At 44.8% G+C, this 72,089-nt stretch overlaps 1 protein-coding gene and 1 non-coding gene across 2 annotated transcripts; both read left to right on the top strand.

Annotated features, from left to right (window-relative positions):
• The first annotated feature begins 47,637 nt into the window (after positions 1 to 47,637).
• On the top strand, positions 47,638 to 47,742 carry LOC130021848 (U6 spliceosomal RNA). The gene has a single exon (XR_008792203.1). It is a non-coding gene; the product is annotated as a U6 spliceosomal RNA (small nuclear RNA).
• A 2,481-nt stretch (positions 47,743 to 50,223) lies between these two features.
• On the top strand, positions 50,224 to 67,488 carry LOC130021662 (proton-coupled zinc antiporter SLC30A5-like). Its single transcript, XM_056112419.1, has 6 exons — positions 50,224 to 50,553; positions 58,654 to 58,776; positions 61,725 to 61,791; positions 64,437 to 64,522; positions 66,352 to 66,439; positions 67,387 to 67,488. Exons 1-6 carry the CDS (start codon positions 50,459 to 50,461, stop codon positions 67,486 to 67,488), a joined length of 561 nt encoding a protein of 186 aa, XP_055968394.1. The 5' UTR covers positions 50,224 to 50,458.
• Positions 67,489 to 72,089: the final 4,601 nt, after the last annotated feature.

Below are 72,089 nucleotides of genomic sequence, written 5' to 3'. Positions count from 1 at the left end.
AGCAAGGGAATGGGCAGGATTGAATGATAACAAACCCTCGGGCTTTGACTACACAACTGAGATTATCCAGCAATGGGAAAATAAGAGACAAACCAGAAGTAACATCAGGAGGGTAGGGGTGAGTCCTGGGCATTTTGGTGGTCGTGAAGGTGCAATAGCTTTGTACATCATATCTATAAACAATAACATTATTGTCACCGTGTTACCTTAACAACAATTTTTTTCAAGGGAGGGGCAACTGTACTCGGGGCTTACTCCTGGCTGTGCTTAGGAACCGTAGGTGGAGCTAGGGATCGAAGCTCAATCAGCCACATACAAGGCAAGTCCCCTACCCGTTGTTCCATAGATCTGGCACTCAACTACAATTTCTTAAAAGATCACTTATATCTTGGATCACATAAGTGGATCAATTCTTCAAGAGGATATAACAATACTAAGCATATTGACCCAGCATTACGGAATCATCCAATTTTTTTTAAGCAATCAAATTCTTTTTAAAGGAAAAGTACCTTTTCCAAGGATGACAAAATGAACTGAAGTTCAGAAGGAAGCAAGGGTATGATTTCATCACAAGTTCTTGTTCCAAAATATAGACACAGAAGAGCACCCCCCCCCCATCCTCAAAAACCAGGGATGACAAGAGCAAAGGAATGGCCCTGGCAGGGCGGGCGGGTCTGTGTTCTCCTTGGCCCAGACTCTGAGGTGATATCCAGGCACCAGTTGGTTGACATGATTAACAGTCTAATTCCTGAGGGAAGTTGAGGGGCATTAAATTAAGGAATGACACAGGGATGGCTTATTTGGTTGGATTCTAAATCAGGAAATTGTCTTGATCTGGTACTGTCCTTAATTTCATTTTTCTTGGAGCAAATTGGGAGGAAAGTGAGGTCGTTCTGGGGGTCAATTTCACACACAGGGATCAGGCCCTTCCAGATGAAGTCGTGCACAGGCGCGTGTGCTGTGTGGTGGTGGGTCTGTTCCTGGTGCTCGCAGGGGGCCCTTCGTGTTCCCCACCATGCTTCCTGGGCACCCTTCTGGTTCGGAAGTAGTTTCTGTGTCCTCCACCTCTGCCAGCTCAGATCAAACTAGCCCTCAACTGCATCCAGAGATGAACCTAGATTTTTAAAGTGAATGTCACTGAACTGAAAGGTGAAAACAGCAGCAATACAATAATACAAGGAAGCTTCTCTTTCCACACCGGTGAGAGATCCGGAGAGAAAATTAATAAGGGCCAGAGTCTTGTACAGTGGATAGAGTGTTTTCCTTGCACACAGCCGATTTGGGTTTAATCCCTAGTACTGCTCAGATAATCCCTAAATCAGATTAAGCTCTGAGCACTGCTGGGTGTTGACCAAAACAAAAAAGAAAAAGAAAATTAATAAGAAAACAGTATATGGAGGCTGGGAGAGATAGAGCCCAATGGACTGAGTGCATGTTTTGCATGCAGGAGGCCTGGGTCCAACCCCTGGCATGGCACGATCCCCTCAAGCAGTACCAAATACAGCCCCCCCCCCCAAGCACAAAGCCAGGAAGTGATCCCCAGCACCACTAGGTATGCCCAAAAAACAAAAAAAAAAGGGGGTAAAAAGTCAGCATCTCAATAACTTTATAGACCAAATGGACCTAACAGATGCATGCAGATCTTCCCTCCAACAAGGAGCTGAATACACACTCTTCTCAAGCACGTATGAAATATTCTCAGACTATATCAAATTTAAAAAGACTGAAATCACATCAAGTATCTATTCTGAATAGAACAGTATAAAACTACAAATCAACAGGAGAAAAAAAACCACAAATATTTGAAATAAAACAATATGGTGCTGAGATCCAAACAAAGGGGAGTAGGATTCAAAGAAGAAATCAGAAGGGAAATCAGAAAGTATGTGAAACCAGACATAAATTATCCCCCAGGTTTTCACAGCACCAAAAATGAGGGACTGAAGTGAATTTGATTTATAAATGATAAGACTGAGGGAGGGATACTGATTCATAAATCTGGCAACAAAGGGCTGTAGGTCAGCTGTAGAGCACATGCCTTTCGCATGGGAGTTTCTGGGTGTAATGCCTGGCTTGGGAAGGAGGGGGCAGGGACTGAAGAACCATGTGATGCTAGGGATTACTGACATCAGCTACATGCCAGGCTCTACTATGTCCTGGGACCTACGAAATTTCTTATTTAAAAGTAAATAGGGAGGGCTGGAGTAATAGTATAGCGGGTAAGGCATTTGCCTTGCATGTGGTCGACCAGGGTTCAATTCCCAGCATCCCATATGGTCCCCCAAGCACCGTCAAGAGTAGTTCCTGAGTGCAGAGCCAGGAGTAGCCCCTGCACACTACTGTGTGTGACTCCCTAAAAGCCAAAAAAAAACTAAACTAAAAAAGTAAGGAGGGGGAGGCCAAGAGATAGTAAATAGGGCATTTACCTGACATGTAGTCAACCCCAATTCAATTCCCAGCACACCATGTGGTCCAAGCCTTGCCAGGAGTGATCTCTGAGCACAGAGCCAGGAGTAAACCCTGAGTATTATCAGGGCTGTGACAAAAAAAAAAAAGAAGAAGAAGAAAAGAAAAACAGGGGCCTGGAGTCTAGCTCAAATGCTTAGAGCACCTGTCATGTAGGCATAAAGTTTGGTCCCAGGTATCGTCTCCTGCACCGGGTGTGGTCCTGAGGCACTGCTGTTTGTGCCGACAGTGCTGCTCTCACTACCCTCCATGTCCGATCACACTGTGACCAGGTATGTACAAGCACCACAACTGAAAGGCCTGCAACCCCTAGAAAAAAAAACCCAAAATGTGCCCACACCACAACCAAGAAGAATGACACCTGGCAGGCACTACCAAGATGCACACAAACACCACAGCTTCAACGAGTACAACCCCAGAGGGCTCAAGTGCAAGCACAGCAACGAAAAGGAACTTCAAAGAAAAAGACGTGTGTTCGGGGTCAGAGTGATATAGTAGAGTGGGTGGGGTGCTTGCCTGGCACAAGGCCGATCCAAATTCAACCCTGGGCACCCCATATGGTCTCCTGAGCACCACCAGGAGTGATCCCTGAGCACAGAGCCAGGAGGTACCTCTGAGCACAGCTAGGTGTGCCCCCCCCTCAAAAAAATTAGATAAAAACTAGAACCACAGTCCTTGGTAGCAACCAAAGCCAAGTGTGGGAGCACCGTAGCCAGGAATGTGTACGACCCTCTGTTGCTCTCAACAGTGACAATGGGGACTGGAGTGATAGCACAGCGAGTAAGTCGTTTGCCTTGCATACAGCAGACCCAGATTCGATGACCAGCATCTCATATGGTCCCCTTCGCACTGCCAGAAGAAATTCCTGAGTGCAGAGCCAGAAGTAACTCCTGAGCACCGCTGGGTGTGATCCAAAAAAGCTAAAAGCATAAACAAAACAAACAGTGACAATGAAGGCAGTGGAAAGGAAGAAGAGTAATAAAAGAATTACAGGCATAGGGATGTGGAATGGTATCAAGAAACTACCTGGCCCAAGAACAGATGACTGGTTAAAGAAACTTTGGTACATCTACACAGTGGAATACTATGTAGCTGTTAGAAAATATGAAGTCATGAAACTTGCTTATAAGTGGATGGACACAGAGAGTATCATGCTAAGTGAAATGATTCAGAAAGAGAAAGAGCAGACATAGAATGACTGCACTCATTTGTGGACTATAAAATAACATAATATGAGACTGACACAGCAGGACAGTAGAGACAAGGGCCAGGAATATTACTCCATAGTAGGAAGCCTACTTCATGAGCTGGGGGAGAAGGCAGCCTGAATATGTCAGTGATGTCAGTGATGGTTGGAGGGATCATTCAGGATGGGAGTGTGTGCTAACAGTAGATAAAGGACCAAACTGATAGCCTCTCAGTATCTGTATTGCAAACCATAATGCACAGAAGTAGAGACATAGTATGGAGGAAATTGTCTTCCATAAAGGCAGGGGGAGGGTTGGGCGGGGGGAGATACTGGGAACATTGGTGGTGGAAGATGTGCACTGGTGGAGGGATGGGCGTTTGATCATTGTATGACTGAAACTCAAACACGAACACTTTGTAACTGTATCTCAATGTGATTCATTTTTTTAAAAATGATAATAATTAAAAAAGAAAAAAAAGAATCTGTCTGACATGAGGGAAGTCACACACTCCATCCCTGAAACTCTTTGACACTGCCAAGTGTCATCGTAGGCACCAGCACTCTAACCCTTGGCATCCCAAAAAGCGTGCCACTCCCAGGTACAGCAACAATAAGGGAAAGAGAGAGAAAAAAAATTTAGTGTATCTAAAATCCTTTAACTCGTGCCAATTCTGCTTCAAAAATTAAAGAGAAGGAAACACTCCTTACCATATTTGATGAGCATTGCATTAATACCAGTGTCAGACAAGGACACTATTAAGAAAAAAACTGCAATAGGGATACAGAGGTAGCACAGCAGGTAGGGTGTTTGCCTTGCATGCAGCAGACACGGGTTCGATCCCTCGCATCACATATGGCTCCCTGAGCACTACTAGGAGTAATTCCTGAGCACAGACCCAGGAGTAACCCCTGAGCATTTCAGGGTGTGACAAAAGAAAAGAAAACTATACACCTATATCCCTGATAAGTATAAATGCAAAATATTTTAGCAAAATACCAGAAAACCAAATTCAGTAATAGCCCACAAGATGAGTCATCTGCCATAATCAAGGGGGAAACAGTTCAATAGGTTGGGACATATGCTTTGCATGCAGGAGCCTGGGTTCAATCCCCAGTATCTCATGGTCCCCTCCCCCCCCCGCCACCAACCCTAGCATTATCAGGAGTTTGACCCAAAACCCCACCAGGTGTAGCACAAAAACAAATGAAGAAAGCGTACATCTTAATCAAGTGGGATTTATTCCTCAGAAGCAAGGATTGTTCAACAAATGCAAATCAATAAGCCTGCTACATAACATTAACAGAATGAAAAATGTTTAAAATCTTATCATCTCAATCAATGCAGAAAAGCATTTGACAAACATTAACACCTTGTCATGATAAAAATTCTTTCAACAAATTGGGTATATGAAGAACAAAATGTGGGGCTGGAGCAATAGGACAGCTGGTAGGAAATTTGCCTTGCATGTGGCCAGCCTGGGTTCGATTCCAGCATTCCATATGGTCCCCGAGCACCACCAGGAGTAATTCCTGAGTGTAGAGCCAGGAGTAACCCCAGTGCATCACTGGGTGTGACACAAAAAAGACCAAAAATTAAAATAAATAAATAAATTGTTTGGTTTAATGTTTAACATCTGTGTTTTGGAAATATTTTGCTGATTTATAAAAGTGACATAAAGTTATTTGGTTCTGTTACTTCCACCATTTCTACATTATTCACTAAGTTAAAAAAAATTTAATTTAATTTAAAAAAAAAACAGAACGAAACATAATAAAAGGCAATATAAGAGGGTCCAGAGTAATAGTACAGCAGATAGAGCATTTGCCTTGCACACAGCCAACCCAGGCTCAATCCCTGGCACTCCAGATGGTCCCCCAAATACCACAGGTGAAATTCCTGAGTGTAGAGGAAGGAATAACTCCTGAGAATCACCAGATATGACGCAAAAGCAAACAAACAAAAAAGTCAGTGTGACAAACTCTCAGCAAACAAACTTAATGTTGAAAAGCTAAAACAAATGTTCCCGCTGAGGGTATGGCGCTGCCAGCAGGTCAATCTGTACCTGTGAGGCGAGTGCATCAGCAGCCTGATGGCACCTTCAGACTTCCAGATACCCCAAAATTGCTGCTGTGCCTTTGACCAGACCCCAAGAGCTTGGGGCCAAGTTTACCAAGAAAGTAAACGGTCAAAAGTTAGGTATGTGGGAGACACACCCACAACACACCTTCTGCTCAGCTATATAATTGGAGGCATGGCCTCTCTGGTTCCTGATCAGACTGCTTAATGGCCATGATCCCAGAGACTCAGAAACAAATCTCGAAACCCAATGACTTTTGGCAGAAATGCATCTGGTCCCCACAGTAGATTACCGATGCCAGGCCACCCCAGGTGGGAATAGGTTTCATGCCTTGGTCTGTTCCCCCTGGCGGCCCAGTGGCTGTTATCCTCCAGAGGCCACTGGACAGTCAGGTTTGGGCCCGCAGTGATGAGACACGTGGGGCCTCACAGGATAGGGGTGGAGCCAGCCCTTTCCTCCCCATCCCAACGAGACCCCGAGTTGCCGCCTACAAATGGCCTCTCTAGCTCCTGATCAAGCTCCTGATCAATGATCCCAGAGACTCAGAAACAAATCTCAAAACCCAGCAGCTTTTGGCAGAAATGCGTCCGGACCCTGAGTATGTTACTGTCGCCAGGCCACCCCAGGGAGGAAAGGGTGCTGTCCCTCTGCCTACTCCCCTAGGTGGCTCAGTGACCACCATCCTCCAGAGGCCATTGGACAGTCAGGATTGGGCCCACAGTGACGAGATACGTGGGGTCTCACAAGATGGGGGTGGAGCCGGCCCTTTCCTCCCCATCCCAATGAGACCCTGAGTTGCCTACTATCAGCCTCTCTAGCTCCTGATCAAGCTGCTTAATGGCCATGATCCCAAAGACTCAGGAACAAATCTCGGAATCCAGCAGGTTTTAGCAGAAATCCCTCCAGATTTAATTGTTAAAATTTCAGAATTTCAAAATTGCCCAGCCACTACTGCAGCCACGCAACATCATATGTTATTCATAACCAGCAATAGAACACAAATTGTCTACTGTTGCCTTTTTGGCAGATCTGAGTGTTGGGGTAAAATTCCAAATAATAATGGTGTATCTGGTGTCAAAATATTGAATGTAATCAAAGTAGAGAGAGAGTAATGTGAAAATCATCTGCCCCACAGGTAGGGGGAGGGTGTGGGACGGGGGTATACTGGAGTTTTGAGGGGTGGGGAATCGGCACTTGTGAGGGTACGGGTGTTTCATTGTATGACCGAGACTAAAACCCGAAAGCTTTGTAACTGCTCTCACAGTGATTCAATAAATAAAACTGTCACTCTCCTCCCATTGTTCATCGATTTGCTCCAGCGGGCCCAGTAACATCCATTTTTGAGACTTGTTGTTACTGTGTTTGGCATATTGAATACGTCACAGGTAGCTTGCCAGGCTTTGCCACACGGGCAAGATACTTGCGGTAGCTTGCTGGGCTCTCTGAGAGGGGCGGAAGAATCGAACCCAGCTTGGCCAGGCTGGCTGCGTGCAAGACAAATGCCCTACCACTGTGCTATTGCTCAATAAATAAAATTATAAAAAATGAAAAAAAAAGTAAGGTGGAGTTCATGCCCAATCAATTAGCCTAATTAGTGGCTGAATGAATAGCAGTACTCCTACATAATAAATAAATAAAAATAAAAAAAATGTTTCCCAAAAATCAGAAATAAATAAGGCTGTGTACTCCTGCCACTTTAATTGCCAGAGCAAGTAGGCAGAGAGTGTCAGAGAGAGACAGACAAACAGGCAGAAACAGAGACACAGAGGACAGAAAGAGAATAGAAGTCATCCAAACAGAAAACACAGACGCAAAACTACTTCTGTTTTCAAATTATATGATCGAAGATATAAAACACCCTCAAGACTCCACCAAAAACTCCGATCAGCCCAAGACTTAATTATCTCCAGACTGGCTACTCCAAGAATTGAACAGTTCAACAATAAAGGATTGTAAGTCCATGTGACCCATTCTGAACAGTGAGACATCAAATGTGGTCTTCAACTGGGATCATGAGAAAGAAATGCTATTCTTCTTTTCCTAACAGAGCGAGAGCTGAGCATAAATTTGGGAGCTGGGGAGAGGTAGGAACCACACCCAGCCACGCTCAGGTGTTGCTCCCAGTAGCATTCAGAAGCTGTGTGGTGCCAGGGATGAAATCCAGGGCCTCTTCGTGCATAGCCTGCACCCAGCACACTGAGTTATCTCTCTTGCTCCTAAACACATAGTCTTTTTTTTTTTTTTTTTTTTTTTTTTTTTGCTTTTGGGTCACACTGGCGATGCTGCTCAGGGGTTACTCCTGGCTCTGCATTCAGGAATTACTCCTGGCAGTGCTCGAAGGACCATATGGGATGCTGGGAATCAAACCCGGGTCGGCTGCATGCAAGGCAAACACCCTACATGCTAAGCTATCACTCCAGCCCCACACATAATCTTAAAGCTATTCACAACCATTTTGCTAGCAAATCCTGTCTCAAAAGGACATATTAGAAAAACAGAACTGAGAAAATTCAAGACTATTGGGTATGAATTGAACACACTGTAATGGCATGTTGTAATCTAACTCCTTTCCTGGGCTTTCAGTTCTGTGAGTAGAGGCAGACAGAGGAAAAAGAGAGAGAAGCCAGTTTGAGATGGATTTTCTGTCACTTGTAACACGTCTTTCTTAGAAGCATGTTGTGCATCAGTAAAATGAGAATCATGCTTGTTACCAGGCTCTGGAGCGGTCTGGTTATTTTGGAAAGTATATCAAATGTAATAAAGTGTTATTCCTACTTTCACTTTTCTTCTTTTGCTGGAGTTGCTTGCATACTAATACTTTTAAAGCTTAAAACACAATACTATACCAAAAGAACATTTCCATTACCAGATATGTCTGTTCTCTCTTCAAGGACTTCTAATCCCATCTGTTCCACAAAATTTTTCATTTCATAGAATTATTTGAAACCAGATCAGCAAGGTTCTGTTTCAGTGAATTGCTTGTTCCCTGGGCCAAAATAATAGCTTCTGCAAATAAAATCTTATGTTAAAATGGTGTTTGTGGAAACATCATTTTACCTGTGCTACAGGCAAGCATACCTTGGAAACGAATTGGCCGACTAATTTTGCCACTGATGTTCAGTAAATTCTCATTACAACTAGTTGAGTCTTAAGTTCCTTCTGGTTTCTTGATCTTGAAACTTGCTGCTCAAAAAAAAAAGACAGTGCAATGTGGGAAGCCAACAATGAAAGCACTTTAGTCTTTATTCAAATGGCAGAAGATTTCTTTTCAAGAATCAACTGCTCATTTTATGTCTGTAAAGTTCTCCCCCACACACACCCCCCTTCATTTCTACTTCTTCCTTCTTTTCCTGACTCTTTATTGGTTTTGAATTTGATTAGCTTATTTGACCCCCTTGCAATATTTATTCCTAACAGCCATTAGTGGATGTCTGTGCATATTAGAAAAAAAGCAAGATATTAAGGATCTTGGTTGCACTCTGAAAAAACAACAAATCTCAAACAGAAGCAATGGATGTCAGGGCTATTTCAATAGAACTGTTAAAATGGTAAAAAGAATGGCCCAGAGTTAATACTGACCCAGCCCTTACAGAATCGAGCATCGCGTACTGCTCCTCCCCAGAAACAAACCATGTCAAGGATTCATCAGCAGGAAGGATGGCGACATTTTTATCTTGGGATCCAAATAAAACCCAGAGAACCGTTCCTTTAGGTGTTACCAGTGAGACATGTGGGATCACAGTGAATAGACCAAACTGATAACAGCATTTTTATCTGCCAGAATTTAAATGTGCTCTTTAAAGACTAAAATCAATCCCAACATCCTTATTTATACTGTGATGGCACACATGTGTATATATAGCAAACCAGTTATTAGTGTGGGGGTGAGGGGGGAGGAGAAGAAGCTTTTAATCTCTCCACACCATCTAAAATGAGAGCAAATTATGATGTGGTAATTAAATTGGAACTCACATTGGAAAACACTGATTATAGACCGGGTACATCCACAGCTACTTCTCTTTCGCAATCTTCTTTTCCAATCTTTCTGTTTTATCCCACCTTGCCAATATACTCTGTGTAATTTATTCTCTTTCCAGGCTGGGAGCATTTCTTTTTAGGACGGCAGATACAATAGCAAAAAGATGATGTCATCCTCTAGCCAGATTGCACTCTTATTACCGAACCCCATAGACTCTCGTTCATTTATCTCTGCTGACTCCACGCCACAGGAAGATTTTCCAGGGCAGATGTGAGCTCGACTGGCAACAAAAGTGGTGGAGAGTGCACATTCATTTGAAAATCCCGAGAGATCAAATTTAGTAAATCTTCACTTTTCAGAAATGTGCTGTGAATAAAGCCAGCGTCCAATATCCTCAAATCTGTTCTGATTAAAAAAAAAATAAAGAAAAAAAAACCTCAAGGAATCTCGAGCATGAAACAATCTCCCAAATTTCTTCTCATTATAGAAATATTTTCATTTAAAGGAATGCTGTGACCCACAAAAAAATATTGTGCAGAGTAATCTCTTTTTTGCAAGTCTATGCATTAGAAGCAAAGAAATGGCTTTACTATCATTGCTATTTGATTAAGAGCTGAGCACAAATTAGTGAGATAATCGAGCAAGTGCATAAAACGACTTCAAATGCAGGCAGTGGAGAGATAGGAAGGGACTTTGGAGAGATATGAAGTGGGGGGTTTGGGGGGTTTTTTGGGTTTTTTTTCTGTGGGGGGTTTTCTCACCTGGTGATGCACAGGGGTTACTCCTGGCTTTGCACTCAGGAATTATTCCTGGCGGTGCTCAGGGACCATATGGGATGCTGTGAATTGAACCAGGTCGGCAGCGTGCAAGGCAAACCAGCTGTACTATGGCTCCAATCCCTGTTTTATTTTATTAACTCCTCCCTTCCTTTCCTGTTGCTGCTGCTGGAGTTGTAATAGCCGGGGGCCATGCACAACGGGCTGTGGGGACCTCACATTCAGCTATGCTGCTCATGGGAGCAACAAGGCAGGCTGTGATGCTTCCACACTCAGCCTTGGTGCTTGCCAAGGGTTGCGCTCATTTTCCGTTGCGGCATGCATTCATGTTAAGCAGGGTCACACTCACCCCAAGGCAAATGTAGTGCCCCGCAAGGATAGCCAGTGTTCAACCTTGAGCTCACCAGGAGTCACACATCCTGGCCATGATATCAATGCACCCTATCTAATTTAACAATGCTTTCCAAGGGGCAAATTTCTTTGTTGTGGCACTTACACACATGCGGATCTTGGTGTGCAGTCAGAAATCACTTTGTGTTGCAGGGAATTGCAGAGAACAGAGCTGCCAGAATCATGCTTGGTGCATGTGGCAGCGCTGGGGAATGAATTTTCAGCAAGACGCTTGCAAAACAGAAATAGTCACTTAGCTAATGTGCCAAATCCCAGGAAGGAACTTTTTCTTTTTTTTTTTTAACAATAGTACAATATTATTGTACTTATGTAATACAATATTTGCTTCACATGCTATACCATGCCCATCACCACAATGCCAGGACCTCTCCAGTATTCACTCTTCCAAGGTCCCATCCTCCTCCTCCCGCCTCTGCCCCTCTGATCCAAGGTCTGTTGACCTCATCTCAGAAATGCTTCCAATTGGGAATTGTCTAATCCCCTTGCTTTGTTTCTTCGTGCCAGGGTGTCATTTTTTTTGTTTGTTTTTGTTCGTGCTTTTTTTCCTTTGGGGCATATCCAGCAATGCTCAGGGGTTACTCCTGGCTCTGCACTCAGGAATTACTCCTGGCTATGGTTGGGGGACCATATGGGATGCCAGGGATTGAACCCATGTTGGCTGCAAGCAAGGCAAGTGTGCTACTCTCTGTACTATCACTTCAGCCCCTTTTTGTTTATTTTTTGTTTGGAGACACACTCCACTTTTCTCAGGGCTTACTCCTGGTGCTGTGCTGAAAGGTCACTCCTGATAGTGCTCAGAGGACCTTATGTGGTGAATGGAATCAAACTCAGGTTCACCATGTGCAAGGTAAGTACCTTCACTACTGTATTATTTTTCCAGCCCAGAAAAACTTTTTTGACAGATAAATCAGGCGATCAAAGAAAATAAAAGAAAAGGAAAGGAAAGGAAAGAAAAGAAAAGAAAACTCAGGAAATGAGTAAAAGTAAAACCCTGGGCGGGGGGAGGAGGGAAATGATTTATTTAAAGTATACTTCTGTCCCATTTCTGCTCGTCCTCCTTATTTCCTCCCTGGTTGATTTTTGAAAGGGGCGCACATCAGGCGGTGCTCAGAGTATACTCTTGGCTCTATGCTTAAGGGGTCACTCCTCACCCTCCTGACAGTACTCAGAAGACCATATGCAATACTGGGAATCAAACCAGGGTCAGCCACATGCAAGGTACCTCCCTTAACCCCTGTACTATCTCTCCAGCTCCCTTTCCTGGTGCTTTGAACAGAAGGTAGCTTTACTTATTTTATTTTTTTTTCAGTGCTGAAAATCAATCACAGGACCTCACACAGATGAAGCAAGTGCTCCTCCAGTGACTGATATCCACAGTCCAGTAGTAACTTTTTAAATACAATTATTATATCCCCAGGCTGGAAAGATAGTAAAGCAGGGTAGGACATCTGCCTTGTGTGGACCAACCAAGCTTTCTGTCCCTGGTTTCCCAAGCACCACCAGAAGTGATCTCTGAGCACAGAGCCAAGAGTAACCTCTCAGTATAGTCAGGTGTGGCCCCAAAACAAACAAGAAAAAAAAACAATTATTTTATCCCTTGAAAGTATAAGTCATGGGGCTGAAGAGATAGCACAGCGGGTAGGGTGTTTGCCTTGCACGCGGCTGACCCGGGTTCGACTCCCAGCATCCCATATGGTCCCCTGAGCACCACCAGGAGTAACTCCTGAATGCAGAGCCAGGAGTAACCCCTGTGCATTGCCAGGTGTGATCCAAAAAGCAAAAAAAAAAAAAAAGTATAAGTTATGTTGGAACACTAAAACTCAATAATCAGATGTAGGTCGATGGAAGCAGACAGGGCAGGGTAGGGTGGGGCTCCTGATTTTAATCCCTTCGTCACCTGTGGTTGGTGGCAGCCAGCAAGCAGAGAATCTGTCCCTGGGTCCGTTGAGCCTGGAGTCCTAGGTCTCCGAGTTCCGTTTATCTTGTTCTGTGGGGCTTCAGTTGTGCGTGAGTCTCGGCTGGAGCGGCCACGCGACACATTATTGGACACTAAATAGCCATCTTCCAGAATTGCCGTACCATATTTGATAGGGTTCAAATATGGTAACACCTACAAGGGCGACTAGAGGTAGCCCCAAAAGCTTCTATCCCTCTCAGAAAGCCTGGCAAGCTACCGAGAGTATTCCACCAGCATGGCAGAGCCTTGCAAGCTATCCGTTGTGTATTCGATATGCCAAAGCCAGTAATTACAATGGGTCTCATTCCCCTGACCCTGAAAGCATCACAAATATAGCAGCATTGAGAAGGATGAGAAAGGAGAGGCCGATAAAATCTCAAGGCCGAACTAGGCTGCCACAACGAAGGAAGACAAAAATGATCGTCTGTACTTTCAATACACGTACGCTAGCATCAGATGCATCCATCAAGGACCTGATGGTATAAGCACGAATGATCCAGTATGACATCATTGGTCTGAACAAGACAAGAAGGCACCAATCTCATCACGCTATTTTCGACACTGGAGAAGAATTGTTCCTCGGAACATGTGATAAAAGAAGTGTTGGAGGCGTTGGTGTCCTTGTCAACACAAACTTGGCTGTTGGGTAACATTGCTTTGTCCTTCAAGAAGCTTAGGTTTATCTGGTTACACCCATTAATCTGGTTACACCCATCAATCTGGTTACACCCACCACAGTGCTCCAGAGGCACTTCCACTTCCATTGTGTTTACATGTAAACATGTAAGCAGTCTTCCCTATGCTCTCCTTCCCACCCAGTTAATCAGCTTTCCCCTTAATCAGACTTTGTTAATTTGTAATATCAGTTTCCCAGAAATCTATGATTTCATATGTATGAGTGAAATATTGCCTTTCTCCTCTCCCTATGCCTTATGAACAGTTTACCTTAGAGTAATATCCTTTTTGTATAGATACAGGACGACCGTTAACATTATGCTTTGTAACTTAGGATTTGATTGGCCTTGAATATTATTCACTCCCGGGCATCTGCTTTCTCGACTTAAGCCTCAGTTGCCCTTAGTTCCTAACACCCCAAAAGCAGGGTCCCGACGAGGGACTGAATGGACCCAGGGCAAGCGGCGAGCTACCCTGGCAGTGAAATGGGCCAGGCCAAAGTGCCACGATTCTTAACTATAAGTTAAGAGTTTGATCATGGACAAATGCTGTCATGATCCAAAGGTAACGACAAGACTAGAATCCTTGTAGGGGTGGGAAAGACTATCTGGCCTGAGCACCGTAGTCTGAGATCGAGATGGCCCTAGGAGAGCAATTCTACAAGTTTAAGATATTTCTTACTGTATCCATACAAAATGATTTATATTATTCTTGTATGCTTGTCGGACAAGGAGAGGAGAGGCACGCCCATGGGATTATGCTCTAGGGTGGGTCCTCCGGCTGAGGAAGGATCTGTCCTAGGAGTGGTCTTCCCTGAGGCTAAGATTTCTACCCCTATTGATCTCTACCCCTATTGATTGTGACCGCACCTATGTAATTGTTCCCCCAATTCCTCATGGAGAGAGGATTTAACTGTACTGTAGGAGTGGGCTGGGGGCAGAAGGAAGAAGAGAGTTCAGAGAGGATCAGAAGGAAGAGGAGGATGAAGGGGGATGGAGAAGAAGAATGAAGTAGCATGGGAGCAGAGACAGAAGGAGAGACGAGGAGAGACAGAGAGAGACAGGAGCAGAGACAGATGAGGAGAGAATCAGAATAAACTACGACTAATACCTACCAGCCTGGCCCTCGTTCCTTCCTCCGCCTGACCATCGCCATCGACCTCTCCGGGGTGGGAGAAGGGTGAGACTACCGAACGCGGGTGGCTGGAGAGATAGAGCCACCGCCGCTGTGGGTGCTGTGCCCCCACTTGTGTGAGTTTACACACTTGGCCAAGAGCATGGATTCATTCGAATGCCTAACAACCCGAATCGGACGTTCACATTTGAATAGATGTGGCTCACTGCCGGCAGTTTCCATCTTCGTTGTCTACGCACCAACATCCAATTATGATGAAGGAGAAATTGAGAAGTTCTACATGGAGCTGGAGAAGTTCTATAAAGAAGACCACTCCTTCTACAAGATCATTGTGGGTGATTTTAATGCCAAGATAGGACCAAGAAGATCAGCTGAAGAACTTCACATCGGGACCCATGGCCTAGAATGGAACAAACAGGGTGAGAGACTGTCTGAGTTCATCATGTCGACCAAGACCATCCACAGTAACTCACAGTTCCAGAAGGCCGAATCTAAACGTTGGACATGGGAATCTCCTGGTGGACAATTCCACAACGAAATAGACCACATCATATTCAATCGAAGGTTTTGCCTGACCAAAATTCCAAACGGGATCGGACCACCATCTCCTTTGTGCAAAATTCTACTTCACAGAGCGGGGAGAAAGAGCTGCAAAGTTTAAAAAGAGAACTCCCAGAACAACCACCAACTGGAAGCTCTTTGGCACTATTGCGGCAACATGGGAAGATGACATTATTGACAACATTGATGAGAGATACGATCAACTGGTTCAGCACCTCCATGATTGTGCGAGGAACGCCAAGAGAGAGATAGCCACAAAAAAAGTCTGTCTTCGAAAACTCTTGAGCTTATTTGCCAACGTGGTTTGGCACATGCCTCAGGCAACCACAAGCGAACGTCCAAGCTCGCAAAGCAGTGCAGAGATGCGATCAAGGAAGACCTCAAAGAGAGAAGAGCAGAAGTGCTGGTAGATGGGGCAAAAGCCGGGAAAAGTATTCGTAACGCCCGTCTGTCCTTTGCCAACTACAAGACCAAGATGACAGCCCTCCGAAGTCCTGATGGATCTATCACATCTTCCAGAAGGGCAATGGAGAAGATTATCCATGACTTCTACTCAAATCTCTTCGATAGCCATGTCCACCTGCCGACATACCAAATTCCACAGGATGGATATGTCGTTCCCAATGTTCTTCCTTCCGAAATTCGACAAGCCATTTCATCAGTAAAGAAATGAACAGCACCCAGCCCAGACAAGGTCAGACCTGAACACCTGAAGAACCTGCCGTCAGTACTCATCAATACACTGGCTCGGCTCTTCACATGCTACCAGTCTGAATGCAAGGTTCCATCCCACTGGAAATTCAGCAGGACTGTACTACTGTACAAGAAGGGAGACATTCATGACATTGGCAACTATCACCCTATCTGCCTACTGTCTGTCATCTACAAGTTGTTCACCTGAGTCATCCTGAATAGGATTGACAGAACACTAGATGAAGGACAACCATGCGAGCAAGCCAGGTTCCGCAAAGGATTCAGTACCATCGACCATATCCACACGATAACCAAGCTCATTGAGGTTTCTCAGGAGTTCAAGATGCCGCTCTGTCTAATGTTCATTGATTTAAAGAAGGCCTTTGATTCTGTTGAGATGGAAGTGGTCATTGAAGCCCTAGCCAATTAAGGCATTCAAACTCAATACATCAGGATCCTCCGTGAGCTGTATTATGGATTCACTACCAGGATCTCACCATTCTACAAAGAAGTAATCATTGATGTCAAGATAGGGGTTCAGCAGGGTGATACCATTTCACCAAAACTCTTCAGTGCCACCCTCGAAAACATCATGCGACAACTGGAATGGGAAGGAATGGGAGTGAAGATAGATGGTCGGCAACTACACCACCTCCGCTTTGCTGATGACATTGTTTTAATAACACCAAACATTAGCCAAGCGGCACAAATGCTGGCCAACTTTGACCATGAGTGTGGAAAGGTTGGACTACAGCTGAATCTTTACGAAGACAATGTTTATGAGAAACAGCCTTGTTCCTGATGCCCCATTCGCTCTCAACGGAACAACCATCTCCGAATGCAACAGCTATGTGTACCTAGGTCGAGAAGTCAACATGACAAATGACCTGGCACCCGAGCTGTGCAGGAGGAAGAGAGCGGCTTGGAATGCCTTCAGGAAGAAGAAATAGCTAAGAGGACGAAGAACCTCCGGCTCTGGGCACATCTCTTTGATTCCACTGTTCTTCCTGCATTAATATATGCCTCAGAGACCTGGGCCCTATGCAAACAGGATGAGAACACTATTCGGGTCTCCCAAAGAGGAATTGAAAGAGCTATGCTTGGAATATCACGTTTCACTCAAATGAAAGAAAGAAAGACGGAGTTCCGACCTCCGTCCACGATCAAGAATCAGGGACGCTGTCTTGTTTGCCAAGGTGTCAAAAATCAGATGGGCTGGTCACATAATGAGATTTAGAGACGACCGCTGGACTAGAGCTGTTACCAACTGGATTCCACGGGATGTCAAAAGACTGCGTGGCCGCCCACCTATCAGATGGTCAGACTTCTTAATCAAGATCATGAATGATCGGTTTGAGGCTCTTCGTGTTCCTAGAACAAACAAACGCCATTGGGCTACACTAGCACACGACAGGGACAAATGGAGACGTTACTGGCACCCGCTCGAGCAAATCGCCAATTAACAGGAAGTCAAGTGATCAAGTGAATCTGATGTAAGCAGGTAGATAGGGAAAGGCCCTCGGGAATGAAACTTAGGTCAACAGAATTTCTGAAAGGAATATCCTAAAACTGATCCACCCTGTGGATACAGAAAACAGACCTGATAAGACCTCCAGCAGACTCTGATGAGGTTGGGCCCCTCCCCAAGAAGTTCCTCAAACCCTCGGACCTCTCCCTTAATCTGATTATGTGATCCAGCCCCGAGAAGAGCCTATAAAAGACAACTTGAACAAAGGAAGGGCGCGCATATACTGCCTGAGCCCATGTGTATGCTTGCATCCACGTGATCGAGCATATGTGGTACCCGAGCACAATGTGTCACCCGCATCTTCCTCTTGAGATGTATACTTTCGTGTCTAATGCTAGGATGTGTGTAGTGGCTCTTTCCACCCTTGGAGAAGCCCGTGTTCTCTCTTGAGTGCGTTTTTCTCTCTCTCACTCTTTCTCCCCCTCCACACCTTAGAATCCTTCCAAATAAAATCTATTTATTTCACTGCTTGTCTACTCCTGAAATTCCTTTCTGCAAGGAGAGACAAGAACTCAGTAACCCTGGGTGCTGGGTGGCAGAGGCGATTGGGGAGAAAGTGACCATCTTTCTCCTCCCCACTTCACATAAGTCACCCATGGGGCCCACCGACATCACATGATTATAGCTTTGTAACACTAAAATTCATGGCAATTCAATTTAAAATAATTGTGTTTAGTAAAGTAAGTAAAGTAAAGGCCCTCCCGTTGATCATCGATTTGCTCGAGCGGGCCCAGTAACGTCTCCATTGGAGACTTTGTTGTTTCTGTGTCTGGCAAATCGAATACTCTTGGTAGCTTGCCGGGCTCTCCGAGAAGGGTGGAGGAATCGAACTCGGGTCGGCCATGTTGGCTGCGTGTAAGGCAGACGCCCTACCGCTGTGCTATTTTAAATGAATTTAATAAATAGCATGCACATATCCAAAATTCTAATGGTACAGAAGGAGAAAAAGAGTAAATTCTTTCTCCCCACCCCCTGACCCCAGTCAGCCTAGTACCCATCTCTCCCTCTTCTACCATGATTGGCAACACTTTTGTTTAGCTCTTTGTATGTGTGTGTGCCAGGAACACCTGGAGGTCTATGGATTCTTCTATCAGAATAACAGTTCAATACAGTGAAATGTAAAGGAAACAAATTACAATGAAATATGATCCTCTCCATGAAGGCCCCAAAACAGGGGGGTGGGAGGGACCCTAAAACCCATGATAAGAACCTGTTTGCACAGATCCCATGCAAGCACAAGCATCCATGCACACTCTATCACCCTTCCCACAAACAGGAGCCCAGGTCTCTGCCCAGAACCCTTGAACAGCCTGTGCCCACATTAGCCCCTTTCGTTTCCTGTTGTTTCGTGGGAGCCTATTGGGAAAGGCAGCGGGGAGACCTGGCTCAGTGCTCAGGGGGTCGTGTGGTTCAGGGGATGGTGCCCAGGCCTCTCGCATGCAAAGCATTTGCTCATCTGGCTGGGTTCCCTCTCCTACCCCACTAGCAGCCCCAGATGCTCCTACACCCCACTGCCTGCACTGTTGGTACTCTGAACCCACAGGAAACATTGGGTGACCCTGTGTTTCAACGCCTGACAGCTTTCAGGAAGAAACCCCCCAAAGTCACAAGATGTCTCAATCTCTGCTTCCAGAAACCCTGACACCAAACACTTCACTGACAGCCGCTAACACCTCAACTTTTCTCTTTACTGACTCCTTGGAGATGAACCCTTATGTGAACCTATGGATCCATCTCATTATTTGAACAGTCACATACTCTTCCGGTTGTTCGCTAATTCCACGAATTTCCAACAGCTCAGCTCCTCTCTGGGAACTTAGAAATCTAATTTTTACACATTGAAATGCCACTGCGCCCTTGCCATGTTTTAAGTCTCTAGCTAGTTGCCGAGGAGCTTTTCTTCAACCTCACTAGCTACCAAACTTTAGTGCTTTGCAGTTTGGGGAAATAAAAAGTTATCAGAGCAATTCATCTTTAAAACTGACAACCTGGAAAGTGGCAGCTGGCTTCTAGCCTTGCATCTCTAGCCCACAGTCCCAGCCAGCAAGGGCCAACCCTACTCCATTTTTTCTTCTCTAGTTTTTGTTTGGGGAAGGTAGGAGTAGGGGCGGGGGTGGGATGGGTGGTCACTACTGCTGGCTCTGGACCCTCTGGGTGAAAAACATGATGGTTAAGAACAATAGAAACAAGGGTCAGGAGCTCTGGTCCATGGTTGGAAGCTCGCCACAAGTGTTGTGGGAGGAGGGCAGTTAGGCTAGAGAAGGGACCATCATGACAAATTGGATAGTTAGAAATGATCACTTTGGACAAGAACTGAGTGCTGAAAGTAGGTAAAGGGATATACCTAATAACCCTTCTGCACCTGTACTATAAACCATAATGCCCAAAAGGGAGGAGGAAGAGACAGGAGAGAGAGAGAGAGAGAGAGAGAGAGAGAGAGAGAGAGAGAGATTATTGATTGAGGGAGAGAGAAAGAAAAGAAAAGTGCCTGCCATAGAGACAATTTGGGGGACTGGGTGGGGGTGGGGTGGTGAGAGAGAAATTGAAAAACTAGGGATATTGGTGGTGGGAAATGTACACTGATGAAGAGACAAGTGTTGGAACTTTGTATGACTGAAAACCAATCAAAAACAACTATGTAACTGTGTATCTCGGCGCTATTAAACTTTTTAAATTTTATTTTATAGGGTTGTTCACATTAATTGATTACATTAAATATTTCAACTCCAATCCCACCAACATTACACTTTCCCACCACCCTTCAAACCTGCCTGCTACAGGCAGATTCTAGATAATTTATAATATCATGAGAGGTCACTCAGCAGCAAAAGCGGTCACGCACAGCACTATTCAACTTAAAAAAAAGGGAGGGTGCCCAAGGTTTGGTGCTGGGGATCTAGCCAAGTTTCCTGCAGGAAAAGCAGCCCAGCCTCCACCCCATTCATCTCTCTCTCTCTCTCTCTCTCTCTCTCTCTCTCACACACACACACACACACACACACACACACACACACACCACCACCACCACCACCACCACCACCACCACATCTCAGCTCTGCACAAGAGGAAAAGCAGAACCACAAATTTGGTTCCTGGCTCCCAGCCCTGCCCCCCCTCCCCCCCCTGCTGCCATGGTTGAGTAAGTGCTCCTGGGGAGTCTGCAGGAGGCTGCTTCTCGGCTTCTTGGTAGGTTTCTCTAAGGCCACTCACAAATAACAGAGGCCGCCGCCCAGCACCGTTTCCACCCTGCCACCCTCCATGTTCTCACCCCGTGGCAACATGGCTTCACTCACATGGGCCGGTGTGCAGGGGGTTGGCGAAGAAACCTGCTCTTTTGGAAGAGCACTTTCCAGTGCAGGGATGACCACAGTTGAAGTACCAAAACCCGCTTTGCAGCTGCCCTCTCGGTGGTGTAGTGAGGCAGACTGAGAGGATGCAGGGAGGCCAAGGTGGCATGCAGACCCACCCCTGGTCACAAGGCCACGAGGCCTGGAGAGACAGATAGACTCCCCCGCCCCCTGCACCAGCAGCTGAACTGTGGCAGCTGCATCCGTTTAGTCTTCAAGCTCTGTTGCTCACAGCTAAGAATTAACATGGACAACTCCAGGGGTCTGGCAGCTCATTCAGTGGGCTGGGTGCAAAATCCCCAATGCAGCAAAATACCCCAGCAATTCCCTGAGTGTGACTCACCCCCAGCCCAGGTCCTGCTGGGCATGGCCAGAAAACAAAAAAAGGAAAACCCTGATTAGTGCTGGAGTGATATTACCTAACGGGTAGGGCTCTTGCCTTGCACGTGGCCCACCAGGGTTCAATCTTGGCACCCCATTTAGTCCCCTGAGCCCCACCAGGAGAGATCCCTGAGCACAGAGCCAGGGATGAACCTTGAAGACTGCAAGGTATGGCCCCAAAACAAGAAAAAGAGAGGGAAGCTTGATAACTTCACTTGATCACTTGACATCCCGTTACTCATCAATTTGCTCGAGCAGGCACCAGTAACATCTTCATTCATCCCTGTCACATGCTAGTGTAGCCCAATGACATCTGCTCATTCTAGGAACACAAACAACCTCAAACCGATCATTCAGGGTCTTGACAAAGAAGTCTGACCATCTCATAGGTAGGTGGCCATGCAATCTTTTGACGTCCCATGGAATCCAGTCGGTAATGGCTTAGTCCAGCGGTCATCTCCAAATCACATTACATGTCCAGCCCATCTGATTTTTGACGTCTTGGCAAATGAGACAGTGTCCCTGATTCTTGATAGTCAGATTCTTTCTCTCATTTGAGTGAAGAATGATACTCCAAGCATAGCTCTTTCAATTCCTCGTTGGGAGACCCGAACAGCGTTCTCATCCTGTTTGCATAGGGCCCAGGTCTCTGAGGTGTATGTTAATGCAGGAAGAACAGTGGAATTGAAGATATTTGCCCAGAGCCGGAGATTCTTCCTCCTCTTAGCTATTTCTTCGATGTTCTTGAAGTCGTTCCAAGCCACTCTCTTCCTCCTGCACAACTCAGGTGCCAGGTCATTCATCATGTTGACTTCTTGACCTAGGTACATGTAACTGTTGCATTCAGAGATGTTCGTCCCATTGAGAGCGAATGGAACGTCAGAAATGAGACCATTTCTCATAAACATTGTCTTCGTGAGATTCAGCTGTAGTCCAACCTTTCCACACTCACGGTCGAAGTCGGCCAGCATTTGTGCCACTTGGCTAATGTTTGGTGTTATTAGAACGATGTCATCAGCGAAGCCGAGGTGGTGTTGTTGCCCACCATCTATCTTCACTCCCATTCCTTCCCATTCCAATTGTCACATAACGTTCTCAAGTGTGGCACTGAAGAGTTTCAGTGAAATGGTATCACCCTGCCGAACCCCTCTCTTGATGTCAATGATCACCTCCCTGTAGAATGGTGAGATCCTGGTAGTGAATCCACAATACAGCTCACAGAGAATCCTGATGTATTGAGTTCAAATGCCCTGTTTGGGTAGAGCTTTGATGACCACTTCAGTCTCAACAGAATCAAAGGCCTTCTTTAAATCAATGAACGTTAGACAGAGCGGCATCTTGAACTCCCGAGAAACCTCAATGAGCTTGGTTATCATGTGGATGTGGTCGATTGTGCTAAATCCTTTTCAGAAACCGGCTTGCTCACATGGTTGTCCTTCATCTAGTGTTCTTCCAATTCTATTCAGGATGACTCACGTGAACATCTTGTAGACGACAGACAACAGGCAGATCGGACAATAGTTGCCAATGTTGTGGATGTCTCCCTTGTTGTATAGTAGTACAGTCTTACTGGTTTTCCACTGGGACAGAACCTTGCATTCAGACAGGTAGCATGTGAAGAGCTGAGCCAGTGTGTTGATGAGAACTGATGGCTCGTTCTTCAGGTGTTAGGGTCTGACCCTGTCTGGGCCGGGTGCTGTTCGCTTCTTTACTGATGAAATGGTGTGTCGGATTTTGGAAGGGAGAACATTGGGAACGACATATCCATCCTGTAGAATTTGGTATGTGAGCAGGTGGACATGGCTAATCAAGATATCCGAGTAGAAGTCATGAATAATCTTCTCCATTGCCCTTCTGGAAGATATGATAGATCCATCAGGATGTCGGACAACTTCACATTCATTTCTTTTCTTCCACATAGGTTCGCTTCTCCTATAATCACACAAAAAAGATACTCATTGTCTCACTTGAAATCAGAAAAATGCAAAGCAAATTAAGAGAGGCATGTTTGGGGGCCCAGAGTGGTTCAGTGGTGGAGCACCTGTGCAAGCATGAGACCCTGTTAGAGCCCCAGCACCAACTTGCCACATGCAAGCCAGCAACAGCAGAAAAGGGAAGGGAAGGGAAGGGAAGGGAAGGGAAGGGAAGGGAAGGGAAGGGAAGGGAAGGGGGAATGTTTTTTTTTAAAAAAAAAAACGGGTTGGGGGATGAAGGTTACTGGAGAGATGGCTCAGGCCCAGGTCAGGGTTGCATGCCTTGCATATGTGAAGTCCAGAATTGGATTCCCCAACCCCAGCACTGCCAAGATGGCCCTGGTGGTCCCTAGCTCTGTTGGGCCCATTTGAGGAGTATCCCCAGGAATGACCCCCTCCCAGATCCTGCCCCCAATACCACTTGGGAGGAGTCAAATAAACAAAAGAGAAAAGATGGTTTTCCACCTAGAAGATTGGCGAAAACATAAAGGTTATAGGCATGTAGGAAAATATGCTTCGGAGGGAAACTAAACCAGTACAGCTTCTGCTGAAGAGAACTAAATCTTTAATTATCAAAAAGTGCCATGCTAAATCCACTAAGGTCACTGGTAAGAATTTAATGGATAGGTCAGAGAACAGGAAACATTTTCTTTCAAGGATCCTGGAAACCTCCAGGCCTCCAGGCTCTAGGACACTCTTGCAACTGCTCTTCACAAGAGGCGTGAAAGCCGCCACACGCAAAACAAACTGCACTTCGGAGAAGCAAAAGAGGTTGAATTCGGCCCCAGGCTGCAATCTACCTACCCCTGCTAAGTATTCTGGCACAGTTTGTACTACATCCTGCAGAGCAATGCCTAGCAAGGAAACCGGCCCTGATGTCAAGGGAAGTTTGTTCATTATGGCAGCATCTCACTTGTAGCTAGGAAAAACTGGGAGGCCGTGCCAGGCATGCAGGTAGCTCAACAATACCATGCAAACCTGGAGTGAGTGAGGCCCCAAAACCAGGTATCTATATAGGACATCAGACAGAACCAAATATCCATATGGAACTTCAGACAAGAGAGCTCGCTGCCACGCCCGGAGACTGCCTGGTGTCCAGTAAAGAGCATGAGCAGAGCCAGCCATCAAGGGAGGGAGTTGCCTTCACATCCAGCCCCTGTTACTCCCGCTGTGGACCACTCAGTCGTCTCCCTGATCATCCCTCTCTTCTGCAAAAAAGGGACATTAGTCTGGAGGGGAATAGCGGGGAGGTGTGGTATTGAGCCACACTGGGCAGTACCCAGGGATTACTCCTATCTCTGCTCTCGGGAATCACTCTTGATAGGGCTTGGGACACCATATGGGGCGCTGGGGATCAAACCCAGGTCAACCTTGTGCAAGGAAAGCTTCCTGCGTGCTGTTCTATCTCTCTGGCCCAACAATCATAGTTTCTTTTTTTTTTGTTGTTTTGTTTTGTTTTTTTCTTTTTGGGTCACACCTGGCAATGCTCAGGTTTATTCCTGGATCTGCACTCAGGAATTACTCCAGGAGGGTCTTGAGGGACCATACGGAATGTGCCAGGGATCAAACCAGGGTCAGCTATATGCAAGGCAAATGCCCTCCCCACTGTACTATTGCTCCAGCCCCCAATCACAGGGTTTTTTTTTTTTTCTTTAACTGTATGATATTAGTTTGTGTTACTACTGTAGAGAAAAATTTATTTATGTCTCTGGGCTTTTTTTCCTCCTCTGCAAAATTCGAACAAATGAGCCTTTCCACACTGAGCGTACTCTTCCATTCATAAATGAAGTTGCCATTTACAGGAATTCAGTTAGACTCGGGAACTTGGTGAGTGAGTGAAAACTGTTTATCTCAAGAGAGTGACTTCCAAAACCAAACAAGAAAGGCTTGAGTTTTTGCTTTAAGATCAGGCCAGCCGAGAAGTGGGCAGGAGCTTCCTTCTGTCCTAGGGCAGCAGACAACACACAGGGCCTGGCCTACCCCACACTACCAGCCAGGCAACATCTCTTTGAAGCCGCCTCTGGACAGGGAGCACACCCTGTTGGAAACAAACACAGAAAGACTAATGTCTATAAAAATATAACAAGGGGCTAGCCGGAGCAATAGCACAGGGGGCAAGGCTTTTACCTTGCACACAGCTGACCCGAGTTCGATTCCCAGCATCCCATATGGTCCCTCAAGCACCTCCAGGAATAATGGAGTAACCCCTGTGCATCACTGGGTATGACCCAAAAAGTAAAAAAAAAAAAAAAAAAAAAAAAAGATAGCAAGGGGTTGGGGAAAAGAGGGTGATAAAAGGGAAACTGGGGTTCATTGGTGGTGGGAAATGCACATTGGTGGAGGGCTGGGTGTTGGATTGTTTTATGACGAAACCCAATTATGAACAGCTTTGTAACTGTGTATCTCAATTTTTTAAAAAATTAAAACTAGTGACTCAATTTAAAAAAAAAATTTAAATAGATAAATAAATAAATGGCAACAAAATGATACAAAGGAGGAAGGTACAGTGCCTCACAGAGCATTGAGGAGTACAAGGGGTGAGACGCTTGCCTTAATGGGTAGTCTTGGGTTCAAGCACTACCAGGAATGATACCTGAGCACAGTCAAGAGTAAATCCTAAGCACCTCCAGGTGTGCCCCCACCCCCTCCCCAAAAAAAGATTCATGGAACCTGAGAGACAATAGAGCAGGCAAAACACTTGCCTTGCCTACTGCCTGATTCAGTCCCCAGCACTGCAGATGGTCCTCTAAGCAATACCAGGAGGGATCACTGAGCAGAGAGCCAGGAGTAAGCCCTGAGCACAGCTCAGCTTGACCCAAAAAAAAAAAAAAGAAGAAAAGAAGAAGAATACTGAGGAAAAGGACAGAGAAGGGGAGGAGGAGGAGGAGGAGGAGGAGGAAGAGGAGGGAAGAGGAGGAGCAGGATGGAAGAGGAGGAGGAGGAGCAGGATGGAAGAGGAGGAGGAGGAGGAGGAGGGAAGAGGAGGAGGAGGAGGGAAGAGCAGGAGGAGGAGGAGGAAGAGGAGGAGGAGGTAAGCACTGTGTCCAACAACAGATCCCGAGGTATGGAGGATCCTGGCCAGAACTCTCTGCTCAGAGTAAGCATTTCCCCGGCATGACTTCTGGCCCCTGCCGAGAACCATCATTTGTGCATTTGTCCTTTCCAGAACTCCAGGGAGATGACAGGAGGCTGAAGGATGGGGGGTGGGTGGGGAGGGGAGGAGGAGGAGGTGGAGCAGTGTTGCAGGATCCTACCACTTCTGAGAATTTCTGGTTATTGTTAAAAGTTGGCTAAGTGAAACTGACAGGAAATACTGAATGCGTTGAGTTACAAGGTGGCAAGCCACGTGAAATTCCTTTTCAGGAGCATGTGCCAGGGAGATAAGAAGCAGAGCTCAGCGTCCTCCGAGCTGGTGGGCACCTCTTTGCTTCTCTTCCCCTTTCCTTGAGCTGAGGAGTCACTGCACAGATGTTTCTAAACGTGTTTTGTAAAGACTCTTTTGTATCTCTAGCCTTAAAGAACGTTTCACTCTGGAAAAAACCATTTTCACCTTCTACAACTCTGAATCAAGGCAGCCAGTCACCTCTAAGTGAACTTCACAAATCACAGACTCCCCCTGAAAATGGGGTGATGTCCTTGGCCAACACAAGGCAACTGGGCGGAGGGGGACAGCGGAAAAAGGGGGCTCAGGCAGCAGAAGGAAAGGAGGGAGGGTTTCAAATGCGAGTCGGAGAACTGCATTTTCTGAGAGGCAGATGGAAATGCTTATTAACTATAAGATATGTAATACATCTTATATATAACTGTAAGATATATATAACTATAAGACATGAGGGTTTGGTAAGAATTGTGGTGCATTGTGGTAAAAAGTAGAAATAGGATGGAAAGGGGGAAAGGAAAGAAAAAGAGAAAGAGTGGAGTCAATGTATGAATTTGCTACATGCCTACTCTCTGGTTTGTTCCATGAGGAGAAATCTCCTGATGAGGGACTTGGCGCTAGAGAACAACAGGCAAGCCCGGTGGTACAGAAATCTAAAGGAGAACATTCTAGAAGCATGCTTTCCTGCTCATCAGTCTTAGGTGATGACTAGGAGACCTTGAGAAGGAGACCGTGCAGTACAGTGCAGTCCCCAACCTAAAGATATCATTACATAAACTAGATTTATTAGTCTTCCAGCCTGTGATTAGTTATATATAAAAATATGTATACATGTACATATATGCATCTGTAAATAGCATGGTGTTTGTTTTTTTCACTCAATGGGAAAAAATGGTAGCATATAGTATACTTTTTTTTTTTTTTGCAATTTGTCTTTTGGGTGTTAGGGGGTGTTTTTTGAATTTTGGGCCACACCTGGCTATGCTCAGAGCTGGTTCCTGGTTCTGTTCTCAAGGCTCACTCTTAGCAGGGAACCATATGGACCGCTGGGGATCGGACCCAGGGCCAGCTGTACAAGGCAGCACCTTAACCTCTGTACTACATCTCTGGCCCTGCTATTTGCTTTTTTGTGTACTTTTTAAATATGGGGCTAGAGAAATAATACAGGAGATAAGGGGCTTGCCCTGTGCCTTGACCCTACAATTCCCATTGCCACATGGCCCCAAGCACCTCCGGGAGCGACCACACTGTGCTGAGTGTGGCCACCAAAATAATAATCAGAGTAAGTAAACTTTAAAATATAGTTTCTGGGGCTGGAGCAATAGCACAGCAGGTAAGGCATTTGCTTTGCACGTGGCTGACCCGGGTTCGATTCCCAGCATCCCATAGAGTTCCCCAAGCACTGACAGGAGTAATTCCTGAGTGCAGAGCCAGGAGTAACCCCTGTGCAACACCGGGTGTGACCCAAAAATCAAAATAGGTAGATAGATAGATAGATAGATAGATAGATAGATAGATAGTTTCCATGGGCTAGAGCGATAGCACAGCAGGTAGGGCATTTGCCTTGCATGCAGCAGACCCAGGTTTGGTTCCTCCAGCCCTCTTGGAGAACCCAGCAAGCTACTGAGAGTATCTTGCCCGCACGGCAAAGCCTGGCAAGCTACCCGTGACATATTTGATATGCCAAAAAAAAAAAAAAACAATAACAACAAGTCTGACAATGGAGATGTTACTGGTGCCCACTCAAGCAAAACTGATGAACAACAAGAGAACAGTGCTACAGTTTCCATAAAGACATCGATCTTGTTCACTTTATTTTTTTTATTTTATTTATTTATTTTTTTATTAGTGAAACACCATGAGGTACAGTTGTAGACTTACAAGTTGTTGTGCTTGGGTTTCAGTTATACAACGATCGAGTACCCATCCCACCACCAGTAAGCACCCTGTCACCACGTTATATGAACAACTATGCTTATTTGTGTATTTCCCTATGAGGAAGTATCTTATACCCAGTTTTCCTGTTTAGCTAAAAATGCTGCAATGTTTATCCTGGTACATGTCTCCTCATCTAAACATGCAAAGTTTTTCTAGACTAATATATACTTAGAATTGTTGGATCCTGTAGCATACTTATTCTGAACTTTACAAGTTGTCCCAATTTACGTTGACAGCCACTCCCCACAGATATTATGTGACTTTTATTTTTGCCATTCAGATGCATAAAGTGTTTTTTTGTTTTAGTTTGCAGCTTCCAGATTACTAATGAGGTTGAACATCTTTTCATATACATTTCCAATCTGTGAATTTGCCCACTTTTCTGCAATTTTGTCTGCTTAATATTGATTTGTAGAAGTCTCGTATATTCTGGAAACTACTCACTTGTTTTACATATCTGAGCAGATTTTTCTATCATTTTTCTATCCAACAGTTTGGAATACAAAGTATCAGTAATGAGTTCTTGTGGCATAAAATCCAATTATGTGTGTAATTTTTTTTTTTTGCGGTGGGGGGTGTTGGTTTTGGGACCAAATCTGGCAGTGCCCAGGGGTTACTCCTGGCTCTGCATTCAGCAATTACTCCTGGCAATGCTCGGGGGACCATATGGGATGTCAGGGATTGAACCCCAGTAAACCACATGCAGAGCAACTGGTGCTAGGTATGAAATCGGGGTCAGCTGCACAAAGTAGCACCTTAACCTCTGTACTACATCTCTGGCCCTGCTATTTGTCTAGAATTGCCACATGATCCCGAGCACCTCTATAAGTGACCCCAAGCACAGAGCTAGTTCTACTATCTCTAGCCCCCTATCTGTATAATTTTTTTTAACTTTATTCAAACACCATGATTTACAAAGTTGTTCACAATGTTGTTTCAGGTAGTCGGTATTCCAACAGCAGTCCCACCACCAATGCACCCTTTCCTCCCCCAGTGTCCCTAGCTTCCCACCCACCCACCAAGTATGCTCCCTTAGCAGGCACTAATTTACTTTATATTGCATATTACCACATATTTCTCGTAGTGGTGTTGCTAAAATCATGATGTGAGGATTTACTGAGCTGTTGGCTGCGTTGTTGTTTTCACTCATTGAGCTTAGTGGGCTTCTCATCTAACTTTCTTACTTATCCTGGTCTATCCGTTTTGGAAGTTTAGAGGTGTTGCACAGCTGCCTGTGCAGCTGTTCTCTTCATGGGTTTTGGAGCTGGGACATCAATGGCAGGTGTCTCTCCAGACTCTCTGGTGTCAGTCCTGAAGTCTGTCTGATTCCCCCACATAGGCAGATGCTGGATGTGGGTGGGGGATCACTGGGACTCTGTCTGCCCCCATCCCAGCTAGGGTCCAGAGATGTTAACCGTGGTGGTTGCCAGGCCTTCCTAGGATAACTCAGGTGCCAGAGTCTCTTCAAAATCAGTCCTGAAGCTCTGTGTGTAACTCTTATGAATTAAAAAAAAAAAAAACTCACTTGATTGTCTGACCTAAAATTCATAAAATATTTGCTTTCTTTGTCTCTGATGTAACAAAATTTCTTCAAAGAGCCAGTTCCTAGAATATCCAAGAACATTTCACCAATGGTTCAATAAAATTTAACACAAAAGAAGAATACTCCCTCAGATTTATTTTAAACTTTGGTTGGGGGTGAGGGTGTAGATTGGGCAAAGCCTTGTTAGAGCCACATCCCTTATATTTAGGTGCTTTTTCCTGGCTCTGTGCTCAAGAATGACCCCTGGTGGTGCTTGGGGATCACGTGGTGCAAGGGATTAAACCTAGGTGGGCTGTGTGCAAAGCAACACCTTACAGAACTCCAGCCCAGGAGAGAATAATCTGGAGAAAAGTGGAAACTTGATCAAGATATACTCCTCAAGAGATATCTAATGCCCCTTCCTCGTCAAATATCTTCAGATCTATTCCATGTACAGGAAAACTATAGCACTGTAGCACTGTCCTCCTGTTGTTCATCAATTTGCTCAAGCGGGCACCAGTGACATCTCCATCGTGAGACTTGTTGTTACTGTTTTTGGCATACGAATACACCACGGGGAGCTTGCCAGGCTCTGCTGTGGGGTGGAATACTCTTGGTAGCTTGCTGGGTTCTCCAAGAGGGATGGAGGAATTGAACCCAAGTCGGCCACGTGCAAGGCAAAGCCCTACCCACTGTACTAGCATGCCAGGAAAAGTACATGACAAATTTCTGAAATATATTTTCATTTTTTTCTTTTTGAAAAAAAGAGCGGTATTTGGTTCGAATCACACTCAGTGGTGCTTAAGGCTTACTCCTGGCTCTGTGCTCAGGGATCATTCCCGACAGTGCTCATGGGGACCATATAGGATGCTGGGGATAGAAACATAGTTCGCCACCTAAGGCCTGTACTGTCTCTTCAGGCCTGTTTAAAATCTTTTTGAATCCATCAAAGACGCCTCCCAAAATAAAACAATTAGGACAATTGCAAAAGGTACTTAAAAAGAGACAATCCCAAAAGGTACTAAAAGAGGGGCACTAAACCCTTTACTATCTCTCCAGCCTCAATACTTATTTTTTCCTTCCTGGATTTGAGTTTAAATCATGAGTCACTAAGCCAGGAGCAATGCCCCAAGCCCTACAAAACACAGGCTACAATATTCCAACCCATAAAAAAGAATTCAAGAAAATCCTGCTTAAGGATACCCATCTCATAATCTGGGAGCATCCCTGCCTTCTTTTCCCTTAATTTCTATTCTCTTAAATAAAATATTTTCCCCTCATCCAATAAAATCCAGAAATGTGGAATAATGTGCAGTTCCTTGTAAACTCAGGTCCTCAACTATAGCTTTTAAAAGTTTTTAAACGTTCTGAATGAGTTCTTAATTATAAAACAGGAATTAGAGCAAAGATGGTAAAATAGTGTTAATAGGGGCAGATACATAGTTCATGGAATGTTGCGTTGGCAATTTTCCAGCTTCCATCCCTTCCAAGAAGAAAGATTATTGGGCAGAAAACAGTAACCTAGGGACTGGTGAGATAGTTCTGCAGGCTGGAACACAGCTTTGCAGGCAGGAGCCCTGGGTTCGGTTCCCAGCACCACTCGGTGCCCAGAATACCACTGAACGTAACCCCTAAAGACAGAGCCCAGAGGAGGCCCCCAGCACCACCACATCCTCTCTTCTCTGTGTTCAAAGTGATGCTTTTTAAAGCAGGAGAAGGGGTGTAGGGGAGGAGACACCTCCTATAATCTGGGCACTTCCTTGCCTTCTTTTCCCTTTCTTTCCCTTCCCATAAATAAAACATTTTCTGAATTCAGCGGGATAAAAAAAAGTGATGTTTGATCACTGGTCTGAGAATTGCATTGTCCATCCCTTCCTGAGATTCACTTAACATAATGAATAGCAGTTCATTTATCACTGTGTTTTTCCAGCAGTGGGGGATATCGTTTGTCAGTACCAGGAGGCTTGCACTGATGGAGCAAATGCAGATGTTCTTTCAAACATGCACAGCATTCAGAAAGGTGATGATGTTTTAATGAATTCACAGTACTTTCCTCTTTGCATTTTATTTTATGGTTGTATTTTCCTTCCCTCTACTAATGCTATTATTGCTGGGACTTGGGTCTCACACACATTTGGATATGGTGCTCATTGAGGGTCAGACACTCTGAGCTGTGATCATCCTGCACAAGCTCATCAGGGAGTCACACTCTGTCTGACCTTGGTGTTCATACTTTTTGGGCAGGGACCCAACCCAGAATCTCGCATATGTAAGACGAATATTCTACCACTGAGCTACCTCCCAATCTCTCACCCATCTTTTCAGTGACAGTTCTCACTGGAGGTCACATCATGAGTTGCTGTCATCCCACACCCCTGTCTGCCACGTGGCCAGAAATTGCCTGGAAGGACACATAGCACAGCTTCCAGAATCATGCATGACAGCTGTAGAGGGTGGCACCAAGCATGCAACTTGAAGCTTGATACTTGCAAGCCTTCACTTAGCCACTGAGCTATTTCCCAGCTCCCAAAACTTTCCATTTTATCCCAGAAAAGCTGTGCCAGACTGGTAAATCGGAGAAAGCCTGCAGCATTCCCCCTTCGACATATGAACTCCGTGTTTCACCAACACTCTCACTGAACAGGCAGAGGAATGTGGCACAAGGATCACAGAGTCAGATACTAATCATAAATCGATCTCAGATCCAAGCCTCTCAAGTCCTGGGACTCTGACTCTGTCTTGTCCTGCTCTTGGAGTATAGAGCCGAGGGAAAAGAAGCTGCTTAGTCACTTTGATGGCTGGGGGATGTAGTCAATATGTTCAAATGGAAGAGTTAAATTCTAAAGGCCTGGGTCAGAGAGGTAGCACACTGGTTAAGGCTTTTGCCTTGCACATTGCCATCCTTGATTTGACCCCTGGCACTGAATATGAGCATCACCAGGAGCAATCCTCAAGCATAAAATCAGAAATAAGCCCTAATGACCACAGGATAGCAAAAAAAGAAGAAGAAAAGAAAGAAAGAAAGAAAGAAAGAAAGAAAGAAAGAAAACTCAAAAAGAAAAGATCCAAAAGGCTATATTAGCAGGTCAAAATTAATAACATTTTAATAGGTATAAATATTAAAAACCTTTTTTATGAAAAAGAAAAGAACCACGAAAAAAGTTTTTAAAGACCAGACTTCCCATTAAACATGATGAATTTTTATTTTCTACTTTCATCACTTCTCTTTTCTAAAATCTACCCAAATGATCATGATGATTGTTTTATAAAACAAAGAGAATGAGAGAGAAGTAGAGAACCAGAAATGTAAAGCATCATCTGAATGATGAAAAGCAAATAATAACTAGGCAGAACCCACCTCTGAAGGGTCTGCAGAGAGAAATGCTAATGAGGATGAAGTCATTTCCCCTAGAAAGGCTTCACAAATTCAGAGACTGCGGGAGGGGCAGCAGTGAGAAGCAGAAGTGTGTAGAACTCTAAATAGAATGAGCTATTAGAGAGGTGTGTTTCCACTCACCGAAAAACGATTCAAGCTCTGAGTACAGATTTGAATCTGTCATCTTTAAGACCCCCGACCTCTGAAATTCTCATTCTAATCCTAGGGACGGACACCGGTAGTCGAGTAGTTCTCCTAATCGGCCTATAGGTGGCACTGCGGCACAAAATGAGAGTGAACGGCTCCTCCTACCTGATTCTCCGGGGCTTTGTATACAAGGTGATGTAATAGCTAGAACTGTTTCTGAATTTTAAAAAACGGGAAATCTAAACCCATAGATTCAGAACACCCAAGTACAATGTTTCTAATGACTCATGGGTCTTAGTGTGAATCCGTTTGTCTTTCTTATCAGCTCTGTTCTGCCGAATTCCTATTTGACCTGTGATACTTCTCTTTAATGTGTGAGTTATCCATGGATAGGAAAGAAAGTCAGCCGCCAAAGAAACTGCTCCCTCCCTGCCAAGACCTCTGCCTCATTATGCAGCCCCTTTACCTCGGGGCTTCTTCAAAGGTAGTACTCTATAAGCTTTGTCCTCTTTGATTTTAAAAAATAATTATAAAACACATACAGCCTCATTTTCCAGCACCTTATTTTCCTGATGGCAGCTATGATTATCTCTAGCTTTCTTCCCTTTACCCACAGATAAATGTTATATTTTGCATCTTAAAAAGCTAATTATGGGGCTGGAGAGATAGCCCAGAGGGTAGGGCGTTTGCCTTGCACGCAGCCGACCCGGGTTCGATTCCCAGCATCCCATATGGTCCCCTGAGCACCGCCAGGAGTAACTCCTGAGTGCAGAGCCAGGAGTAACCCCTGTGCATCGCCGGGTGTGACCCAAAAAGAAAAAAAAAAGCTAATTATTTACTATCTAGCTCTTCTTGACAAATCTTGTCACTCGTCAAAGTCATAAAATGCGGTTTATTTCTTTCATCTGATTCAGAGTTGCAAGACTCCAAAGGAATATCTGTTTTTCACCAAGAAGCATTTCTATCGGTTTTACAGATCCAGAACTATTCTGAATTCAAATTATTCTCCCCTTACATCAGGTTTCAACCCTGGAAAACTTCCCGACAATACAAAGAAATAAAATTGTCACGTCCACCAATTTTTGTCTCAACTTGCTTCAGGCCTCTTCAACCAATTTTTTTTTCCCCAAGTCTCACTAGTCCACCCAATAATTCAGCCTGTATCTTCTTACACTAGATCTAGCCTCACTGACAAAAAAATATAAGTTGGGAAAGAAAGGGTGGAAATACCATACTCTTCACTTAGTTACTGGCTTTCCAGTAGAAATGGCTTTTTGTTTTTTGGGTTTTTTAGGTTTTGTTTTTTGGGTTTTTTTGGCTTTTTGGGTCAACCCGGAGATGCACGGGGGTTACTCCTGGCTCATGCACTCAGGAATTACTCCTGGCAATGCTCAGTGGACCATATGGGATGCTGGGAATCGAACCCTGGTGGGCCGCGTGCAAGGCAAGAGCCCCTCACTCTGTGCTATCTCTCCAGCCCCTTAGAAATGGCATTCTTGCACCTTCATTTCAAGTAGCACTGTAGCACCGTCCTCCCGTTGTTCATCGATTTGTTCGAGCGGGCCCAGTAATGTCTCCATTTGAGATTTGTTGTTCCTGTGTTTGGCATATTGAATACGTCACAGAAAGTTTTGCGTTGCAGGCGAGATACACTCGGTAGCTCGCCCGGCTCTCCGAGAAGGGCGGAGGAATCGAACCTAGTTCGGCAGAGCCCGCCTCGCGCAAGGCAAACACCCTACTGCTGTGCTATCGCTAATTGCTGTGGCCAGTTATAATAAGCATAGTTATAATAAGCACAGTTCCCAGTAGCTGACTTCTGACTGATTTCTTTCTTTTTTTGTCTTTTGTTTTTGTTTTTCATTTTTGAGTCACACCTGGCGGTGCTCAAGAGTTCCTCCTGGCTCTGCACTCAGAAGTCACTCCTGGAAGGCTTGAGGGACCATATGGGTTGCCTAAGACTGAACCAGAACTGGGTGCATACAAGACAAGCCCCCTACCCACTGTGCTATCCCTCCTGCCCCTCTTCTTATCTTTTTTTTTTTTTAAAGCTTTCTTCTTTTTTTAAAATGTGGTGCCAGGATTAAACCCAGGGCCTTGCACATGCATGACAAGTACTGCTGAGCTATAATTCTAGCCCTACCCTTTTCCCTAAAGTGTCATCTGTACTAACTGCATCTGAACTGAAGAATATGAGATAGCAGCACACATCATTCCCATCTTTCTTCTGTTTGGGGGGCGAGAGTGGAGGATGTGGTTGATTCACCCACAATTCTTGGTCAACCAGAGTGGTGGTTCAATGTGAGGCCCTGAGGATGCATGTTCTTGGGGTCCTGTGCTGCTGGGATCACATGGGCCCTCCAGGGCTGTGCCCAGGGATGCTGGGGGACCATATGTTGTGCTGATGATCAAACTGGGGTTGACCACATGCAAGGCATATGCCTTAACCCTTATATTATCTCTTCGATGCCTGTCCTAATTTTTATACCAGCTTTCTAGATCTCTCTCTGAAGACACTATGTTCATTTTTTATTTACTGAAATTAATAAGCACTTACTTTGCTATTTTTGTTGTTACTAGGCCACAGTTCAGTGATCCTCTGAGGCTGCTTCCAGCTCAGTACTTGGGAGACCATGTGGTACTGAGATCAAACTCAGGTCTCATAAGCAAAACCTCTACTTCTGACCTTGAACTCTCTGCCCAGCCCTAACCACTTACATTTTTGTATTGTTCCTCCCTTAGGAAGAAGGGTCATGAGTTGTACTTTTCCAGTGGAATCATTTCTACAGTTTCAAAAAACGTCCTTGGTACTTTCAACATCATTTGTATATGCAAATGCACATTCCACACCCAATCCACCCTCCCTCACACACACACACACACACACACACACACACACACACACACCATCGAATGGAAGCATCTCAAATACCCTGCGTCAGAACTCTGGCGTGTTTATTTTTAAACATCTGCTATCGGTAGAGTATGTTTAAATCCTTACATAGTTCATAACGGGGGGTGGGGGAGGATGGGGACGTGCTTTGGAGAACCCTGCCCCGTTGCTAGTCAAACCTCTGCGGCACTCGGGCAGCCTGCGGAGGTTGCTGAAAAGGGAAGTATGTTAACTTTGTAAGAGCAGATTCAAATTCGGCATGTGGGACCCGCACCAGAGCCAAAGGCATTGACGTGTGATGAAACTGCCCGGGCGCCACTGAAGAGGAAGCCCAGCGCGTGCCTATTTGTACTCTCGGCGTTTTAAATATAGATGGGGCTTCCACCGCCCTGGCAGGAAAGGACAACTTCCAAAGCGGCTACAAGAGATGCTTGAGGAAGGATTTTAAAAAACTGATTTCAAGACCCGAAAAATAGTTCAAAATGTTGGATATGGGAAGCCTGGGTTCAATCCCCAGTCCTGCACAGTAGCCCCTGAGTACTGTTGGGTATGTCCCCAAAACAAAACATAGGAAAAAAGATTCTTTTTTTTTTTTTTTTTTTTGCTTTTTAAGTCACACCCAGTGATGCTCGGAGGTTACTCCTGGCTCTGCACTCAGGAATTACTCCTGGCGGTGCTTGGGGGGACCATATGGGATGCTGGGAATCGAACCCAGGTCAGCCACGTGCAAGGCAAACGCCCTACCCACTGTGCTATCACTCCAGCCCCAGGAAAAATGTTTTAAATCATCAACTTTAGGGGCCAGTGAAAAGTATAGGGATTAAGGTATTCGCCTTGCATGCAACGCACTTTTCCAGCCACCAAGGGAGCCCCCTAACAGCCCTGAGCACTGCTAGATGTGGTCCAAACCCCCACCACCAAAAAATCAGTAACTTGAGGGCCAGAGCGAGAGTACAGCAGGTAAGGCACTTGCCTTGCATATGACTGGAATAAGTTTATTCCCCAAATTTGATCCCCAGCATCCCACAGTTCCCCAAGCCTACGGGGAATGATCCCTAAGCACGGAGCCAGGAGTAAGCCTTGAGTACCACTGGGTGTGGCCAAAAAACAAACAAAAAACTACAAACGAAACAGCGTAAGAGACACTTGAGAATCCACTCTTTTCTCAGGCACAGAAAAAGTACTAAGTTCCTCCTGATGTCTGCTCAAAGGGGCCTCTAGGGATGTCCTCCATTTATAACACTGACCGGGTTCAGTTTTAAGCTAGTAAAATACAGTCAGAATGATAAAGATAGGGGTTCTGACTAGGCCTCTCTGAGACTTATCAAGGAGGTATCATTTCATTATCAGCAAACCCAGGTATTTTGCTGGTCACACAGAAGCCAACACTAACTAGGAGGCGCCTTCCTCTGAGGAAAGGCTTACTTCCTGGGGTGCTCCTCTGAGGAAAGGTTTACTTCCTGAGGTGCTCCTCTGAGGAAAGGCTGTGCTTCCTGAGGTATTTCTTTGAGGAAAGGCGTGTTTCCTGGGTACCCTCTGGAAGAACTGTGAAATCTGTTATTTCAAGGGTCCTCCCTCATGGCATGTGGCATGAGGGGAGACTTAAAGGGTGTAGAGGACCGTGAGAACATCAGGGCTGGGGTGGAGGTGGTCTGTGGATTCCTTGTAAGACTTGTTTCAAGGAACTGGAAGATGACAAGGCCAGAGGGGTGCTGATGGTCCCCACGTTGGCTCCATTGATGGACTCTCCACCTTATTCACCAGTTTAGCTTCTATCGACCAGATCCCCTCACTCTGAGCAGCCTGTCTCTCCCCCGTGAACATTATCCAGTGTTCGTGCTGGTTCATTGTTCCTATCTAGGCATCTATGTATTGTCCTCTCCATGGGGGTGTCCTGTATCTGCTTCTGTTTCCAAATCCCTATCTCTTGCCATGTATCACCATAGTAAATTCTTGGGTTTTTGTCTATCTTCTGCAGCCCCATCAAAAACTTGAGTGACAGGCCAAAGAGATAGTACAGCCAGCAAGGCACTTGCCTTCACACAGCCAAGCCAGGATTGATCCCAATTACCCTGCATGGTCCCCTGAGCTTGCCTGGAGCGATTTTTGAGCACAGAGCCAGGAGTAATCACTAAGCACTGCTGGGTGTGGCCCCCCCCAAAAAAAAAACAAAACAAACAAACAAAATATCTTGAGCAGAAAGTCAGGTTGATGTTCCTGGAACGGATAGACCATCTCACCTGGGAATTCTCAAAGTTGGGGAGAGACACACCAGGAAGGTTGATTAAAACACAGATTGCTACACACCGTGTCCTATATCCTAGTTTCTAATGCAGCTTCGCCTGTGGAGTCCAATTATCGGCGTTTCTAACAAGCCTCCAGGTGAAACTGAAGCTTCCAGTCTTGACAGCACACTTTGAATTCCACTGCCGAGCTACAGGTTAAAGGTCCTCAGTATGATGCCCATCAGCAATTGGCAGGGGGTAAATTATTTTTATTTCATTGCCACCTGTGGAAAAGAAACCTCTTCTCCCCGCAGTTGGCTGTAAACATGAAACTTTTCATAGGGCCTTGTGCGGAGGCAAATCACAACCTGACATTTTCCCTGGTCACTCTTTTCCTAATCAAGTTTCAGTTGTATTCACTGAGTGTTCAGCCAGCCTTCATGCTACTAAAGCCTATAAAATTAGATTTTTAACTGGGTCATTTTAGTGCAATAACCAGGGACTCAGCTAAATAATCCTATATACAAGTAAAAAACACATCGCGCTAGGAGCCAGAGAGGTAGTACAACTAATAAGGCACTTGCCTTGCAAGTTGAATCCCTTGCATCCCCTGTGGTCCCTGAAGCACCCAAAGGAGTGACTCCTGAGTGCAGAGCCAGGAGTAACCTCTGTGTGGCCACAAAAGAAAAAAAAAAAGCTAATATTCCTACTCCCTTTTGAATAAAGACTTATCAAAATAAATGTACGGAAATTCTTTTAAAATTCCAATAAATTTTTTTAAGTTTTAAAGATTTGGGGCTGGAGTGATAGTACAGCAGATAGGGTACTTGCCTTGCACGTGGCCAACCTGGGTTTAATTCCCAGCATCCCATATGATCCTTCGGGCATGCCAGGAGTAATTCCTGAGTGCAAAGCCAGGAGTAACCCCTTTGCATTGCTGGGTGTGACCAAAAAAAAAAAGTTTTAAAGATTTAACTCCAATAAATTACATTGTAAAGTCAGAGGAGTAGCAGAGGAGTACAGTAGCAAGTAAAGCATTCTATATAAAATCAGCAGGAAGGGCTGAAGCCACAGGGCAAAGCTGGTGAGGGTTTGCTCCCTGACACCCTTTATGGTCTCTCCAGCACTACCAGGAATGATCTCTGAGCTCAGAGCCAGGAATAAGGTCCAAGGACAAGGTGTGGTCCAAAACCCACAAATAAATAAATAAAAGATCAATAGGAATGGGAGTGACAGGATAGGGGTTAAGACATTTATCTTGCATGCAGCTGATCCCAGTTTGATGCCTGACATTGCACCTTGGAATATGCTCCCCTCCTCCCCACAAGAAGAACCAATTATAAATTCTCAGAATGTCTACCTCTGAATAAAACAGTGTATAAAAAAACTACCCAAATCTAGCGACACACGAAGGAGTAAAGTCAGCATATCTCAGCAGGAGGAGATGCCGAGCAGATGTAAAGAGAGGGAAAAGTCAAAGATACATGTTCGAGTATGATAAAAGGTCACCTCTAACTACCCTGTGACATGGAGTATGCGCTGTTTGTCCTTGACAGCAAAACCTCAGAAGGAAAGCAGCAAACCCACAGCCTTCCCTAGTCATTCCAGGATGCAGTACTCCTGGTCTCTTTCCTGCCTTTTTGCAGCAGACGCCTTATAAACTCACATTTAGGAGATTGTGCTGTATTTTGTGCTGTATTAGATCGTCCTCTAGTGGTTTCAATGCTTTATCCTCTCCTGTTTTTTTTTTTTTTAAAGGACTGAATTTATTACAGTAAGCCATGTTCCTGAGCTGTTAACATGTCTGTTAAGTGGAAGGAATGAGAGACCTTCTGTGAGATGATTAGAACTAGATAATGTGAGTGTCTCAGCTTCCCTGGTGGATTTTAAGTTCAGTTGATTCAGGCCTTGACTGGATTTTCTTTAAAGCAGTTGATACAAACTTTCACTCAGGCCCCTGTTCTCTCTTAAACACATACCATGCTTTCTTTTCTCCATGTCTCTGTGCTTGTTTGCTTTTTTCACTCTAGAAGCTCGTGTTCTCTCTGACCACATAGTCCTCTCTTTTTCTCCCCTCGCATATTTCTAATTAAGTTTCACTCAATAAAAACTATCTTGCTTAGGAGTCAGAACGATAGGACATCGGGGAGGGCATTTTCCTCGCACACAGCCAACCCAGATTCAATCCCTGGCATCCCATATGGTCCACTCCAGCACCACCAGGAGTAATTCCAGAGTGCAGAGCCAGGAGTAACCACTGATCACAGCAGGTGTGACCCAAAAAGTAAAAACAAGAAAACAAAACAAACATAAAAGCTATCTTGCTTCACTGTAGCACTGTCTTCCCCCTTGTTCATCGATTTGCTCAAGCAGGCACCAGTAACATCTCACAACAAATTGTGAGACTTGTTGTTACTGTTTTGGGCATATCAAATACATCAGAGGTAGCTTGCCCGGCTTTGCCCTGCAGGCAAGATACTCTTGGTAACTGGCTGGGCTCTCCGAGAGGGACTGAGGAACCAAATATGGGTCGGCCACGTGCAAGGCAAATGCCCTATGGGCTGTACTATTGCTCCAGCCCCATATAGCTCCTTTCTTTCTTTCCTGATGGAAGACCACACAACAGCAAACTATATTAGACTATACCCAGCCCTCTACACTGAGACTAAGGACTCTTCCTCCTCTTCAGATAGTGAAGATACTCTTGTGTTTCAATCCTGCAGAGATTACTTACTCAAACGTATTTGCTGTCAACTAGAGGGATAACACAGGGATTAAGGCATTTGGCTTGTCTGAACTGACCCCAGTTAGATCCCCGGCACAGTGTAGGGGAGCACTGTGCAAGGACCACAGCTGGAGAGCACAGACCTTGGTTGTGCAGCTGTTAGCATGCACACTGCATTCTTTGTGTGCAAACATCATCATTTCAGCAAGCACAGAAACATTGGAAACAACTATGAAGAGCAGGAAGAGAGGGAGGATAAACACTTATTTAAAATTAAAAGAAAAAATAAAATTAAAAGAAAGTGGGACATTAAAATACATACAAATATTCATCAAAAATCGGGTGAAGGAGCTGGAGCGATAGCACAGCAGGTAGGGCGTTTGCCTTGCACGCGGCCAACCCGGGTTCGATTCCTAGCATCCCGTATGGTCCCCTGAGCACCGCCAGGAGTAACTCCTGAGTGCAGAGCCAGGTGTGACCTGGCTGTACATCGCCGGGTGTGACCCAAAAAAGCAAAAAAAAAAAAAAAATTGGGTGAAACACTCATATGGCAAAAGAAGACACAGAAGCAATTAGCACATGAAAAATCACTCCGATTTCTATTCACAATAGGGAAATGAAAATTAAATGAGATATCACTATGTAGTCATCAGAATGGCTTATAACTTTCTCTGTTTGGGAGGCAGGAAGACAGGCTAAAGGTCAAGTCTAGGACTTCATAACTTCAAGACAAGTCTGAGCTACATGCCTGGTCAGAATGGTTTAGAACTTAAGAGACTGAGTATCACCACATTTGTTGAGCGTATGGAGCAACTAGAACTTCTATCTACTATTGCTAAGTCTTTAAAGGGAAATAGCTATTTTGGGATAAAGTCTGCCACATTACAAATTGAACATACACCTACTCTGTGATATGGTGATTCCTCTCCAACATACTGATCTGAGCAAAGAGGACCACCTTGATTTATTGTTTCCCCTTTGATAATAAAGGGAAGAGTTTATAAGAATAGAGTTTTAGGCCTGGAGAGATAGGACAGGAGGTAAGGTACTGTACGTGGCCAATTCCTGTTTAATCCCAGCACCACATATGGTCCCCTCTGCCCTGCCAGGAATGATCCCTGAGCACAGAGCTAGGAGTAAATCCTCAGCACAGCCAGGTGTGACCCAAACCTCTTCCTCAAAATAAAGAATAGAGTTTATTCCTAATTCCCCAAAATTAGGACAACCCAGGTATTAATTGTTCTGAAAATGAATTAACTGTTGGTTCAAGCATTAAATAAAATAAGAAAATATCTAGCAACACATACAAGAAAATGCTTGGGGCCAGAGAGTACAACAAATAGGGCAATTGCTTTGTAAATGGCTAACCCAGGATTGATCCCCAGTACCCGATATGCTCCTCTGAGCCCAGCCAGGAGTGACTCCTCAGTGCAGAGTCAGGTGCAAAACCCTGAGTACAGCCAGGTTTAGCCCCCCAAACAAAATAATAATAATAACAAGTAATAGTAACAAACTACTCTTGTATGCAGCAACACTGATGAATCTCAAAAATGTACTGAGTGAGAACGAAGTTTTGAAAGAACGTATTGTGGGATTGTGTGTGTATATGAAGTTCTAGAACAGGGTGCTCTGCTCTGTGGTGAAAGAAAAATTAAGAAGTTGTTTTCCCTGTTGGGTGGGGGTGAATACTGTCAGAGAAGGGACTTGACAGAACTCCGTGGGGTGATGCTAATCTCCCACATCTTGGGCTGGGGCTGGAGCACTTGCCTTGAATGCATGAAGTGCTGGGTCAATCCCTGGTACTGAAGGGCCCAAGCAGCATCACATCCTCCAGTTCTTGCATTGAACCACTGGGCCTGGTTGGCCAGAATCGCCAGACCTCCTGAGCACTGTTTGGGAGTCTCTTCCAAGTAAAATTTCCATTTTGACTACTCAGGGTTGAATAAATAAATAAAGGATAAGTTGCTAAAACACTTGATTATAATGAACTTCAAGACCACCATAAATTTTGATCTGCTGGGTTTAGAGAGATAATATTAGGGGGTAAGACGTTTGCCTTCCACACAGCCAATCCCAGTTCAGTCCTCAACACTTCATAGGGTCCCCTGAATGCCCTCAGCACTGTTGGGTATGGCCCAAGTATTCTTTTAAATTTTTCTTTTAATTTTATTAAGGCACCATGATAATGATGATATATATTTTTTAGTCCACTGACTGACTGACAATGCCCAAGTATGAAGTATTTCTATTTCCTCATTATCTTGCTGTTTCTTTATTTTTTCACTGCTCACCTTTAAAGTCCACTAGAGAGAGGACACACATTAGGTCCCTAAAAACTCAGATCTGAAACCATTTCAAACAATGCAGCACTTCCCTCTCTTGCTACTGGTTGTTAATATGAAGCTTCAGGTTTCTCAGAGAATTCCAGAGCATTCGTACATCCGTTGCTCCTTCCTGCTCAGGACACGGAATTAAGCATTGTCTTATTTTCCTTTTCCGTTGTGAAACAGGAAGAGTATCAGGTGAAGTTCTCTTGTGGGGTGAGTGTGTGTGGGGGGGGACCATGTGATACTCTGATCCTGGATGCGGCTTACTAAGGAGACTCTTCCCATCTGGTTTCCTGTGTCATTGGAATTAATGGTGATCACGCAATCAAGACGCAGCAAAACAGCTGACTTTGAAGTGCACTTTGCCCTGTTAGTGGGGAGTCATGCCTTACTGATTATATAATATTTAGTTAAACTCTGTAAAAGAAGGTAATGTCAACCTTGAGAGGGACATAGAAAAGTCATAGGAAACAAAATATAGTTTTGTACATAGGTTCTCCAAAATTTTGTTCCCTCTCTTATGTTTTCCAACTATCTAAAAGTTAAACTGAAAGAAAATACTTCATCTCCACATTTATCAGTGTACAAAAGTAAGTAAAACCAAATAAAATATAACAGGGCCAGAGCAAAAGTATAGGGAGTAGAGAGTTTGCCTAGCACATGACCATCTCGGATTCCATCCCCAGCATTCTGTGGTGATGGTGGCCCCCTGACCACCAATGAGAATAATATCTGAGTACAGAGCCAAGGAGCATTTTGCTGGGTGTGGCCCTAAGCAAAACAAAACAAAGAATTTCCCAGAGTGAGAAATGCAGGTACCAAGATCCAAAAAACGCCTGAAGGGTTCCAGTGAAAACAGAATCAACCAAGAAAAGTCCAACACACATTGTACTCAAAATAACAAAAGCTAGACAGAGACAAAAGGTTGCAAGCATGGAGATACAAAAAGAATGTACATGCAAAAGAAGGCCCATGAGAGTCACAGCAGATCTATCAGACAAGACTCTGAGCCAGAAGAGTATGGAGGAATACAGAAAACAAACAAACAAACAAACAAACAAAACCTCAACAAAATGAACACCTCACCAAGAATACTCTATCCACCTAGATTATCATTCAGATAGAAAGAAACTATATAGTTTCGTGCACATGCAACAGTTCAGGTAATTCACAGCCTTGAAGCCAGTTTTGCAAGAAGCATTGGAAGAGCTTTCCTAAAAGACAGAACAAACTTCCTAACATGTGACATCGAGTAGGCTCTCACTCGTGGTGCTTATGGCTGTCCTCTAATAGATTAAGAAATGTTTTTTGTTTTTCTTTTTTTTTCTTTTTGGGTCACACCTGGCGATGCTCAGGGGTTACTCCTGGATCTTCACTCCTGGACTATATGGGATTCTGGGAATCGAACCCGTGTCAGCCAGGTGCAAGGCAAACGCCCTACCCGCTGTACTATCACTCTAGTCCCAGATTAAGAAATGTTGTTTTTTTTTTAAAGTATGTTTACTCCTAGCTTGCTAAGCAATTATATATATTTTCAATAATGAATCAACATATCATATACATTGATTGTCCTAGAGTTTTTTTACTTACTAATTCTGACACTTAAGCAGTATCTATAATATTTGTCGATTGCCTCGAGCAGGCCCCAGTAACATCTCCTTCGTCCTAGCCCTGAGATTTTTTAAAAAGTGCCATATTCAAGGCTCTTTCAGGGTTAGGAGAATGAGACCCATCATTGTTAGTGGTATTGGGCATATTGGGTACACCACGGGGTGTTTGCCAGACTCTGCCGTGTGGGCAGGTTACATTCGGTAGCCTGCCAGTTTGTTCAAAGTAGGAATGAGATGATAAGATGTCGCGCAAATGCAGCTTCGCGCTTCGGGGAGCTGGGTTTTATCGTCTCTGGGTCTTGGCCGCTGATGGGATTACACGGCGCCAGGGGGCCAGTTGGTGGGTGTGACTCCTGCCTACTGGAATTTGGAGGATCTGGGTGAGGGATGCTCAGCCCCGATCCTAGCAGGCTTGGAGATATCAGCCCCGGGACCCGCATGCCTTTGTTCCTCCGCTGGTACCTTCATGCATGTGGAAAGTGGTCTCAGCATGGTGGTGGCTGGTTCTTCAGGTCTTCAGCTGCCAGAGCCTTGGTCCGGGAGGGAAACTCAACCCTTTCCCCTCCAAGGGGCCCCGAAGAGGACATATAACATATAATGCTCTTATAAAACCAGTATTACCTTTCTTAAAATAAAACACTCTGTACTGGGGGCTGGAGCGATAGCACAATGGGTAGGGTGTTTGCCTTGTACGAGGCCGACCCGGGTTCGATTCCCAGCATTCCATATGGTTCCTCCGAGCACCGCCAGGAGTAACTCCTGAGTGCAGAGCCAGGAGTAACCCCTGTGCATCGCCGGGTGTCACCCTAAGAGCAAAACAAAAACAAAAAACCAAAAGAACAACAACAACGACAACAAAAAACCACGCTGTGCTTTTATAGGCTTATTTTTTCCATTAAAGTTTTCTTAATTCTCTTAACGTGCTATATTTTACATTTGTAGGTATTGCCTATTTCATGAAAACTCTAAAATAGATTAGCAAGGAATTCTTTTTAGAGGTTTTCTTTTTGGAGGGAGGAGGGCGATATCATCCCATGTTCAGGGCTTACTCCTCTCCTTGTACTCATCGATCACTCCTGGCAGGGCTTATGGGACCACACGGGGTGCCAGAAATCAAACCTGGGCCAACCATATACAAGCAAGTCAAGTGTCCTACCCACTGGGCCCTTTAAAAAAAAAAGTTTTATTTGTGACAGGGTACACATAATACCACAATAAGTTCCAAGAACAAAGTAGAATTGGGGATGGAAGGGTGTTGGGCCACACCTGGTGCTGCTCAGTGCTTACTCCTGGCTCTGTGCTCTTAGGTCACCCCTGGTGGGTTCAGGAGACTATATGAAGTGCCAGGGATCGAACCTTGGTCAGCTGTGTGAAAGGCAAACACCCTACCCTCTGTAGTATCACTCCAGTCACCCAAAATAGAATTTAATGTCAGATCTTTTCGATACCAGTTTAAAACTTAGTTCTGTAGTGAGAGCAGGCAATATGCTATATTGTATTAAATTATTTTAATTTCTTGGGGCTGGAGTGATAGTACAGCAGGGAAGGCGTTTGCCTTGCATGCAGCCAACCAGGTTTCGGTCCCTGGCAGCCCATATAGGTCCCTGAGCACCACCATGTGTAATTTCTGAGTGAAAAAGAGTAACCCCTGAGCATTACCAAGTGTGGTATTACCCCCACCAAATGACAATTAAAAATTATTTGAATTTCTTTATTTATATAGGCAAAAATCATATAGCAATCAGTCATCACAAACTGACTTTATTGATTTGTTTTCTAATAATTCTATTTGCTGGTCCTTTAAGTTTTGTTAGAGCAAGTAATATAAAATAACTCTGCAATATGGGTGCCAAGGGGACAGACTGGGGGTTGGGAGGGAACCTGGCAACATTGATAGAGGGAGCGGGATATTGATGGTGGAATTGGTGTTTAAACATTGTACGCCTGAAAAAAACTCTATGATGAACAACTTTGTAAACCATAGAATCTTTATAAAAAAATAAATTTAAGATAACCCTACAACTGAAAACTATGTAATATTGTAAAGCAATATCACTTCAATGAAATGTTTTGATATAAAATTTCAATACAAGTATGACTGCATTATTTACCTCAAATAGTAAAATGTATGCATATACATATATCGCTTAAAAAACTTTCTTCTGGGGCCTGGAGAAACAACACAGTGGGTAAGGTGCTTGCTTTGCATACAGCTGGCCAACCTGAGTTCAATCTCCTGCACGCCACATGTCCCCTGAGTACTTCCAGGAGTGATTCCCGAGTGCAGAACCAGGAGTAATCCTTGAACATTGCCATATGTGGCCTAAAAAAATAAAATTAATACTGGTACTTGCTTTGGCAATACAAACACACTAAAATTGGAATGATACAGAAAAGATTAGCATAGTCCTTGCATAAGAATGACAAGCAAAGTTGTGGGGAAAAATTGGCTTTTTCCCTCCAGAGAAGTCCATGTTCTCTCTTGAACACATATTGATCTTATCTTCTCTCCCTTCACACTTCTTTATGTTTCTTTAAATAACACTATTTTAGGGTCTGGAGAGATGGTACAATGGACAGGGCTCTTGTCTTGCATGTAGTTGACACAGATTCAATCTTGGCACCACATTTGGTCCCCTGAGTGCTGCCAGGATTTATCCCTGAGTACTGAACTGGGAGTAAACCATGAATGCCACCAGGTATAACCCCAAAAAAATTTTTAAAAGGAAAAAGTAAAGCATTCATTTCAATGAATTTACTTTTTTAAATTGTGTTTGGGGGGCTGGAGCAATAGCACAGCAGGTAGGGCATTTGCCTTGCATTCGGCCAACCCGGGTTAGATTCCCAGCATCCCATATGGTCCCCTGAGCACTGCCAGGAGTAATTCCTGAGTGCAAATCCAGGAGTAACCCCTGTACATTGCTAGGTGTGACCCAAAAAGAAAAGAAAGAAAGAAAGAAAGAAAGAAAGAAAGAAAGAAAGAAAGAAAGAAAGAAAGAAAAGAGTGATTGACTGGGAAACTGCAGCAATAGCACAGCAGGTAGGCTGTTTGCTAGCACAGGCCAACTCGGGTTTGATTCCTAGCATCCCATATGGTCCCATCCCCGAGCACCATCAGGAGTAATTCCTGTGCATGAACCAGGAGTAACCCCTGTGTTGGGTGTGATTCGAAAAGGCAGAAAAAAAAAAGTGTGTGTGTGTGTGTGTGTGTTTGGACCACACCTGGCAGTGCTTAGGACTTACAGAACTGCACTTCAGAATCAATCCTGGTGATGTTCAGAGGACCATATGTGGTGGCAGGGATTAAACAGAGTCTCACTGTGTGCAAGACAAGCACTTTAACCCCTGTACTATCTCTCCAGTCCTGTAATTTTAGCCTTTAATGCCTGTGTTTGACACAGGAAACACAGAATATGTCTTCCCACAATGCCTTTTCTCCCACATCCAAAACTGTATCCATGTTCTAAGTCAGAGTTTTTTCTTAGCAAGTCCTTTCCAGTTAAACCCACTTCACACCTTATTTAGGAAACCTTAACATCTGTGCCTTTCATGTGTAATACGGCAAACATACCTTGCTTTCCAACTACTAAATATTTCCCCAACAGATTACGAAGTCCCAACAGAGAGAGATTGTTCTTTTGTTACTGAGACTCTTTGTGTATATTAAAAAACGTATTGTAAATTAATCATACTTTTCACTGATCAGAACACCACTTTTATTTTGAAAATTCCAGCCTCCAAATTTCCCAGGGTAATAAAAATAGCTAACATTTGTTTTCTACATACCAGTTACATATTAACTTGTCACATATTAATCTGTAATATTCTCCCATCCGCCTCCTCATATGAATATTATAACTCAGTTGACAGATAAGATGTTAAAGTTCAGCAAGTGAAGAGATGGTACAGGGAATAGGTGCTTGTCTTTTGGGACACCCACTCTGATTTGCCCCCCCTCACACACACACACAAATACACACTCAGTGTATGGTCCCTCAAGCAGGGCCAGGGGTCAGCCCTGAGCACAAGCCCAGAATCAGTACCTGAACAATGCTGGGTGTGGCCACCCCCCCAAAAAAACTAAATTAATTAAATTTGAAAAGTTGCAGTAAGATGACACAATTACTAGGTGGCAGAGCTGATATTTAAACCAAGACAGACCCAAGAGCTGCTTCCTAATGTTTTAGCAAGTAGTATTAAATGTTTTTAGAAAAATGACCCTAGTAGGTTAATCCTCCCTGGCCTAATTTTGCAGATGTACCAGGATTAAGCAGCACAGTTTAACAGTCAATTTTAGGAGTGGAGAGATTCTACAGCAGGTGAGATACTTTCCTTGCACAAGGCCAACCGGCACCTCACATGGTTCACCCCTGACGCTGACAGGCGTGATCCTTGAGTGCAGAGGAGTAAGCCCTGAGAACTACCAGGTGTGATCTTTCACCTCTCCCCCCGCCAGAAAAACCCAAGCAAACAAAAATCCTCCCAAATCCAGTCAACTTTGAATTCAGAGAGAGAAAGAGAGAGAGAGAGAGAAAGAGAGAGAGACTGGGAGCATTGGTGGTGGGATTTGTACACGGGATGAAGGGATGGATGTTGGAACATTACATGACTGAAATCCAATCAGGAACAACTCTGTATGTCACTGTGATTTAATTAAAAAAATAAACACATGGGGGAAATTAAATTAAAATTAAAAAAATAGAAGTAAAATCAAATAAAATAAATTCAATCGCACGTTGTGCCTTTCCCATACTCCCCTCCGCCGCGCCCACTGCATCCCAGACAGCCTACAGGGGGCGCTGCAGGGACAGGTGCAGGAGGGCCGCCCCTGGAGGGCCAAGGTTCGCTCCCTCCCGGCCCCGCCCCTCGGCGGGCGGGGCCAAGGCGGCGCGGGCCGGGCCGTGCGCAGGCGCAGCCGGCCCCGGGGTGTGGGGCTGCTGGGCCGGTGACGTGGCCTGGCAACGTCCGCCGCGGTGCGGCCCTGGGGGAGCCGGCGCTACCGGAACTGCCCGCGGCCTAGCGCCCGCGCCGCGCCGGGGACTGGGAGCCCGAGCCCGGGACGGCCGCGCTGCCATGGGGGAGTGAAGCGCCTGCGCCCGCTGGTCCGCGGCAGCGCCAGACATGCGTCCTCCCCGCGGCGGGGACAGCGGCGGCGGCCCCTGAGCCCCGGGATGGAACAGAAATACGGCGGGGACGTGCTCGCTGGCCCCGCCGGGGGCGGCGGCGGCGGCGGCGGCCTCGGACCGGTGGACGTGCCCAGCGCTCGGTAAGGGACCGGTCGCGCTCGCGCCGGGAGCCCCAGCCCGGGCGCACGGGACCGGCGCGCCCTGCCCCCGGCCCCGCGGCTGGTGTGCGGGCCGCCCGGGACCCCCGAGGGTCCTCGCTCTGGCCCTCGTGCAGTGGCTCCTCCAGACCCCTGACGTCCCGCCGCGTGCCTCGGAGCAGGGGGCGCCGGCCGGGCGGAGTCGGGGATGACCCTCCGCGCGCCGCCACCCCGGCCCGCGCCGGTTCCCCTCGCTTGGCTGGCCTTCCTGCTGGCGAGACGTGCGCGCCCCGGTCCCCGCACCTCCCGCCCCATCCACGCACGCGGTGCCAGTAGCAGTCCTGATCTTTAAGAAGTGCGTTGGAAGCCAGCCGCCTCTCGGGGGTCCCGCTCGCGCGCGGCCACTGCGGGTCGGGTCCAGTGGGCAGAGACCCACGCCGCGCGAGCAGCGCTGGTGGGAGCGGGGAGGCCCCCTGCCCGGCCTTGGCTTTGGCCCGAGCCGGCGTTCTCTGGCTTGGGTCTCGCGTTCCATTATCCTGGGTGGGTTTGGGGGTCGGAAGCGCGTTGCCCTGCAACTGGAGGGAAGAAGATTCCCACCCTCTCGTGGGAGGGCGGAGAGCGCACCGACTGCTGGGACCAGGGAAATCAACGCGTTCTTGGAGACAGAATTTCGTTTTCTGATCTGTGCCTGGGGGCATTTTTTAGTTTTGATGTTAGCAACTTAACGTGGTGAGTAACGAGCCATGTCAGTTACCTTTTACTGTGACAGGGAAAAGCGACTCTGCCCCCTCCCGACTTGGCAGTAGAGGAAACAAACTTGCTATAAAGGAGAGGACTAGCTCAGTTGACAAAAAAGGACTATGGACGGTAGATTAGCTGTGTCTATCAGTAATAAATGTGGTTATCTGGAGTCGATAACCACAGATCTTACAAGAGGCTGCCCGTGTTCTCAGCAAGTACAAGAAAAGGGGGGCGTGATGTATGGCGCTTAAATGGTTCTGGGAATGGACAGTATGTGACCAGTCAGGGCAGCCAGATAAAGGGGGTGCTGCTGCACCTTGCCTGTGAACTTGCAGTATTTGATTCCAGAGTTGCGCTTGTCATTGGCAGATGGAATTAAATGAGGGGCTGGTAGAATTGTTTCAGTTTTGGGCAGCCACGCCCCATGATTTTAGGGTGGGGGTGCTCAGACCAGTGCTTGAGGGTGCGTCTGTTCGGGGGGGGGAGGGGGGAGGAACCTCTGTTAGAAGGGATAGAACCTGGGCAATCAAAGCAGATGCTGAGTTGTACTCTCTCCCCTGCCCTAGTGCTGATTGCACTTTGAAGAGATTTCAGGAGGCCAAGAATTGTCCTTCTGAGGTTAAAAATCAAATAGTGGGGTTGGAGAGAGAGTACAGCGGGCAGGGTGCTTGCCTGGCATGCTGCTAACCTCGATGCAATCCCTGGCACTCCCATCTTGTCCCCCACCCTGAGTGATCCCTAAACATAGAGCCAGAAGTAAGTGCTGAATACTTCAGGGTGTGGCCCAAAAACCAAAAAAGGGAAAAGGGGGAAAAAGGTGTATCTGCAACAAACTCTAATCTAAAAATTCTTTAATTATAGATTGTGTGTGTGTGTGTGTGTTTGCCTGAGTACACAAATAAGAATTGTTTTGAAGTGTTTCTGTTTCGGCTACTGTAAGTCCTCTTTACAGGAAAGGGCAGAGGGTGACAAGCCAATATTTACTAAATACCTGTGTTCCAGGTGCTTTGAGTATAGTATCTCAATAAATTTTTAGGACAGTGTTACACACTAAGCTTGTGATTTCCGCAGTACATTTTCCCACAGTCGCACACCTCATAATGGGGTCTGTTACCCAGACCCCATCCATCAAGCCTCTTACCTTAATACAACATGAAGTATCTATTCACTCAGTCAGACTTGAATTATACATATTGTTTTGTTGCCTTTAATCAGAGAACTGTGAGCTGCTGCAGAAGGCAAAAATCCAAGAAGCAAGTTTGAATGACCCAAACACAGTGTATAAATTAGTAAGCCCCGAAGATAAAAATAAATCAACATTTTCATCAACCAGCTGCTCAAGGATGACTTTTGTAATATCTGCTTTTTTGTTTGTTTTACAGCAGTGCTCCTGGCTCTGTGTTCAGGGCTTATTCCTGGCTCTGCTCAGGGATCACTCCTGGCAGTGCCCTGGGAACCAGACACTGTGCCAAGATCTAACCAGGATCAGCCACGTCTAAAGCAAGCACCTTGATCCCTGTTTTTATTTTTTGTTTGTTTTGTTTTGTTTTTGTGGAGCGGGTCACACCCAGTGATGCTCAGCGGTTGCTCCTGGCTCTGCACTCAGGAATTACTCCTGGTGGTATTCGAGGAATCATATGGGCTGTCCATGATCCCCAGCACAGCTGGAGTTTGAACTCGGTCATCTGTGTGCAAAGCGAGCACCTTACCTGCCATATCCCTCCAGTCCCTTAACCACTACTTTATCCCCCTGGTCCCTGTAATCTCTGCTTTTGCGTTTTTGTGAAGGGAAAAGTTCAGTATTTTTGATCCACCCCGATGGTGCTCAGTGGAGTGGAGGGGAGATGGAGGGGTCGGGGACTACTCCTGGCTCAGAACTCACTGACAGTTGTGCTGGGGACCATGGACAGGGATCAAATCCGCACCTCCAGCATGAAAAGCATTCATATTCAGCGTGTTGAGCTCTTTCTCTGGCCCCTAATCTGCTTTCTAAACATTGAAAATGGGGAAAGAAAGATCATAACTGTATTGTTATCGTTAAGTAATGATTCTGTAGGACCAAGTTGTGCCATTGAAGTGCCAAACGAGAATTATTTAGAAATAACTATATATTGTTAATGCTTAAGAAGTATATAATTTGAGACCAGAGTGAGAGTACAGCAGGTAGGGGGTCGCCCTGCACATGGCTAACCCGGATTCAGTCTGCAGCGTCCCATGTGGTCCCCCTAGCATGCCAGGAGTAGTTCCGGAGTGCAAAGCCAGAAGCAACCCCTGAGCATTGCCGGGTATGGCCCCAAAACAAAAAGAACTGTATAATTTACTGATTTATAAATAATCGTGCTGATTTCTCAGTTGTTATGAGGATTCATTTAGTAAACTGGGCTTAAACACTGTTATTTCTCCAAAGGCTCTTTCCTAGGTGTTAATTTGTATATGCTGCTTCGTGTCCTATGAAATACCCTTCCCTGGCCTTGACACTCCTATAGACTCAGAGGGTCACCTTCACTTGCCTAGTTACAATTAGCTGTGTACACTGTCGTGTTTTTTAGAACTGTTACTTACCTGGCCCACGTAGATGTTTTTCTGTTACCTATCTTTTCTGAAACCTCAGACTCATTGTGGGCAGGCTCTCTCTCGACTAAGTACAGTGTTCAGAGTTATGGACAGTTCCCAGAAATGGGTTTAATTGTTAAGTTACCAAGCCAGGAGAGCTTTAAACAAGTACGAGTGTTTTCTCACATAGAAGAAACCAGAGGCTGCTGGTGTATATCCAGCTTCTCGGTGAGACCATCTAAGAACCTGGATTCTTTGACTTTACCCCCCCGCCCCCCTGCCTGAACCAGTTTTCATCATCAGACTTGTTATAGAACAGACAGCTTTGTTAGATAGTCTCGGCGTTTTTTAAAAATGTAAAAATAGCGGCTGGAGTGATAGCACAGCGGGTAGGGCCTTTGCCTTGCACACAGCCACACAGCTGACCCGGGTTCGATGCCCAGCATCCCATATGGTCCCCTGAGCACCCCCAGGAGTGATTCCTGAGTGCAAAGCCAGGAGTAACCCCTGAGCATCGCCAGGTGTGACCCGAAAAGTTAAAAAAAAAAAGTAAAAATAAATTTTACTAGTAAGGAAGCTGTTTGTCTCATGCCTCCCTCAGGCACAGGTGGCACTCCCTCAGGGACATGCCACCTGGCACCTGGCACTGAGTAGGTGAGCAAGGAATGTTTGAAGAAATGGCCCCTGGGCTATGCTCAAGGCTCTTTGTCACGACCAAGGATTCCTAAAGTGTTGTGATTTTTATTTCTCCTGGTCTGCAGTGATAGTACGGCAGGTAGGGCACTTGCCTTGCAAGCAGATGACCTGGGTTCAGTCCCTGGCATCTCATATAGTCCCTGGAACACTACCAGGAATGATCCCTGAGTGCAGAGCTAAGGGTAAACCCTAAGCAACTTCAGATTTGGCCTCAAAAGAAAACAAACACAAATATTACTAATCTAAAAAAAAAAATATGGGGACAGGAGTGATAGTCCAGCATAGGGCACTTGACTTGAGTTTCAATTCTCAGTATCCCATATAGTTCCCTGAAAACTGCCAGGAGTGATTTTGAGCACAGAGCCAGACCCCTGAGCATTGCCGGTTGTGGCCCAAAAACTTTAAAAACAAAAAAAACCCAGCATTTCGTCCCTATTTTCTAGTTTTTCCTTTGGCAATTCCTTTCTTCCTCTTTCTTTGTTTTTTTTTTTTTCTTTTTTGTCTCACCCCCAGGGACCACTCTCACTCGGCTTAGTGTTCCAGGGTCACTCCTCGAAGTGCAGTGCTGGAAGACTGTGTTGCGGGGGATCAAACTCAGGGTACCTCCTGCACTCCAACCCAGTGAGCCAGTTCCCAGCCAGCCTCCTTTGCTTTTTTTTTTTTTTAAGGACTCTTACATTATCTCTCCTCTGTCCCTTTCCTCTTTGTGTTGCAGTGACCGGGGTTATACAGACTTAGTTGCAGTGTGTGTACCTTTGGATCACCCACTGGGTTGTGGGTTGACTGGTCATGTGGGTCCGTGAACTCAAGGCCTAACACTTGTAAGAGAAGTACTTTTCTTTTGATGGCAGCCTGATTTTTTTCAGAGATGCGTAATTCTTTTGTCAGAATATTATGGTCTTTTGTATTTTTTTTCATACTATTCTCTACCATCTTTGTTACTTTTTCAATTTTTATTATTTTTCTTTGTTTAGTATGCAGTTTTTGGCCACACAGTTTTTTTGCAGTGCTCAGGGCTTACTCCTGGCAGGTTTAAGGAACCATATGGGATTCCAGGGATTGAACCCCGGTCAAGGGCAAGTGCCGTTCCCACTGTATTATCTCTCTGAACCTAGTAGACTTAAGGGATTATTTTTCCAGGGATAGGGAAATAAATAAAATAGTTGGTGCATGTGCTTTGCTTACAGAAAACCTGAATTCAGTCCCTAGCACCATTGGGAGTGATCCCTATACATCACACCCTGAAAACTGGATGTGCCACCCCCACACTCCAGAAAAACAATACGGATTGATTACTCATCCATATTCATATTCATATTCAAAAATCTAGTTAGAAGACCGCTGTATTGGGATTTCTCCCCGAGTTAGTTTCTCTAAGTTCATTGGCCAGGAGATTGAAGTCTTGCTTTTTTTTTTTTTTATTTTTTGCTTTTTGGGGGGTCACACCTGGCAATGCACAGGGGTTATTCCTGGCTCTGCACTCAGAAATTACTCCTGGCGGTGCTCAGGGGACCATATGGGATGCTGGGAATCAAACTCAGGTCAGCCGTGTGCAAGGCAAACGCCCTACCCGCTGTGGTATCTGAAGTCTTGCTTTTGGAATATTGGGATTAAATGAGAGAAGAGAGGATCTGCAGTAAGAAAGGAAGCTTCCTTAAGCCTCCATGCTTGTAGTTCAGTGCTTTAGCCCTCTTTCCTCGTTGTCTTGCTCTGGACCTTTCCTGAGGCTGAGCCTCATATCTCCTGATTTCCTGGTTTGTACTGATGGGAATCTGTGCTTCTAGTTACTGCATGATGTGTGAACAAGCCTCCATTTTTCCAGCTCCCTTTATGGGGCACTTTTAATTCCAGAGCCTTTCCAGGCTAGGGGTGTTGTGAGTTGGCATTTCCGCCACAGCCCTCACTGCAGTTGCTGAGCAAAGCAGAGGAAGAGGAAGCCTCGTGTTGGATAACTTTGGTTTATCCTTGCGCCTCACGCAGGGAGGTTAGTTTATTGAGATGCATCCCTCAGATGCTCCTAGGGCACACCCAATTTGATCAGGATCACACACTCCTAATCCTATATTGCTTTTCTCTTTCCTTTATATCCTTTGCATGGTTTAGCATTGTCCTTTCTGTATAGACACAGGAAGACAGTTCATGCTATGCCTTTGTAACATGGACTCCGGATAATATTTACTCCTGGGCATGCATCTTATTTACCTGACTTAAGTCTCAGTTACCCTTACTTCCTAACACTCCCAAAAGGAGGGTACCAGTGAGGGACTTAGATGGGCCCGGGGCAAACTGTAAGCTACCCTGGCATCGAAAAAGGGCAGGCCAAGTGCCAAATGAAGTATAATAAGTTAAGAGCATGGTCATAGCACAAACTCTTTCATGACCCAAAGAAATAACTGAACAAGGACTCTGCTGGGGTTAGGAAAGACTACCTTGGCCTGAGGACCGTCGTCTGGGAAATACAGCAAGATAGCCCCAGGAAGAGCCACTTCCTTAGCTTAATATATCTCTTACTGTATTCATACAAAATGACTAGAAATATTAGTAGAAAGTAAATTGAATATGATTGTTTAAATAGATTACTAGTTTAGGAAAGGAGAAACCAGTAGACCTTAGATGGAATCCCACCTTGAGCACATCTCCTAGTAATCTAGAGTGCGAGACCCCCAGATGGGATTTTTGTCCTTGAGTTGATCTCCTAGATGAACTTCTCCTGAAGGAGGGTCTTTACGTCTGTTTATTGCTAGGATTGTGTTCAACCCCAATGTAGCCTGTCCACACGGCAGAGTCTGGCAAACTCCCTGTGGCGTCCCCAATATGCCAGATACCAGTAACAATGATGGGTCTCATTCTCCTAACCCTGAATGAGCTTTGATATGGCACTTAAAAAAAAAATCTCAGGGTTAGAACAAAGGAGACATAGAAGGAGACGTTACTGGGGCCTGCTCGAGGCAATCAACAAACAACAGGATGTTGGTGATGGTAATGTTCAACCCCACCTATATGTACCCCGCCCCGCCCTTCACGAATTCTACATAACTAATGCTGTGAAAAAATGAATAAACGATCACTGATTACCAGCCTCTTTCTTCGTCCATCGCAATTGGCCACCTGAGTTTGGGGAGGTGGCCCTTGGCCACCGATGTATGCGTTGCGCACCCGTACTTTGAACTCATACTTCTGGACTATAGCCCTCTAGATTCATCATAAAGTTCATTTTTATTTTCACCTTTCTAATAGGGGGTGCACCTGGCAATGTTGAGGGCTGAGTTAGGACAGGGAGTGCAGTGCTGGGATCACACTTGGTGCTTGACACCTGCCACTGCCAGTCGTGTGCTCTAGCCCATGGTTTCTGGGTTCTTTTTTTTTTTTTTATCTCTTTGGGAATACCATTTTTTTTTGTTCCTCCCCCCAACACACACACACACACACACACACACATACACACACACACACACATATACTTTTTTGTTTTTTCAGAGGTTGGTTTTGGTAGGGCCCCTTCCGAGCAGTACTTTAGGGCCTGCGTGCCGTACCCAGCAGTACTCTGGCAAGCAGGCCTGACAGCCACGGCTAGGACCAGGCTGTGCAGAGTGCTGGGGCCCCTGTAGTGCTGGGCACTGCTTCAGACCTTGCCCAGTAGTACTGGCAATCCCTGACCTCGACACTGTCTCCCTAGTCCTGTTTTGCTGTTGTTGTTATGTTCTTAATCTTGTAAGAGGCTGTGTAATGTATACGTTTGTGTACCTTGAAAGTAACAGTCTGGGGGCCGGAGTGGTAGTACAGCAGGTAGGGCATTTGCCTGGCATGCAGCCGATCTGGATTCGATTCCTGATATCCCATATGGTCCTCCAAGCACTGCCAGGAGTAATTCCTGAGTGCAGACCCCTGAGCATCGCTGGGTGTGACACAAAAAGAAAAAAAAAAGGAAATAATAATCTGAAATGTATATGCTAAGGTGTTAACAGTAGTTGTGTGGATGATGAGGGCTTTAGTACTGTTTCATCTTTATTTGTATGAGTTTATGGTTTCTATTACCTGTATAATTAAGGGGGGGGAATATTACAGAGTTCCTTGGGGTTTTACTGATACTGAAGCTTGTTTTTTACTTTTCAGGTTAACGATATATATTGTGTTGCTATGCCTCACCAAATTTTTGAAGGCTGTTGGACTTTTTGAATCATATGATCTCCTAAAAGTAGTTCACATTGTTCAATTTATTTTTATATCAAAACTTGGGTAAGTGTGATTTTTTTTCTTTGACTGTTTCTTATTTTGTTTTTTTTGATAATCCTGTTTGACCAGAATATCATTAGGAAATATTGCATAGACTATTTTACTCTTTTTATTGCAAAGCCTGACATGAATATGTACGGTTTTTAAAAATGAGTACCCTAAAGTACCAGAAAAAAGACTTTTATATACGGAGCATTGTATGTACTAGTTTGCTAAAATATAGACTGTTTCTTTAGTTTGCGTTAATGGGGATAGTATGCTTTTTCTGGCAGCTTTTACATTCGGTCCACTTCAGTGTCACATCAGCTAGCCTCCAAAAAAGTCACTCTTATTCTGAAAGAATAAGAGTGAAACAGGCCATCATGGGTTTGTGAGTTTATAGAAAGCTTTGAATAGTGGAGCACATGCCTCAAATGCCTGAAGCCCTGGATTCAGTTCCCAGCACCGCAGCAAATAAAAGTGGTTTTGACCTCACAGTCTCAGAAGTCTCAGTGGCTGCCTGAAGGATTCTGGGGCTTGGGTTTTTTTTTTTTTTTTTTGGTGTTTTTTTTTTTTTTTTTTTTTGTCCATTTGTTTGGGGGTTTTGTTTTGTTTCATTTTTGGGCGGAGGGTGGGGAGGTTGGGAACCATGCTTGGTGATAGTCAGGGCTTACTCCTCACTCTGTGTACAGGGATCACTCCTGGTGGGCTCAGAAGACCATATCTGGTACCCATATCATAGGTGCAAAACAAGTGCTCTACCCACTGTACTATCTCTCTGGTCCGAGGGTTCTCAGCTATATTCCTGGTGTGGCCCCACCTTCTTCGGGCACCAAATGTTGCCTCAGCCATGTTTTGGCACAATTGCTTCTTACCCTCTCGTGCAAGCACATTGTTTTCTGTTTACTGCATGCTCCTCACACTGCAAGATCCTTGGGTAATACAACTTTGACATTGTTCTGCAGCTAATAAGAAATTCTCTCTTAAAATTCTCTGGGCTTTGAAATTAATGGCGACCATCATCTTTAATAAAAATCTGTTGGAAACGTTAGGGAGGACTGAGCAATAGTGCAGTTCATAGGGTGTTTGCCTTACATGCAGCCAACCCAGTACTCCATATGGTCCCCTGCGCACTGTGAGGAATTTCGATACCAGAGTGTAAAGTCAAGAGTAGCCCCTTAGCATCGCCAGGTGTGGCCCAAAAAATGCCTCCCAAAATAAACAATTTTTTAAAATATTCTTAAAACCTCAGGAAATATAATTTTAGTAATTATCAAATGTGACTATTAGGGAAATCTAAGTACCACTATATTATTTTATGTGACTAGTTTAGAAATAAGTGTCAAGTCATAATCTTTATTACAGTTATTTTAAAATTTGATGTCACTAAATTTTGGAGAAAATATTAATTATTTTGTTAAAGTATGAAAAAATATTGAGACTTCTTTTCTTTTGTGGTTTGTGACTGGTTGTAAAGACGGTTGCAAAAAAAGGAGTTCCCAGTATGTTGCAGTAGAAGCTTTAGAATTCTGCCCTATTTAAATAAATATAGCTCTGGGGGCTGGAGCAATAGCACAGCAGGTAGAGCGTTTGCCTTGGACACAGCCGAACCGGGTTCGATTCGCAGCATCCTATATGGTCCCCTGAGCACCACCAGGAGTAATTCCTGAGTGCAGAGCCAGGAGTAACCCCTGTGCATCGCCAGGTGTGACCCAAAAAGCAAAAATAAATAAATATAGCTCTCCTCTAATGCTTCTCTAGAGGATAACATACTTTGCAGTCTCTGGAGTAGTCGTTTAAATATAAGTGTCTTGGGGGTAGAGGAATCATGCAGAGGCTCAGAGCACCTACCTTGAAAGGTGCTCTTTCAAGCCTGTGGTGTTGAGTTCAAATTCCCGTTGTCAAGAGCCTGGGCATAGCTCAGTGGCCCGGTTCGTGTGTTTTACATCCTGGAGCCCCAGGGTCGGTCCTCAGGAGTGAAGACCAAGCATCAAGCTGGGACCAGCCCCTGAGAACCTGGCTGGGTGTGACCTTAAAAGCAAAACAAAACAAAATTCCTGCATGCCATGTGCATGTGTCCAGCACAATCCAGGCAGCTTGCTCTTAGAGCCCGGAGAGCTCTGCTCTCGATCCCTGGGGCTGCAGCCATGTGTATAAGCCCTGTGGCTTAAAAGATGTGCGAGCACCGCGGCCAGAAACATGACCCCTGGCTAGCACATGCGTGAGCGTCACAGACCCCTGGCAAACACCGCCATCGTAACGTGCATGCACCCCACTGACAGCGTGGGCCCAAAAACACGGGTTCCGAGTACCTCAGATAAAGGAGTGCCAGCCGCAGTGAGCACTGCTGCTGAGTCTATCCAAGCCCCAGTGACAACAGCAAAAATTCACAAGCACCACGGCCAGGCCTCAGTGCAGCCTTGGTCATCAACAACTAAAGGAGGGGGGGACTTTTTAAAAAAGCAGAGAATCTTTGGCGTCAGAAAGATAGTACAGGGGCTAAAGCAACAGCACAGCGGGTAGGGCGTTTGCCTTGCACGCAGCCAAGCAGCCAACGTGGCCAACACAGGTTCAATTCCCAGCATCCCATATGGTTCCCTGAGCACCACCAGGAGTAATTCCTGAGTGCATGAGCCAGGAGTAACCCCTGAGCATCACCGGGTGTGACCCAAAAAGCAAAAAAAAAAAAAAAAAAAGAACGATAGTACAGCTGGTAGGGTGCTTTTGTCTTGCACGCAGATGACCTGGGTTTTATCTCCGTTACCCCATATGGACCCCCAAGCCCACCAGGAGTGATTCGTGAGTGTGGAGCCAGCAGTAAGCCCTGAGCACAGCCAGGTGTGGCCCTAAAACAAAACCAAAATTTTTTCAAAGGCATAGAATTCTTGTACTTAAAATATATATATGTATAGTTACTTCAGACTATTCTTGTAACGTAAGATTGATTGATGCTAATGTTTCAATGTTTGCAGGACTGCATTTTTTATGGTTTTGTTTCAAAAGCCATTTTCTTCTGGGAAGAGTATTACCAAACGCCAGGTGAGTAAAAAGTGTAACCTTTTCCCTAGCTTTCTTTCAGTGGGTCAGGAATCCAGTGCTCTGTCCTTGCCCAGGGTCCCTTAGTGAATTATCGAATTGTATACCAGAATAGTGATTCACTTGCCGCTGTTGACTTGTCTTTCCAGAATTGAGACTTCAGGACTAAATTAATTGCTAAATTAGTGAGATGTTTAAAGAGGAAAGTAGAAAAATTGTAAACCATGGAAGAACTGGTCCTTAGTAGAAAGCTGGCCACTGGGTAGGGAGGTGGCATAGTTCAGGGAAGGGACCACCACGTGCTGAAAGTGTTGTGCATGGGCATCTCAGTAACAGTATTGTAAACCATGGTACCTAAAAGGGGCTGGGGGGAAAAAAGAAAAAAATGCCTGTTATGGAGACAGACTAGAGGGTAGGAAGGAACCTTGGGACATTGGTGGCAGGTAGGGGACACTGGTGAAGGGATTGGTGTCTGTCTGGAACGTTGTATACTTGAAACCCAATCATGAATAATTGTAACTTTGTAATTCACAGTGATTCAATAAAATTTTTGACAATTTTAAAGTGTGTTTATAATTATTTTCTGTAACAAAAGCTTTTCTAAAAAATTTACAAATCAGACATGGGTATGTTGCTCGAGAACTTAATAGGAATGCCACTGGGAAGTAGATAGAGAATGGGGATTAAAAGTTGAGTCCTCGTGGACTGGAGAGACAGTACAGGAATGGTGTTGCTTGCCATGCTAACCCCAGTTTGATCACCGGCACTGAGTATGGTGCGCCCTGAGTACCAGCAAGAGTGATCCCTGAGCACAGAGCCAGGAGTAAGCCTGAGCATCATAGGGTGTGGCCGAAAAAAAGAAGAATGGCTAGAATTATGATTACGGCTAGATTAGAATAGACAACCTCTCTGATCTTTCAGAAGGGATAGGACAGTGGGCATTTTGGATATAGAGAAGGTGCAGTAACTTTGTATACCAAAATCATAAACATGAACAATGGTAACCCTGTTATTTAAACTATGATTAATATTTGTGTAGATTGGAGGAAGAGAGAAGCTTCTACAGTCACGAAAATTCATATTATATGTCCCACTTACGCTTACTTTTGGCAGATTTTTCTGTTTTCTCACCTGTAAAACAGACAGGGGATATAGCTTTGTAATGGATCAGTAAGGAAAGCACTAATACATATAAAGTCATGGAGTGAGTAAACTGTAGACTACCTTTCACTGCTACCATTACCATTCCCTTCGAGTATTTCAGGTTCGGGATTTTTACCATAAATACCCTGCACAATCATCTCTTTGGACAGTCATTATATCCTGCTCTTTGTTTCATATATGCCACAGCTTAGAAACATAAGATTTATTTTTATTAGAACAACAGACCTAAGTATCTCCATTTTAGAGACAAGAGCATCATGGAAAACAGGGTTAATTTGTTTGGGGATGGGAGGTTGGGCTACTTGTGGCTCAGACAGAGCTTTGGAGTCACCCTTGGGAGTGGTGAAGGAACCTGGGGACTAGGGCCAGCCACATGCTGCGTGAGCACCTCATCCTCTGTACTATCTCTCTGGCCTAGGATTAATAATTATACTCCTTCAACTGTTTCTTTTCAAATGCTCAAAGCCCTGAACGTTGTTGAAGGGATTTAAAGGCTAAAACATTTTTTTGTTAGAAAACTAGTAAAAACTAATGGAAAAGAGAATTTTTTTCAATTTTTTTATTACCGTGAAGTAATTAGAGGGCTGGAACAACAGTACAGGCTGGAACAATAGCACTTGCCCTGCATGAGGTCAACCCCAGTTACAGGACCACGTTAATCCAAGCCCGTCCAGGATTAATTCCTAGAGCCAGGAATAAGCCCTGAGCATTGCCATTGTGGCCAGAAAATTTTTTAAAAAGCACTGTAGCACTGTCTTCCGTTGATCATTGATTTGCTCTAACGGGCACCAGTAACATTAACACAGTAATATTGTGAGACTTGTTACTGTATTTGGCATACCAAATAAGCCACGGGTAGCTTGCCAGGCTTTTCCGTTCGGGTGAGATGTTCGCAGTAGCTTGCCGGGCTCTCCGAGAGGGGCGGAGGAATCGAACCCGGGTCGGCCATGTGCAAGGCAAATGCCCTGCCTGCTCCAACCCCCTCCCCACCAAAAAAAAAAAAAGTTTTACCAAAAGAAGATTCTAACTCTAAGGAGAATGTGACATAGAGGGAGGGACAGAGAGACAGAGAAGGGATTGTGGCTACCAGAGAAAGAGTGAGTAAAGGAAGAGATATTAGGCACCCCAGGCTCAGATGCAGATGATTTTAGGAAAGCGTTCTGTAGGAAAGCAAATCTAAGGGTCAGAGATGTGACTCCGTGGAAGACCACATACTCCATGTGGGCAGCCTGGATTCAATGCCTGGACTGAAAAAGGGGTGGGGGGAGAAAAAACATTCCACCATCTAATACTATCATGCAAACCTAAATTTCATGGACTCCTAACTTTTTTTTTACTTTAGAATATGTCATTTTTTAGCCTTTTAAATTTGTGATATTACTATCTTTACCTTTGTCTCTTATTGAAGATTTTGAGATATTTACCAGAGCATATATATGTATATGACTGAATTTTTGGTTGCTGTTGTGTCTTTTTATTTATAGTGGATCAAAATATTTAAACATGCAGTTGCTGGGTGTATCATTTCTCTCCTGTGGTTTTTTGGCCTTACTCTTTGTGGACCATTAAGGTAAATTAAAGTGCATATCTTGATTCTATTTTTAATATTAGCTTTTATCTATTTTGATATTACACATGTCAGATTACATGCCAGTGTCCTTCTATAGCATTGGCTATAACTCAGCAAATAGGCTAGCTCTCTGATGAATCCATTCGTATGTTGTTGATATTATAGCTGTCTCACCCATTTGAATTCACTGAATTTCAGAAAATTTTTAGCCTAAGAGATTTTCTTTTTAATCACTGGTATTCTGTTTTAGTGGCTAATTTTAGAAATAAAAAGTTAAATAAGAAAATAAACCAATAAAGAAGAGATCAGAATCTTTGAATTTTTTTAAAGGTATTTTCTTAAGTACTGTGATTTGATTATAAATGACATTTGATTCTAAATAAATGTCTTGGAAATAGTGTGTCAGTCATCAGATTTAAGTTGAATTAACTCAGGATGGGGAAGACAGTTCAAAGGGCTGCTCGCAGGAGAGAGGGCTGGGTTCCATCACCAGCACCATGCAGTCCCCACGTGTGGCTGGGAGCCGCTCCAGGCACTGAGTCAGAAATGAATAGCCCCCATGCTTTGCCTGTGGACCGCGACAGAACAAAACCCGCATACGGGCTGAATGTTCCAAGTAGGGAGCAGTCTAGAACTCTGTTGTAACCCATGAGTCTAGAGGTGCAGAAACCAAGGCCAGGGAGGATGGGGCAGGCCAGAGGCATCAAGGCCAAGGCACAGCAGGAAGGGGCCAGGCCTGGGCCTCATCTCCGAATCAGTGCTGTGGAGGCGGCAGTGGAAACGAATGCAGTCACCCTGCTGGGGCTATTTTAGGCCAGCCCGGAAGGAGCAGTTAACTTACATTTCACATTCCTCTAGATGTGTTTGGTGTCATGTTTTTGTGTAAATGGGTCAGTTCAATGGGACAGTGATAAAGAGCCTCTTCATTTAAAAGGAACTGTAACATGTAGCTGTTCATAGTCCTGTTTTGATGTTTTCCTGTCTCCTGTGAGTTTTACTTATTGCCTAAAAGTATACGGAAAAGGGGTCTTGCCATTGATGAGCAGAGGGAATTATGAGGAGGCTCAGTAAAATGAAGGGTGTTCTCAAGAATTTCATTCTGGATACTAAAGTGGACCTGAGCACCAAGGTGGTGTGTCCCAGAAACCAAAAATAAACTTTTTTCAAGAGTAACTCTAACTAGATATGTTTTTGATAATAATTAAGCCTACTGTATTCAACTCCCCAAAGGAAAAAACCTTACCAGTATCTTTGAAAACTTACATATCCCCCCATCATTAGGTAATAGTGAGCATATCTAGTTTTCATTATCGTTTTCTTTGTAGTTTTACCACATCTGCACATTATCATTTTAGTATTTAACCTTATAAGTTTCTCACTTTATAAATACAATTACACTGCATATATTTTTCTGCAGCATACTTTCCATTCAATGTGTGTTTGAGATTTGCCCATTTTAATGCATGTAAGTTTAGCTGTGTGTATATGCTCACAGCGCACCACACACACTACATTTCTGTGGGCATTTATGCCTCCAGTTTGGGGCTCCTGCAAACAGTGCTTCTGCAACAGTCTTGTGTTTCCTGTACACACACACAAGATATTTGTGTGATGTAACCCCGTTAATAATGTTGGTGGTATTGTAGTACTAGCTTTCTAGGTAGGTAATGCCAAAGTATTTTCTAAATCAGTTGTACCTGTTTATTATTCCCATAATGTTTTATGAAATCAGGGGAAATTTTTGTTTAACTCTAACTCATTTGTTTTCCTGATAAAAATTAGATGTATCTCATGAAAGATAATGTTGGGCTTTTTTTTTTTTTTTTTAGAACTCTGCTGCTTTTTGAACACAGTGATATTGTTGTCATCTCACTACTTAGTGTTTTGTTCACTAGTTCTGGAGGAGGACCAGCCAAGGTAGAATTTTCCATTATTAGTTACAAGCAAAAAATTTATCCCAAGCGATATATTTTAGAATTTAAAAGGATGCAGGACTTTGTGCTGTTGTTCATTTTATTATTTTCTTACAGATGTTTTGGTTGTTACTCTTTTTGTTGGAGGGGGATGTTGGACCACACCCAGCAGTGCTCAGGGCTTACTCCTGGTTCTGTGCTAAGGGCTCATGCCTGGTGCTGCTCAGGGGACCATATGTCGTGCTGGGATCCAACTAGATCAGCTGTGTGTAAGGCAGATGTCTGCCTTCCTATACTGTCTCTTCAGCTCTGGTTTTTACTTTTAATTTTGAAATATATATTCCTTAAAAGTTGCAAACTAGGGGCTGGAGACATAGCACAGCAGGTAGGGCGTTTGCCTTGCAGGCGGCCAACCCGGGTTCGATTCCCAGCATCCCATATGGTCCCCTGAGCACCGCCAGGAGTAACTCCTGAGTGCAGAGCCAGGAATAACCCCTGTGCATTGCCAGGTATGACCCAAAAAGCAAAAAAAAAAAAGAAAAAAGAAAAGTTGCAAAATAGCTCCATATATCCCTTGCTTAGTTGGGTTTATTGGGGGATTTTTGTTTTTTGTTTCAGGGTACCATATTCAAGCAGTACTCCAGGGACCCTGCAGTGCCAGGGATCGAACCCAGGCTCCCCTCATGCAAAGCTTGCACACCAGCCCATTAAGCTGGCTCTTAATGAGCCAGGTACTCTGTGCCTTTAAATATCCTGCAGAATATGTTGGAGCTTTTATACGCAAACATTATTATCAACTTGTGTAGTATTAGAACTTCAATGTTAGGTATTTTTTAAATTAAAATAAATTTAAATTAAAAAATATTTTTCTTTAGTATTTTATATTCTCATGGTCTTTAAAATCAACTCTTTTAAAAAAACCTTCCTGAGTATTCTTTTCTTTGTTTTCAGACAAGAGGGGCTACTTTTTTCATTATTGCTGTGATCTGCCTGTTGCTTTTCGACAATGATGACCTCATGGCTAAGATGGCTGAACACCGTATCCTTTTCTAATACAGTGCAGAAAAATAGAAGAATGGCAGAACAAAGAAAAAAAAGGAGACTGATTGCATTAAATTATCATCACGAATGAGCGTGTCATAGCTCAGTATAGCTAAACTGGTATTCAAATAATGAAAAAAATAATTATAAATTAAGTATAGTATCTTGATATTTTCTGTAGCACTCCAAATTTAGGGATAATAAAAAATATTATTGTACTTATGTAATACAATATTTGCTTCACATGCTATACCATGCCCATCACCACAATGCCAGGACCTCTCCAGTATTCACTCTTCCAAGGTCCCATCCTCCTCCTCCCGCCTCTGCCCCTCTGATCCAAGGTCTGTTGACCTCATCTCAGAAATGCTTCCAATTGGGAATTGTCTAATCCCCTTGCTTTGTTTCTTCGTGCCAGGGTGTCATTTTTTTTGTTTGTTTTTGTTCGTGCTTTTTTTCCTTTGGGGCATATCCAGCAATGCTCAGGGGTTACTCCTGGCTCTGCACTCAGGAATTACTCCTGGCTATGGTTGGGGGACCATATGGGATGCCAGGGATTGAACCCATGTTGGCTGCAAGCAAGGCAAGTGTGCTACTCTCTGTACTATCACTTCAGCCCCTTTTTGTTTATTTTTTGTTTGGAGACACACTCCACTTTTCTCAGGGCTTACTCCTGGTGCTGTGCTGAAAGGTCACTCCTGATAGTGCTCAGAGGACCTTATGTGGTGAATGGAATCAAACTCAGGTTCACCATGTGCAAGGTAAGTACCTTCACTACTGTATTATTTTTCCAGCCCAGAAAAACTTTTTTGACAGATAAATCAGGCGATCAAAGAAAATAAAAGAAAAGGAAAGGAAAGGAAAGAAAAGAAAAGAAAACTCAGGAAATGAGTAAAAGTAAAACCCTGGGCGGGGGGAGGAGGGAAATGATTTATTTAAAGTATACTTCTGTCCCATTTCTGCTCGTCCTCCTTATTTCCTCCCTGGTTGATTTTTGAAAGGGGCGCACATCAGGCGGTGCTCAGAGTATACTCTTGGCTCTATGCTTAAGGGGTCACTCCTCACCCTCCTGACAGTACTCAGAAGACCATATGCAATACTGGGAATCAAACCAGGGTCAGCCACATGCAAGGTACCTCCCTTAACCCCTGTACTATCTCTCCAGCTCCCTTTCCTGGTGCTTTGAACAGAAGGTAGCTTTACTTATTTTATTTTTTTTTCAGTGCTGAAAATCAATCACAGGACCTCACACAGATGAAGCAAGTGCTCCTCCAGTGACTGATATCCACAGTCCAGTAGTAACTTTTTAAATACAATTATTATATCCCCAGGCTGGAAAGATAGTAAAGCAGGGTAGGACATCTGCCTTGTGTGGACCAACCAAGCTTTCTGTCCCTGGTTTCCCAAGCACCACCAGAAGTGATCTCTGAGCACAGAGCCAAGAGTAACCTCTCAGTATAGTCAGGTGTGGCCCCAAAACAAACAAGAAAAAAAAACAATTATTTTATCCCTTGAAAGTATAAGTCATGGGGCTGAAGAGATAGCACAGCGGGTAGGGTGTTTGCCTTGCACGCGGCTGACCCGGGTTCGACTCCCAGCATCCCATATGGTCCCCTGAGCACCACCAGGAGTAACTCCTGAATGCAGAGCCAGGAGTAACCCCTGTGCATTGCCAGGTGTGATCCAAAAAGCAAAAAAAAAAAAAAAGTATAAGTTATGTTGGAACACTAAAACTCAATAATCAGATGTAGGTCGATGGAAGCAGACAGGGCAGGGTAGGGTGGGGCTCCTGATTTTAATCCCTTCGTCACCTGTGGTTGGTGGCAGCCAGCAAGCAGAGAATCTGTCCCTGGGTCCGTTGAGCCTGGAGTCCTAGGTCTCCGAGTTCCGTTTATCTTGTTCTGTGGGGCTTCAGTTGTGCGTGAGTCTCGGCTGGAGCGGCCACGCGACACATTATTGGACACTAAATAGCCATCTTCCAGAATTGCCGTACCATATTTGATAGGGTTCAAATATGGTAACACCTACAAGGGCGACTAGAGGTAGCCCCAAAAGCTTCTATCCCTCTCAGAAAGCCTGGCAAGCTACCGAGAGTATTCCACCAGCATGGCAGAGCCTTGCAAGCTATCCGTTGTGTATTCGATATGCCAAAGCCAGTAATTACAATGGGTCTCATTCCCCTGACCCTGAAAGCATCACAAATATAGCAGCATTGAGAAGGATGAGAAAGGAGAGGCCGATAAAATCTCAAGGCCGAACTAGGCTGCCACAACGAAGGAAGACAAAAATGATCGTCTGTACTTTCAATACACGTACGCTAGCATCAGATGCATCCATCAAGGACCTGATGGTATAAGCACGAATGATCCAGTATGACATCATTGGTCTGAACAAGACAAGAAGGCACCAATCTCATCACGCTATTTTCGACACTGGAGAAGAATTGTTCCTCGGAACATGTGATAAAAGAAGTGTTGGAGGCGTTGGTGTCCTTGTCAACACAAACTTGGCTGTTGGGTAACATTGCTTTGTCCTTCAAGAAGCTTAGGTTTATCTGGTTACACCCATTAATCTGGTTACACCCATCAATCTGGTTACACCCACCACAGTGCTCCAGAGGCACTTCCACTTCCATTGTGTTTACATGTAAACATGTAAGCAGTCTTCCCTATGCTCTCCTTCCCACCCAGTTAATCAGCTTTCCCCTTAATCAGACTTTGTTAATTTGTAATATCAGTTTCCCAGAAATCTATGATTTCATATGTATGAGTGAAATATTGCCTTTCTCCTCTCCCTATGCCTTATGAACAGTTTACCTTAGAGTAATATCCTTTTTGTATAGATACAGGACGACCGTTAACATTATGCTTTGTAACTTAGGATTTGATTGGCCTTGAATATTATTCACTCCCGGGCATCTGCTTTCTCGACTTAAGCCTCAGTTGCCCTTAGTTCCTAACACCCCAAAAGCAGGGTCCCGACGAGGGACTGAATGGACCCAGGGCAAGCGGCGAGCTACCCTGGCAGTGAAATGGGCCAGGCCAAAGTGCCACGATTCTTAACTATAAGTTAAGAGTTTGATCATGGACAAATGCTGTCATGATCCAAAGGTAACGACAAGACTAGAATCCTTGTAGGGGTGGGAAAGACTATCTGGCCTGAGCACCGTAGTCTGAGATCGAGATGGCCCTAGGAGAGCAATTCTACAAGTTTAAGATATTTCTTACTGTATCCATACAAAATGATTTATATTATTCTTGTATGCTTGTCGGACAAGGAGAGGAGAGGCACGCCCATGGGATTATGCTCTAGGGTGGGTCCTCCGGCTGAGGAAGGATCTGTCCTAGGAGTGGTCTTCCCTGAGGCTAAGATTTCTACCCCTATTGATCTCTACCCCTATTGATTGTGACCGCACCTATGTAATTGTTCCCCCAATTCCTCATGGAGAGAGGATTTAACTGTACTGTAGGAGTGGGCTGGGGGCAGAAGGAAGAAGAGAGTTCAGAGAGGATCAGAAGGAAGAGGAGGATGAAGGGGGATGGAGAAGAAGAATGAAGTAGCATGGGAGCAGAGACAGAAGGAGAGACGAGGAGAGACAGAGAGAGACAGGAGCAGAGACAGATGAGGAGAGAATCAGAATAAACTACGACTAATACCTACCAGCCTGGCCCTCGTTCCTTCCTCCGCCTGACCATCGCCATCGACCTCTCCGGGGTGGGAGAAGGGTGAGACTACCGAACGCGGGTGGCTGGAGAGATAGAGCCACCGCCGCTGTGGGTGCTGTGCCCCCACTTGTGTGAGTTTACACACTTGGCCAAGAGCATGGATTCATTCGAATGCCTAACAACCCGAATCGGACGTTCACATTTGAATAGATGTGGCTCACTGCCGGCAGTTTCCATCTTCGTTGTCTACGCACCAACATCCAATTATGATGAAGGAGAAATTGAGAAGTTCTACATGGAGCTGGAGAAGTTCTATAAAGAAGACCACTCCTTCTACAAGATCATTGTGGGTGATTTTAATGCCAAGATAGGACCAAGAAGATCAGCTGAAGAACTTCACATCGGGACCCATGGCCTAGAATGGAACAAACAGGGTGAGAGACTGTCTGAGTTCATCATGTCGACCAAGACCATCCACAGTAACTCACAGTTCCAGAAGGCCGAATCTAAACGTTGGACATGGGAATCTCCTGGTGGACAATTCCACAACGAAATAGACCACATCATATTCAATCGAAGGTTTTGCCTGACCAAAATTCCAAACGGGATCGGACCACCATCTCCTTTGTGCAAAATTCTACTTCACAGAGCGGGGAGAAAGAGCTGCAAAGTTTAAAAAGAGAACTCCCAGAACAACCACCAACTGGAAGCTCTTTGGCACTATTGCGGCAACATGGGAAGATGACATTATTGACAACATTGATGAGAGATACGATCAACTGGTTCAGCACCTCCATGATTGTGCGAGGAACGCCAAGAGAGAGATAGCCACAAAAAAAGTCTGTCTTCGAAAACTCTTGAGCTTATTTGCCAACGTGGTTTGGCACATGCCTCAGGCAACCACAAGCGAACGTCCAAGCTCGCAAAGCAGTGCAGAGATGCGATCAA

This window comes from Sorex fumeus, unplaced genomic scaffold (assembly GCF_029834395.1).
Source record: "Sorex fumeus unplaced genomic scaffold, SorFum_2.1 ptg000018l, whole genome shotgun sequence".
Lineage (NCBI taxonomy): Eukaryota > Metazoa > Chordata > Mammalia > Eulipotyphla > Soricidae > Sorex > Sorex fumeus.
Note: the sequence above shows the minus strand (reverse complement) of the source record. Positions and strands in the feature narration are given on the sequence as shown.

Bases quoted from the DNA above. Each gene is read 5' to 3' on its own strand.
- LOC130021662 (XM_056112419.1), top strand. From the start codon at position 50,459: ATGGAACAGAAATACGGCGGGGACGTGCTCGCTGGCCCCGCCGGGGGC. The intron at 61,792-64,436 runs GTGAGTAAAAAG...TTTTATTTATAG, and splicing joins AGAGTATTACCAAACGCCAG to TGGATCAAAATATTTAAACA. The intron at 64,523-66,351 runs GTAAATTAAAGT...TTTTTTTTTTAG, and splicing joins ACTCTTTGTGGACCATTAAG to AACTCTGCTGCTTTTTGAAC.